The following is a 72089-nucleotide window of genomic DNA, read 5'->3' as shown; positions in this document are numbered from 1 at the left end:
TTAGCCGAAGTCGCCGGAGAAAAACCCGAGAGCGGCCTCTTCGGCCGAGGCAGCCTGGCGCACCGGACACTGTCCGGTGCACCACCGGACACTGTCCGGTGCACCACCGGACAGTCCGGTGCCCCAGACCGAAGCAGCCCCTTGGCTGTACACAGCCAAGTCTTCTCTTCTTCTTCTTCTTTCTGTTTCTAAACACTTAGACAAGATATTAGTACACAAAACCAATGTACTAAGGCTTAGAAACATAACTTTACTTGTGATTTGCAACTTGTCCATCCATGGGCATATTTTCACATATTGGCACCTGTGTTTGCACTTAATCACCAAAATACTTAGAAATGGCCCAAGGGCACATTTCCCTTTCAATATGTTCGCCGCTGGAGGGGGGCCTCGGGCGAGGCGGAGATCCTCCGGGGTCGGCTGCCCTTGTCCGAGGCTAGGCTCGGGCGAGGCGTGATCAAGTCCCTCGAATGGACTGATCCCTGACTTAATCGCACCCATCAGGCGTTTGCAGCTTTATGCTGATGGGGGTTACCAGCTGAGAATTAGGAGCCTTGAGGGTACCCCTAATTATGGTCCCCGACAAGGTGAAATTTGTGTCAAATGCTTTTTACAAGTAGGGATGCATCATGTGCTGGGTGTGAGACTGTTTTTAAATGTATAATATTTCAAGTGTTTATCCCCTTTCATTTGACCGGTAGATTCATTGACAACAAAAAGAGGTAAAGAGGGGGGGTGGGTTGTTGAACGTGTCCTAAACCAGGTTTGAATACTTTGGAACATTCTTAAAACTTTATGTTTTCCTTGTCATTGCTTTTCTGATGTATGTTATGTGGCTCTTCTACTTGCAGTTACTTATCGAACTTGATGGTGCTGGTCAGCGTAAAGGTGTCTACGTGATAGGTGCTACAAACAGGTAACTATCAGCTTCTAATGCACCTTTTTTTTGTACACAAACCCTAAATGGAAGGCCAGCAGTAATTCAGTACCTTGCACAGTGAAGTAGTGGATCATTTAGCATCTGTCATTGCACCAGCATTGTGTCCTTCGGATATTTTACCAAAAATCAAGTTTTCCGCTTTTTTATATGGCCCGCCAGGTTAGGCACTTCAACTATGACTTCATGAAATGTGTATTCCCATACTTCAACTATGTCTTTCCCCTTATTCTATGTCACTTAAACTTATTCCTGTTTTCAGTTATGAAAACATCTTTATATTTTTCGTTTTCTTATGAGAACAACTATATTTCCAGATCTTTATACTTAGTCTCTATGATTATTGATTAGCATAATTAAAAATAGCATGTTAAAATAGATACTTTTATAATTTTAAGGCATATAGTGTTTTATATTTGTAGATACTTTTTATAATTTTATAAAAACCTTGGCACTATCATTGGGGCTTTCTTTTTCCTCGTGAATCTTGGTTGATACTTTTTTACCAGATTTTTTATAATTTTATTTGGAGGACCTGATTTGTGGCCACTCCCTGTGTTTGACTTCTTTTTACCTGAAGATTCTTTTACCTTCGATAACTTCTTCCCTGCCTTTTCTTTCCTAGATCCATAGCCTTCTTGTTTGTCAGCAGCTTCATCTGAATCTTCATCTATGTTTTCCTCACTGTCAGACTTCATGGATTCATCCTCATCAGTATCATACTGGAGTGCTTTATTCTGCCTTCTACTAGAAGTATCGTCATCGACAAATTTCTGTAGCAAGAATAGGCAATGAGAATGTAGGTAATACAATGATAAAAAGAAGGATGGCCGAACTGACCATGACCATGTTGAAATAATCATTGGAAATACACAATAGATATAAGCAAGAAAAGCTTCATTTGAGCTTAGGGTCAAATAGCCACCAAGGAAGGCTACACCATAGCTTTAAGTCATGTTCAGAACTTTCAGTTATATACTCATATTCAACACACCATGCAAGACAATTTTAACACTGTACCTTCCTCGACCTACTAGGTGTGCCATCAGGCGTCTTACTTGCACTTTCACCTCCTCTCTTGCGTTTTTTAGAATTTGATCCCTGGCCAGTGGAAAAGGATAAAGCATGTAGAAAGAATAATCTTGTAAGCTAATTCCGATTCAACAGTAAAACATCAACAACAACATCTCGTTGATAAGAAAATAGAATCACAATGTACGAATGTGTTGTAACCTGGTCATGAGAGCCCCAAGATTCAGCTGTAGAGTGAGGTTCAGCAATGAAGTCCAACAACTTTGACACAATATCTTCCTATATGAGTTAACCAAACTATGTTAGAATGTCATGTATTGAATTAATCAAATATAATTTCAAAAACAAGGCAGGAAAACAAAACCTTTCTAATGTTTGCTTTCGGAGTTGGAATACCAAGGGTCCAACAGAGTGTCTTTAACACACTTATCAAGCTTCTCTTTTGCCTTGGCTCTCTGCTTTTCCTACAAACAAAAACTGCCTAAATTAATCATTTTGATTTTCAACACAATTTTGCACCGTCTATCGCAGATCATCTGGATACGGATTGGACCATGAATCTGTAAAGTAAGGTCATTACCAGATAGATCTTAGCATGTAAACAGTAGGCAGACTATTATCTGATAGTAGGTACCAAGATCAAGAACATGAATTTACAAGGTACAGATCTACGTAGTCGAGCCACAAATCTTCGAGGGCCGAATAAAGATCCTCCTGTACATCTTTAGGTGCATGGTTACCTAGCCTGAAAAATTCAGAGTTTCTGATCTTAAAGCAGAAACCAATGATCAGCATCATTGCTTCAGATAAGCTTGAGAAGAGAATCCTTACCATAGCTTAGAGGTGACAAACAGATCTTCACGCTTGACCACGCCATCCTCAAATAGTTTCTCTAAAGCCAGTCCAACCTATAAAAGAGAATAGACTTCAATCTAACAACTGATTGTTTATGAACTTGCCCCATCTGGGAACAGTTTTTTCATCAAGTTTGGAAACTGGAGAATATGACTAACACTGTCATGCATTCTGCAGTGCATTTTTTGTTTATCAAGAAATAGGAGTTCTGATGTTATAGTAAATGGATTTGTATTATTTAGTTGAATGTTAAATGTTCTTTAATGTTTTGTTTTATATTTGGAACAAGGGTTAAATAAGCTAAAGGATGTCCTATTTTTGTATTGAGATACACCACAAGTATTAGTGATGTAATGTAGATTCTTCAAAGTTTATAGAGCTCTTATGACTTTACATGTCCTTTGTTTTGCATGTATTCATGAGGTAAGTGATTCTGAAATTGATATCTCATCAATTTGAAATATCTATCGTAAGGATGTCTATGCAGTGGAGATGCTAATTATTTGCATGTACTGACTGCAGGAACGGACATAGGTGTTCGGACAAAAACATATCAAAATGTTATCTCCCAAAACACTTTTCTGTGCAAAAGCAGGAGCTAAACATGTCTACACGGTTAGTTGGGACTTTTATTCATGTGTTTCATTTCACTATTATGGTGACTTAGATCATACATAAGTTATTTAGTGGATACATCTTGATACAGTAAATTATCAAGCATTGTCTATTGTGTGCCACAACGCCAATGGTGTTCAACGTTATGCGTGAGAGTTACTCAGTTTATTGTGTCGTCTACTGCTTAGGTGCCATGTCTCTTTACTGTGTCATTTTGTCAAGTGTAGCAGTGCTTGCATGCCAATGTACATCTTAACCTTGATTTAAATGATACTACATGTTGTTCTGTGGAGTTGAAACTTGCAATGTTCATTTCTAGATCATGTAATTTGTTGATAATTTACAATGTGTCTTGCAGTTATGCAAACAGGACCAACTACTGCTGCATCAGGGTTTGCCTATGCAAAATTTGGGAAGACAAAGGTCATTGTATCTGTGTAAGTGCAGCATCCTTTGCTATTACCGTTTCATAGTATGTTTTATATTTTTGGATAAGCAGTTATTATATATGATACTTTTGATGTACGTTTGGAGCACAAAAGGAAAAAAGTAAGTATAGAAATGACTCTATGTCAATTCTTATTAGCAAATTTGTACATGTCGTTATGTTTCTGCCGTGTTGATAGATAAAAAGAACAAAAATAGAGAGGTTACAGTGAATGAGTTCCTACCAGCGAAAAAATGCCATCAACACGATCAAGTACTCGATAGGGTGTTTTCTTCCACATACAGTGCCATATATGTTACTAACTCTATACTAGCTTTGGTTTGATAGTATTCTATGTAGAGCAATTTCTTCCACATACAGTGCCATATATGTTACTAACTCTATACTAGCTTTGCTTTGATAGTATTCTATATAGAGCAATAATTTGTGTTATCAGAACAGAGCTCACTAAAGTCATTTGGATGTTATACTTCAAGGATTTGTGTGGCTCACACCTCATTGAAAGCATCACGAAGTGGTCTCTAGCTGCTTGATTGTGGATGCTACACCATTTTCTCAACACTTTATCCAGAGTACTGTAGTACAACCCATTCTTCCTTGTATTTTCTCCTCTCCACACATTCCACTCTATTTTATCTCTAATATTTGTAGTTCCTAATTAGTTTTGTCTGCAATAGTTGGATTCTTGTTTGACCTAGGTTTCAGTACTTTTTGATATTAACCCTTGATGTTGTTTGCTTTGATGTTAACGTATTGATGAATTTTAGATCTGACTCTGATCTTATTTTCTTAAAGATGAAAATTAAATGGCCACTTGAATTGTGTATACTTTGTTGGAGCATTAATTTGTTTTGATTGATATATTTAAAAACATGCTTTGTCATCAGTTTTGATACAACACTACATTAATTGCATGAAAATCACTTGCTAAAAAAGTTATGTTGAATTCAAGCATGTTAATGCTTCTCAATGTATCTTATCCTTATATGTTGACTCCATTGTAACGCACGGGCACTCATCTAGTAACGAAATAAGACGCCATGAGTCTGAGCGTCCGAGCGAGGCGGGCAAGTTTCAGTGGCTCTCGGATCAAATCCTGCCCCTGTTGGGTTCTTATGGGACAGAGGTTATGGGCTGGGCATGTCATGGCTAGCCGTGTACATCAGCCGATGTGCATAAGGGCAAAAGCTGTTGGTGGGCTTCTCAGATCAATGATTCCGTTGACCCATATATGTTGTGTTTCCAAAATGGAACCTCATGCATGCTCCATACTCCGTATTAGTAAAGCATGTTATTTTTTTATTCCAAATAAAAATAGTATAAATCGTGTTTTATGTTGCAATTTCCACTATAGATTAATTATTTTATGCAGTAAATAATTAGTAGAAAAATGGATGCATGAATATGAAAAAATGCCTTCTTGCACCTAATTTGTTTATGCTCATACACTAATTGTAGCTGCTTTTATTGACGTAGTAAATAATTTGCATAAAATTATTCCAATACATGAGAAGGCTCGCACAGTTAAATCGCTCTAAATATTTATGTTGCGTAGAGCTTTCGGACTCACGTCGAGCGATTAAATTGTATAGTGTGTACCCGGAGGCTACATTATTAATTGACTGAGTTATGCATTGACTAAGTATTGGCCCACTCTGGCAACACGACGCAATATTTGTGTGTACGAACTTGGCCGTGTTATGTAATTGCTATGTTACACTCTCGCTTAATCGGACCGCTCCCGTTGAGTCGGACCACCACCGTAGAGTCGCGTATTTTGGCAATGCCATGTAGGCACTGTTCGTCTGTTGTGATCATCGAGCCACAATTGCGTCTGTTGCGTCCATTGCGTGGACTTATTATATACCCCTACTATCGAGCAACAACTGCGTCTGTTGTGTTTGTTACAAAGGCTTGTTGTGTTACCATAGCCCTGATGGCCACACATGCGTTGATGCCAAAAATGCTAGAGCTTATACTCGCGTGGATTGTGGTGGGTTGTTCAAGCCAGTGAAGTCACATTATGCACAACCTTTATAAATAATTTTGTGTGGCTTTATATTTCTTTGATTGTGTTGTGTGGCATCATATATATCACCAAGTGGCCATAACAACTATATCGAGCTCTATAGTGCTTGGAAATCTGGGAAATTAAACTGAAATACAATGAAACACAAATAAATTAATTCCCTGCTATCTCTTCATGCATAAAGTCTTACCTGAAGTAACCCGAAGATATATAATATAATGCATGAAAGCCTTTTGGCATAGAAGACATCACAACTTGAGATTTTGTTAGTAAACAAAGAGACATTACCAAATGAATAAAGACTAGAAATCCCAGTCATACATTGCTCAACCAGATGTTGGCACAATATTATTTTTCGCTAAACTACATGAAGGTAACTTTAAGATAAATAGCTAGTACCCTAGAAACACAAATGTAAGAAATGGTGATACCTAAGAGGGGGGTGAATTATGACTTCTAAAGGGATCCTCCCTGCACTTGTGTAGCAAGCTTAGAACTTCTTCAGCTTTCTAAACCTTTTTTCCCTTTCACATGAACAGTGCTTGAAGTAAAACTGGGAATACAGTATCTTGAAACATACCATGCAATCCACTGACCAACTCATGTGCCTACAATAAAATGGATTAATAAAGACAACTCTACTTGAATCCTCCCTGACCCTGAGGAGAGAGGTACCGGTTTCAAATCATACTCTGTGCTAAAGACCTAAACGACCGTCTACAAACCCTTTCATTATATTCCATATTGTGGTAATATGCTACTGGGAGACGCATGCGATGATTTCACATTCTGAACACCTGTTTACCTAATCTCTCGGAGGTTCTCGTATATAGGTAAGATATATGCGTGTCCTATGGCTAAGTATGTGTGCGCTTATACCATACGAGTCTCAATGGATGTGTTTGGTTGCCTGACCCAACCCACAACCAGGCCCGTTTCATACAGTGGCTGAGCGTTTGGTTGCTTGGATGAAGGTTAGGGCCTGTCCCACGCGGTGCAGAATTTTCTTATGAGCCAGGCTCTATTCATGCGGCAAAAACCTTCGTTTTTACGTGGCCAGGCTCGCGCGAGCGCAACAAGCGTGTGGATCAGATATGTCAGTGGCTCTGTGAGTGTAAGAAGATACCTGCATGAAGCTAACCAAACGAAATCTCCAAGCAACCAGGTTTCGTGTATACGATAACCAAACATCGCTCGTATGCATGCGCTCAACCTGGCTACTTGGAACTTGGCTGCCAAAGTACAACTTGGCTCATATAAGAAGGGAACCAAACAGGCCAAATGTGTTTTTGATAAAAAAAAATGCGTCTGCGAGAGATCCACATCCAGCAACTTTGAAGTACATGGCCCGTGGCATGCAAAAAAACATTGGTATGTGCTGTTTGGTTAGCTGTATTTATGGTTGGGCCAGATCACGTTCGTGCAGAAAAGAAGCCAGAGCCAGCCCCGTGCCACGGTCGTTCGGCGTGTATCCACATGTACAGGGCTGGACTCAGCTAGTTGCATTCACTCCTACAAGCAACCAATCACAAGAACGCACACTGAATTACTGATGGAATGGACTGACACCAAGTAGGAGATGCTAGGTTCTGTTGATTAGCAAATCCAGTTTCATTATCATTTTATTGTTGGGAGGAACGTGAAGGATGAATCCTGATTTTTAGTAATTCCTCTCGAACATCAATGGGTACAAGCAAAAAAAAAAACGGACATTTGCAGTTCAGCTTAATTTACCTTGTCCATGTTAGGCACAAGATCCTGCAGCTTCTTCAGCCTCTTGCTGATCCTTGCCCTTCTTTCGTAAACATCAACAAGGAAACTGTTCTGCTTATGAATCAATATCCAACATCAAGATGGCGCACCGCCCAAGACTATCAACATCATACTGGAGTTTCAGCAAATGAGAAGGGAACTGAACTAACCCTCTCAGCGATGCTTCGCGCAGCCTCGCTGCAGCTAGCTGCAGGTAAATCATCCATGCCGGGCATCTCCTGCAACGACGACTCTGACAACCCAAACTGTATCGTAGGAGAAATATAAGACTTCAGTCAGCACAAAACTGAATAATATCCATGCAGGGGCGCAACAAGGAGCCAAAGGATGTGTCACTTCCTAAATCGAAGATCCTTAAACCCTATGAATTTATTCATCTTCCTCCATATGTAACTTCTATGATACTTAGATTCTCACAAACAAATTCTAAAAAAAAACACTCATCAAGAAAAAACTGAACCAAAGCAGGCCAAATCGCTAGTCCAAATAAAATCGATCGACACTGATCACAGAATTGGACTTGCGGCCACGTGGTTGCATGGAGTCCAAGACCAGAGCCGGATCGGTTCGTTCTCATCCATCCCTATCCTCGAGTTACCACTACTACTTGATTCATCAAAGCAAACTATTGTCCATTGGCTGGGATTACAAAAATTTCGTCGATGCTGACAAGCCCTTTCTAGTACCCGCGCGCAGTCTCGGTGAATGTTGCAATCGGAGTGTCGGCGAACTGTTCCACGAACGCAGAACCTCCCTTCTTTTTTTTCAAGTCCTGATCTCATGATGCTTGCGTTCTATACTTGATTTTTTTTTCTCTCGTTGGGATACCGTGTACGATCATCTTCCTCTGGAAAAAGAAACTGGATTTTGTGTATCTTTGTAGCCGCCTGCGTACGTAGCAATTTATTAGATTTGGACGTACATTTCAGCGCAGCACCTACAAAAAAAACACACACACACACACACAGCTTCAAGCTGAAGCTCCTCCATCTCCAAACTAGACTTGGAAGCCCACCATGTAGTTCAAAACGATGGAGGAGCACATCGAATATTCAGATGATCGAACCACCCAACCACATTGCCACACTGACAACCACTCCTAGAACAAAGTTGTGATGTGCATACCCGGGGGGGGGGGGGGGGGGGGGGGGGGGGGGGTGGCTTATTAAACAGAAAAAAAAGGCGTTTTGACCCGAAAACTCTGCAAACGAAATAGGAAAATACGCACGGAGGGCCGTTCTCGTGGGTACTCGTATGGTTGGAACCAACGCAGGAATCTCTGCGGCCTTGTTGGTCTACGACTACTACGACTGATTAAATTTCCATCAGAATTGTATAGTGCTATCTCCCCTAGCTTGACTCCGCAACCAATGCATGCAACACAACAGAATCGCTTGAGCAGGAAGCGAGCTGTCCTTTTCAGACCGACCAAACAGAAATATAGGCGGCGCGCGGGGATTGCATTGCCTTGCGTTGGGTTGGGTTGGGTTGGGTTGGGGTTGGTCCGACATTCCGACTAGCGATTTGGCAACGGCAGGTCTATTGTCTACGGGGTTTTGTTTGGATTAGAAGCCCCGGCATGCGGCATCTGCTGGTCTGGTCCAGGGACCGGCCGAGAAGACGAGCGTGCCCCATGGATTGGATTTTGGACGCGACCAATGGAAGCATCTCCCTACCTGGACTGGTTTTGGCTGGTACACATCCCTCTCCGATCAGCCGGAAACCAGCATCCCATCGACCGCCACTACGGCAGCATGTTTGGCCAGACTCAAATCGTACGCCACCACCGAATTTTTTATTCTGTAGCTTTTTCTGAAAAAAATATTTATATTTAGATTTACTTGCGCTTTAATTTTTTGTCCCAGCGCTGTGGCCTGTGGATCACGACACTAACTTACTAATCTAACATGCTATGGGCAGGACCGGACAAAATACTTGTGATTTGTAAGTTAGTTCGGTTCGGTTCGACTCATTTTAATTTTATCATACTTTGAGGTAGCATTCCATCTTGGTTTGTTAACAAGCCAGCTCGAGTCTCTGGCTCGAGCGAGCAACGATTTGCTAGTAAAACAAAGTCCACACTTGTGTTGGATGACTAATAAGTGATCAATTATATTAATTTGATTTTCGATTGACGTGATATGTCAAGTTATGAGTATCATTACCCTTTTCTAGTGTTAAACTGATCTAAAATTAACTAGTAATTGATTATATTGTTGTATATATGTATATATTGTTTTTGTTGTTGTGGCTCAAGAGCTAAACGAGTCGACTCGAGCTCGAAGACGAGCCGAGCCAAGTTGATTCTCTAGATCATTAACGAGCCGAGCCAAGCTAGCTCAATATCCAGCCCTAGTTGTGGCCTTGAGATGCATAGGGTGACGTAGAACGTGGCATTGACATGGTGCCGAAGTCAACACTATAGACCTTAGCGATGCAATCCTCTATTATCTCTCATGTTTTTCTCTCTCTCTCTCTCTTTGGCACTTTCTCAACACCGGTGATCGTCTCATCACATCTCTTTGGTGGCCCATGGCCCTGCCATCACCCCACCACGTTCGTGTACCCACCTGCCATCGACATCAACGCCCGACAACGTCGCGACCACCCACCTTCACGACCGTCATCCTTCACCCTTACGACCGCCTCCTTGTCGCGGTAGCCCGCCTCCCCACCACATTCATGCATCTCCCCACCGCGGTCGCTCTCCCACCTCCCCGCCACATTGCCTCCTTGTCAGGTCGAGCATCCATAGCCATCCACCTTTACAATCGACATCCTCCACGTTGGCGGCCACCTCCTTGTCGTGGTGTCCTATCTCAACGCCACCCTATCGTGTTCATTCGCCTTCATACCATGAATACTCGCTCGCCTCCCCACCAGGCTAGGCATCCCTAATTGCATGCCTATGTCGACATCGTGGTCGCTCGCCTTCATGCCCAACATCCTCCGTGATGGCAGCCATTGTGACCTGCATCCCCACCACACCACCTCCCTGCCAGGCTGGATATATGTGGTCGCCCACCAACCATCGACATTTTAGCCACCCACCTAGGCCCTGTTCGTTTTTATCAAACCCATGGGGATTGAGAGGGATTTAATCCCCTACAAGTCAAAATCCCCCTCAATCCACTCCAATCCCCTTCAATCCTCATGGATTAGGGATGAAACGAACAAAGCCCTATGCGTGCCCAACATCCTCCGCGCTGAAGGCCACCTTCCCATCACGACGGACTGCCACCTCCTCTCCATGGTCGTTGGCCTCCTTGCCGTCACCTAGCCAGTGCACCTCCCTTTCAGAGTTAGTCGCCAACCTCCCCACCACAGTACCCCCAAACACGGTAGATTTGACTTCTCTCTATGTGTGTGTGCGCGCGCTTGTGTAAAAGTAAGAGACGGTTTCTTTGTTCGGATAAAGGAATATCACTATCCCTTGTCCTAGGGTTTTCTCGCTTGATTCTCTTTTTAGTGATAGATGTCCACTGATGACTTAGGCTTGCAAGTTAGAACGACATATGAGGCTTAATAAAGGGTGCCGCATGAGAGGAAATCAAATTCTTTTGAAGGGTAGGGAGGATGAGCTTGCAAGGATACGAGAATAGCTAAGTGTGCGTGAGACAGCCATCAAGCATCAGGAGGAAGAGCTCCAAACTTGTGAAATAGCTCTCAAGAATAAAGGTGAAAGGAAGAAGAATGAAGTGGAATCATCTTGAGGGCGTGAGAGACAAGGAAAACTGAGAGCACCTAGAGGGGGGGTGAATAGGTGATCCTGTGAAACTTGAAACTTAATCCACAAAAACTTGATTAGGCGTTAGCATAATAATGCCAAGTGACTTAGAGAGGAGTCTCAACAAAACACAATAACCACAAGAGATCAATCACAGAGATGGCACAATGGTTTATCCCGTGGTTCGGCTAAGACCAACGCTTGCCTACTCCACGTTGTGGTGTCCCAACGGACGAGAGTTGCACTCAACTCCTCTCAAGTGATCCAATGATCAACTTGAATACCACGGTGTTTTGCTTTTCTCTTCTTATCCCGTTCGCGAGGAATCTCCACAACTTGGAGCCTCTCGCCCTTACACTTTGATGTTCACAAAGAAGCACGGAGTAAGGGAGGGATGAGCAACTCACACAAGACACAAAGATCACAGCAAGTACGCACACACAAGACCCAGACTTAAGCTCAAAAGACTAGCACACTAGAACAGAGCTCAAATCACTAGAATGTCGAACAAGTGCGCAAGAATGGAGTGTGAGTGATCACGAGTGCTCAAGGAATGCGTGGTTGTATTCCTCCATGCGCCTAGGGGTCCCTTTTATAGCCCCAAGGCAGCTAGGAGCCGTTGAGAGCAATCCGGGAAGGCAATTCTTGCCTTCTGTCGCCTGGCGCACCGGACAGTCCGGTGCACCACCAGATACTGTCCGGTGCGGATTTCCTTCCTTGCTTGGCGAAACCGACCGTTGGCAGCCTTGGAGCCGTTGGCGCACCGGACACTGTCCGGTGCACACCGGACAGTCCGGTGCCCCCTTCTAGCCGTTGGCTCGGCCACACGTCGTGCCCGGATTAAGCGGCCGACCGTTGGCACGGCGATCGTTGGCTCACCGAACACTGTCCGATGAATTATAGTCGTACTCCGTTAATTTCTTCCCAAGAGCAGCAAGTTCGCCTGAGCCAGTCTGGCGCACCGGACACTGTCCGGTGCACCCAGACCGAGTTGACTTTGGCTGAACAGAGCCATCTCATTTCCAATTCAATCTTTCCTGTTTCCAGCACTTAGACACAATACATTAGTCCATAAAACGATGTACTAAGTCTAGAAACATACCTTTTGACATGATTTGCACTTTGTCCACCACTTTGCATAGATCAACACAAAAGCACTTGCGTTGGCACTCAATCACCAAAATACTTAGAAATGACCCAAGGGCACATTTCCCTTTCAATCTCCCCCTTTTTGGTGATTTATGCCAACACAACATAAAGCAACTAGAACAAGTGCAAAATCACTTCATATAAGACCTCAAAATTGTTTTGATTCAAATATGACATATATGGATCATTCTTTGCCACCACTTGGTTTGTTTTTGCAAATCAAACTCAATTTCCTATCTCTAAGTCAAACACACTTGTAGAGACATAAAGAGAGTTGTTCCAATAGAAATTGATCACAGTATCAAAAACTCCCCCTAATTTCCATAATCCATCATTCTCCACACAAGAGACTAACTTTTGATAATAAGAAGCAAACAAGAGTATTTTGACAAACAAAAACTCTAACTCTACTTTTTCAAAATTCTCAAGTGGTAGTTGATCCATTTATTGCTTTGGCCTTATTTTCTCCCCCTTTGGCATCAAACACCAAAACGGGATCAATTTTGGCCTAAGAACCCCATTGCCTCACCAAAATCTTCAATAAGAATACAACGGCAATAAGAGTACGTGAGATGAACTTGGAATAAGTTACCCTCTCATCGGAGTGCAGTGGAAGTCTTTCATGGTCCAAGTCCACCTTTTCCCTTTCAAACCTCCTTTGAGACTAAAACAAGCAAACTCAAGCACATGGTTAGTCTCAAAAGGTCAAGTTGTAGCACAGCTCCCCCTAAATATGTGCATCACTTGCAAAAAGGACTTGTGAGGTCCGGGGAGTGTTTGTACAACTTGAGCACCACAAGTAAGCAACAAAATGCATAAGGAACATGATCAAAGGCATAAATACATGTATGCTATAAATCAATTCAAGTTCCGCGAATCTAGAACATTTAGCTCACTACGCAGCCTGCAAAAGGTCTTCTCATCTAAAGGCTTGGTAAAGATATCGGCTAGCTGGTTCTCGGTGCTAACATGAAATACTTCGATAGCACTCTCATTATCACATAGGAGTGGGACTTTGCTCAGATTGTAGCCAAAGTCCCGGAGGGTTTGCCTCATCCAAAGTAGTTGCGCGCAACACTGTCCTGCGACATCGTACTCGGCCTCATCAGTGGATAGGGCAACGGAAGTTTGTTTCTTAGAATTCCATGACACCAGGGAACTTCCTAAGAATTGGCACGTCCCCGATGTACTCTTCCTATCGACCTTACATCCAGCATAGTCGGAATCTGAGTATCCAATCAAGTCAAAGTTAGACCCCTTTGGATACCAGATCCCGAAGCAAGGCGTAGCGACTAAATATCTAAGAATTCGCTTCACGGCCACTAAGTGACACTCCCTTGGATCGGATTGAAATCTAGCACACATGCATACGCTAAGCATAATATCCGGTCTACTAGCACATAAATAAAGCAAAGATCCTATCATTGACCGGTATGCTTTTTGATCAACGGACTTACCTCCTTTGTTGAGGTCGGTGTGTCCGTCGGTTCCCATTGGCGTCTTTGCGGGCTTGGCGTCCTTCATCCCAAACCGCTTTAGCAAGTCTTGCGTGTACTTTGTTTGAGAGATGAAGGTGACATCCTTGAGTTGCTTCACTGGAACCCAAGGAAGTAGTTCAACTCGCCCATCATTGACATCTTGAATTTCTGCGTCATCACCCTGCTAAACTCTTCACAAGACTTTTGGTTAGTAGAACCAAATATTATGTCATCGACATAAATTTGGCACACAAAGAGATCACCATCGCAAGTCTTAGTGAAAAGAGTTGGATCGGCTTTCCCAACTTTGAAAGCATTGGCAATTAAAAAGTCTCTAAGGCATTCATACCATGCTCTTGGGGCTTGCTTAAGTCCATAGAGCGCCTTAGAGAGCTTACACACGTGGTCGGGGTACCGTTCATCCTCGAAGCCAGGGGGTTGCTCCACGTACACCTCTTCCTTGATCGGCCCGTTGAGGAAAGCGCTCTTCACATCCATTTGGAACAACCTGAAAGAATGGTGAGCGGCATATGCTAGCAATATACGAATAGATTCTAGCCTAGCCACAGGAGCTAAAGTCTCCTCAAAGTCCAAACCTGCGACTTGGGCATAACCTTTTGCCACAAGTCGAGCCTTGTTCCTCGTCACCACCCCGTGCTCGTCCTGTTTGTTGCGGAACACCCATTTGGTTCCCACAACGTTTTGCTTGGGACGAGGCACCAGTGTCCAAACTTCATTGCGTTTGAAGTTGTTGAGCTCTTCCTGCATGGCCAACACCCAGTCCGAATCTAGTAAGGTCTCTTCTACCCTGAAAGGCTCAATAGAAGAGACAAAAGAGTAATGCTCACAAAAATTCACCAATCTAGAGCGAGTAGTTACTCCCTTGCTAATATCACCCAAAATTTGGTCGACGGGGTGATTCCTTTGAATCGTCACTCGAACTTGGGTTGGAGGTGCCTGAGGTGCTTCTTCCTCTTCACTTTGAACATCCTGTGCTCCCCCTTGATCATGCGCCTCCACTTGAGGTACCTGTTCGTCATCTTGGGTTGGGGGATGCACCATTGTTGAGGAAGATGGTTGATCTTGCTCCAATTGTTCCTGTGGTCGCACATTGCCAATCGCCATGGTGCGCATTACGGCCGTTGGAACGTCTTCATCTACATCATCAAGATCAACAACTTGCTCTCTTGGAGAGCCATTAGTCTCATCAAATACAACGTCGCTAGAGACTTCAACCAAACCTGATGATTTGTTGAAGACCCTATACGCCTTTGTATTTGAGTCGTAACCTAATAAAAACCCTTCTACAGCTTTGGGAGCAAATTTAGAAGTTCTTCCTTTCTTCACAAGAATATAACACTTGCTCCCAAATACACGAAAATAAGACACATTGGGTTTGTTACCGGTTAGTAGTTCATACGAAGTCTTCTTGAGGAGGCGGTGAAGGTAGACCCTGTTGATGGCGTGGCAAGCCGTGTTCACGGCTTCCGACCAAAATCGCTCGGGGGTCTTGAACTATCCAAGCATCATCCTCGCCATATCGATGAGCGTCCTGTTCTTCTTTCTACCACACCATTTTGTTGTGGTGTGTAGGGAGCAGAGAACTCGTGCTTGATCCCTTCCTCCTCAAGGAACTCCTCCACTTGGAGGTTCTTGAACTCGGACCCGTTGTCGCTCCTAATCTTCTTTACCTTGAGCTCAAACTCATTTTGAGCTCTCCTGAGGAAGCGCTTGAGGGTCCCTTGGGTTTCAGATTTATCCTGCAAAAAGAATACCCAAGTGAAGCGGGAAAAATCATCAACTATAACAAGACCATACTTACTTCCTCCTATACTTAGATAGGCGACGGGTCCGAAGAGGTCCATATGAAGCATCTCCAAGGGTCTTGATGTGGTCATCACATTTTTGGTGTGATGAGAACTTCCCACCTGTTTCCCTGCTTGACAAGCTGCACAAGGTCTATCTTTTTCGAAATGCACGTTAGTTAGACCTATCACATGTTCTCCCTTTAGAAGCTTGTGAAGGTTCTTCATCCCCACATGTGCCAAGCGGCGATGCCACAGCCAGCCCATGCAAGTCTTAGCAATTAAGCATGCATCTAGACCAGCCTCTTCTTTTGCAAAATCAACTAAATAAAGTTTGCCGTCTAGTACACCCTTAAAAGCTAGTGAACCATCACATCTTCTAAAGACAGACACATCTACATTTGTGAATAGACAATTATATCCCATATTGCATAATTGACTAACAGATAACAAATTATATCCAAGAGACTCAACTAAAAACACGTTAGATATAGAGTGCTCAGATGAAATAGCAATTTTACCTAACCCTTTTACCTTGCCTTGGTTCCCATCACCGAATATTATTGAATCTTGGGAATCCTTATTTTTGACGTAGGAGGTGAACATCTTCTTCTCCCCCGTCATATGGTTTGTGCATCCGCTGTCAATAATCCAGCTTGAACCCCGGATGCATAAACCTGCAAGAAAAATTTAGGCTTAGGTTTTAGGTACCCAACTCATGTTGGGTCCTACAAGGTTAGCACAGATATCCTTAGGGACCCAAATGCAAGTTTTGTCTCCCTTGCATTTTGCCCCTAATTTTCTAGCAACTATCTTCCTATCCTTTCTACAAATAGCAAAGGAAGCATTTAAAGCATGATATATTGTAGAGGGTTCATTAACTTTCCTAGGAACATTAACAACATTTCTCCTAGGCATATGAACAAAATATCTCCTAGACATATCTCTACCATGCATATAGGAAGAACTAGAAGCAAACATGGCATGAGAGTCAAAAGTATTACAACTCCTATAAGACTGTCTTCTATCATGGTACATAAAAGCATGGTTCTTTTTAGCACTATTTGCCATAGGGGCCTTCCCTTTCTCCTTGATGGAGATGGGTGCCTTATGGCTCGTTAAGTCTTTGGCTTCCCTCTTGAAGCCAAGTCCATCCTTAATTGAGGGGTGTCTACCAATCGTGTAGGCATCCCTTGCAAATTTTAGTTTATCAAAATCACTCTTGCTAGTCTTAAGTTGGGCATTAAGACTGGCCACTTCATCATTTAGTTTGGAAATTGAAACTAGGTGTTCACTACAAGCATCAATGTCAAAATCTTTACACCTATTGCAAATCATAACATGTTCTACACAAGAGTTAGATTTACTAGCTATTTCTAACTTAGCATTCAAACCATCATTTTTGCTCCTTAAGCTAAAATTGTCTCATGGCAAGAAGATAGTTCACAAGAAAGCATTTCATTTCTTTTAACTTCTAAAGCATGAGATTTTTGTGCCTCTACAAATTTGTCATGCTCTTCATATAAAAGGTCCTCTTGTTTCTCTAAAAGTCTATCCTTTTCATTCAAGGCATCAATCAATTCATTAATCTTATCTATTTTAGTTCTATCCAATCCCTTGAACAAACTAGAGTAATCTATTTCTTCATCACTAGACTCATCATCACTAGAAGAACCATAAGTGACATTGTTTTGATTACATACCTTCTTCTCCTTCGCCATGAGGCATGTATGACGCTCGTTGGGGAAGAGGGATGACTTGTTGAAGGCGGTGGCGGCGAGTCCTTCATTGTCGGAGTCGGATGACGAACAATCCGAGTCCCACTCCTTGCCTAGGTGTGCCTCGCCCTTAGCCTTTTTATATGCCTTCTTTTTCTCCCTCTTGTTCCCCTGTTCCTGGTCACTATCATTATCGGGACAGTTAGCGATAAAATGACCAATCTTACCACATTTGAAGCATGAGCGCTTCCCCCTTGTCTTGGTCTTGCTTGGTTGCCCCTTGTGACCCTTTAGCGCCGTCTTGAAGCGCTTGATGATGAGAGCCATCTCTTCATCATTTAGCCCTGCCGCCTCAACTTGTGCCACCTTGCTAGGTAGCGCCTCCTTGCTTCTTGTTGCCTTGAGAGCAAAGGGTTGAGGCTCATTGATTGGACCATTTAATGCGTCGTCCACGTATCTCGCCTCCTTGATCATCATTTGCCCGCTCACGAACTTCCCAAGAACTTCCTCGGGCGACATCTTGGTGTACCTAGGATTTTCACGAATATTGTTCACCAGATGTGGATCAAGTACAGTAAAGGACCTTAGCATTAGGCGAACGACGTCGTTGTCCGTCCATCGCGTGCTTCCGTAGCTCCTTATTTTGTTGATGAGGGTCTTGAGCCGATTGTATGTTTGGGTTGGCTCCTCGCCCCTTATCATTGCAAATCTCCCGAGCTCGCCCTCTACCAACTCCATCTTGGTGAGCAAGGTTACGTCATTCCCCTCATGAGAGATCTTGAGGGTGTCCCAGATCTGCTTGGCATTGTCCAAGCCGCTCACCTTATGGTACTCGTCCCTGCACAAAGAGGCTAACAACACAGTAGTAGCTTATGCATTCTTATGAATTTGTTCATTAATGAATATAGGACTATCCGAGCTATCAAATTTCATTCCATTCTCAACAATCTTCCATATACTTGGATGGAGAGAGAACAGGTGACTACGCATTTTGTGACTCCAAAATCCGTAGTCCTCCCCATCAAAGTGTGGAGGTTTGCCAAGAGGGATGGAAAGCAAATGTGCATTTGAGCTATGCGGGATACGCGAATATTCGAAAGAAAAGTTTGAGTTAACCGTCTTTCGTTTGTCGTAGTCGTTGTCGTCGTTGTCCTTTTGGGAAGAAGTGGACTCATCGCTGTCGTCGTAGTAGACGATCTCCTTGATGCGTCTCGTCTTCTTCTTCTTCCCATCTTTGCGTCTGTGGCCCGAGCCCGAGTCGGTAGGCTTGTCATCCTTGGGCTTGTTGACGAAGGACTCCTTCTCCTTATCGTTGATCACGATTCCCTTCCCCTTAGGATCCATCTCTTCGGGCGATTAGTCCCTTCGTGAAGAGAACGGCTCCGATACCAATTGAGAGCACCTAGAGGGGGGGGGGTGAATAGGTGATCCTGTGAAACTTGAAACTTAATCCACAAAAACTTGATTAGGCGTTAGCACAATAATGCCAAGTGACTTAGAGAGGAGTCTCAACAAAACACAATAACCACAAGAGATCAATCACAGAGATGGCACAGTGGTTTATCCCGTGGTTCGGCCAAGACCAACGCTTGCCTACTCCACGTTGTGGCGTCCCAATGGATGAGAGTTGCACTCAACTCCTCTCAAGTGATCCAATGATCAACTTGAATACCACGGTGTTTTGCTTTTCTCTTCTTATCCCGTTCGCGAGGAATCTCCACAACTTGGAGCCTCTCGCCCTTACACTTTGATGTTCACAAAGAAGCACGGAGTAAGGGAGGGATGAGCAACTCACACAAGACACAAAGATCACAGCAAGTACGCACACACAAGACCCAGACTTAAGCTCAAAAGACTAGCACACTAGAACAGAGCTCAAATCACTAGAATGTCGAACAAGTGCGCAAGAATGGAGTGTGAGTGATCACGAGTGCTCAAGGAATGCTTGGTTGTATTCCTCCATGCGCCTAGGGGTCCCTTTTATAGCCCCAAGGCAGCTAGGAGCCGTTGAGAGCAATCCGGGAAGGCAATTCTTGCCTTCTGTCGCCTGGCGCACCGGACAGTCCGGTGCACCACCGGACACTGTCCGGTGCGGATTTCCTTCCTTGATTGGCGAAACCGACCGTTGGCAGCCTTGGAGCCATTGGCGCACCGGACAGTCCGGTGCCCCCTTCTAGCCGTTGGCTCGGCCACGCGTCGCGCCCGGATTAAGCGGCCGACCGTTGGCACGACAATCGTTGGCTCACCGGACACTGTCCGGTGCACACCGAACAGTCCGGTGAATTATAGCCGTACTCCGTTAATTTCTTTCCGAGAGCAGCAAGTTCGCCTGAGCCAGTCTGGCGCACCGGACACTGTCCGGTGCACCACCGGACACTGTCCGGTGCACCCAGACCGAGTTGACTTTGGCTGAACAGAGCCATCTCATTTCCAATTCAATCTTTCCTGTTTCCAGCACTTAGACACAATACATTAGTCCATAAAACGATGTATTAAGTCTAGAAACATACCTTTTGACATGATTTGCACTTTGTCCACCACTTTGCATAGATCAACACAAAAGCACTTGCGTTGGCACTCAATCACCAAAATACTTAGAAATGGCCTAAGGGCACATTTCCCTTTCAAAAACACCAATGCTACACCTAGTAGACAAATTATAATAGACCCAACAAATTATATTTTCTAACATATATCAAAACTAATAATAGAGTTTTACTATTTCCACATATGTCATTGTAAGTCATGCTTTGTTTAATTTCTCTAAGACATGTTAGGATTAGTGGTAAGAACTATTTAGCTTTATGTACCTAGAATTTCACACATGTCATATATTATTCGTATGGTGTTCACATATATTTGGGTGAATCAATGTCTATTGCTTCAAATTGTTTACAAATCCGAGCAAGAGTGCAATAACTAGTATTTATTTCTTGTTTCTAGAATATGGACAATAATTTATAATCAAATAATTCAATATATCATACATAAAACATATTACAACATGATATGATTGTCCCTACCACCATAAGAGGATAGGTGAGAAGATAAAAACTTGGTACACGTGGCTCAACATCATAGGTTACAACACTGAGTTTGGCGTCGTAAGTACTGACGTCCAGATTAGCGCAGTAAGTAACGACGTCAAGATTGGCGTAGTAGACATGGACGCTGCGCCATCTGTCATATTAGTGACACATCTATCACCATACTGTGTATCTCGATGCAAAACATGTTACCTCGCTACTTAACTCGTGGTGCTATGATAGAGATCTAGAAAACAAAATAGAACTTACAGGAATCTAAATGTGAATATTTTACAAAAAACAACTAGAAAATAAAAATTTTGGTAGGTCAACCTATGTATTTCTTCGCCCCCTTCGAGGTATGCAAAGCCATGAGTACCCACAAGAAAAAAAAAACATATTTGGGAGGTATGTATAGCCATTCGGATTTGAGAAATTTACTATTTTACCGCTCTCAGTTTTAGTTCTCCGTTATTATGTCATCTTATGTCTATGACAGGTAGCACCATCTATGTGTATGATTTATGAATTCGATGATGTGAAGCTCATAAATGATAATGACATAATTGGTAATGGCTCTTAGGATTTGCGGGCGACGGTAATGGATCCTATAGAAGAGTACTGGCTCCGTTGATCCGTTCCAACTTATAATAGGTCGTTACACCGACGTAACAAAGCAAAAGTAAAACTAAATACTAAAAAAATCGAAATAACCTATGATTTGAAGCGCATGGTGGTAGCCATGTCTCTTTCCAATTTGAACAAGGTTTGTTATGGAGAGTGTAAGTATATACTATACTCCATTCGTTCCAGATTATAAGATATTTTAGCTTTTCTATATAAACAAATTTTCTATACATTTAGATATACACTATAAGATATAATACATTTTTTATGAAAATAAAAATAATATAACTAGAAATGTTTAAAGATTTTATAATTTAAAGTATAATTTATAATAGAGGAAATATATAGTAACATATGTCTAATACATAGAGATTTGGATCTACTGCTTTTTAAGATAACAAGATAAATGCCAAAATAGAAGACGCGTCTACTAGTAAAGCAATAAAATACCTAGTAGAAATAGCATTATTGTGATGGCTTCACGACCAAAGACTACAAAACAATCCTACACTATTATTAATTTGAGACCCCATTGAAGTTTTCATGCTAATTCTCACTAGATATGCCAAAAAAATCTAAAAAACTGTATTTATAAGTTTGCGTGCTTTAATCATAACTAATAATAATAGCTAGTATTTGATATATTCTGTTGTAGTCACCCACAAATTCGATGGGACGCCAAGGAAGAGAGTGAGTAACGGATGGACGGCAAGACAAGAGAAATAGTGGGAGATGGAAGGGGGGGAAAAGCAGCCCTTTAATATATATTTAAGTATGAAATATAGATATCATATTCTAAACGGTACATGTGTATGGATTTGATAGGGTATTATTCTAAATTAAGGAGATAGGCACAGCTGGAACCATTCGGTGGGAGACTGAATATTACTAGAAAAAAATTGCAAATTGTCCTGTTGTAGATCAAAAGAAGCATCAGAGAATGAAATAGGCAAGGGAGTTTCTCGCAAGCAAAGCATACGATCCTTTTAAATGTACCGAAGACTTCGTGTATGTCTTCTCAGATTAATTATTTTGTCGACGTAATCTCTTTTAAAAAAAAGATCGACCGTAAGTATATATATATATATATCTCTTCTCACATGGTTTGCATGCGTCTGCAAGCAGTATTCAAAGACCGTGCTTAGGTCTGGAAATTAAACATGTACAGGAGTGAGTTTCCCGAGGCGCTTGCCTATGTACGGATTTGATTTCCTGGTAGGCTGTACTGTCGGCAATAATATGGAGTGAGAAATATTTTGGTATACATCTCATAGACATATGGTACATCAGTACATGCGTTTAGCCAGACCAGAAAATGTTGAGGCCTTTGTAGCCCACAAACCAGAAAAAATACACGTACCAGAAACATGCCCTAAATAATTAATTCCTTTTTTTCGCGTGGATAGAAGATCCAACGTGTTCGTATTTTAGATACTACATATATACAAATTTGAATCGATGAAACCATCACAAACGTCGTCTTAATAACAAAACAAAACGAAGAAAAACGTTGGCGAATCAAGCCTACGAAACCATCTTAATTAGGTCGATCGGCCGGCCCAGCTTTGTTTAATGGTTGATGATTGACTGACTCTGAGGCACAAATCATGGGAGCACGCAGGCACAAGGACGACGTCTGCTACAAAACGCGGACAGGCACGCACCAACCCACATATATACTATGCATGCTATTAGCCGACTTAGTGGCCGTCAACTGATACTCCCTCGTGAACAAACAAACAACAATAATAACGCCACAACGGAGACTTGGATTCTCGTCCAAGCAATTTCATAAGGAACGACTGAGGCCGAGCTGAAAACAAGAGAGAGGGAGCCCCAGCCCCAGCGGCAAAGTGGTCGCACGTCGCCTTCGTCCAAACCGATCGAGCACACCATTCTTTCATAATCAAACTGTCTAATCCCGGCGGCAGCTAATTTGCCTTGGCCTTTCCGAGTTCTTCCGGCGTCGCTGCTATGCTATGCTATGCCCCTGTCACCCCGCCTGTTACGGTCGGAAATCTGCGTACACACTGCCCGCCCGGTTTGTGTCCATGAATATGCGGAGAACAAAATTTGGAAAAAGATACAACAGGGATTTTTGAAACCCCTGTTTGAAGTCGAGGGTCGACGCTACGCTACGCCCGCGACAAATTTCTCGCCGAGTCGAATGGATGCGTTCAGAAACCGGATCGAGACGTAGGGGTACGTGACGGTGCTGCGCGGTGCGCACCGTGTGCGTGTGGGAGACGAGTCAACGCGGTAACGACCCCACCGCGGGGAGGGGAGCGGTTCAGTTCAAACCGAACCCGCCATCCGCTCCACGCCAACTAAACCCCTGGCCCTGGGAGTGGAATGCGACCGGGGGAAAGTTCTTCGCTCCCGCCAACCGTTTTAATACCCCCTCCCCTCCCCTCCCTGTCCGTGTGGCTCGGCTGTGCGCTCTGCTGCCTGCGCGATCGAACACGACCCACCGGGGTGTCTGGGTCTGGGTCTGGGTCTAGGCGAGAGCAAGATGGGCAACCTGGTCTCGGGTGCCGCGGCGGCGAGCGGCGGCGGGAAGGTGGTGATGGCGGACGGCAGCGTGCGGGCGCTCAGCGAGCCGGTGTCCGTGGCGGAGCTCATGATGGACCACCCGCGCCACTTCGTCGTCGACGCGCGCGTGCTCAAGAAGCTTGGCCACCACAACCACCACCACCACCAGCAGCAGCAGCAGAGCGGGGCCAAGGTCGCGCCGCTGCCGGCCGACCACGTGCTCGGCGCCGGCGGGGTGTACGTGCTGCTGCCGGCCACGCGGGGCAAGGTGTCGGCCGAGGAGGCGCGGCGCGCGCTGTCGGCGGCGCGCTCCCTGGCGCGGTCGCGGTCGATGCCCGGGCTCAGGCGGAAGCTTTCGTCGTCGTCGTCGTCCAACAAGGGCCGGGGGCAGCCCGGCGCCGAAGAGCCAGCGCAAGCGCACCGAGAGGAGGACGAGGACGAGGCGGAGGCGGCGAGGCCGGACGGGTTCGAGGAGCACCGGCCGGAGTTCCTCAGCCGGGAGCTGTCCAGCAGGGGGTGGAAGCCCAGCTTACGGACCATCGAGGAGCGCGTCCTGCCCAAGAAGACGCCCCATTGGCTCTTCTGATAAGCTGCATCTCCATTGCCTCCCTCTGATCCACCAGCCGATGATCAAGAAGGTGCTCTGATCAACCTAATCGTCTTCTTCTCTGTCCCAATGCAATGAATGCCTGCTGTGATCATGTACCCTGTCAAACTGCATGTACGGATGGCATGACGTGACCTCCATGTCACAAGCTGATATATAGCGCGACCGGAATTTGCCGTGTAAAATTACTCTACTTATTAAATAGAATCAGAACAGGTGTTTCATAGACTGCCTCGTCTCCATGCTGCCGCTGGCATTACCGCACCTTTTTCACCGCGCCTGTTCTTCAAAGTTCAAACTTTTACGGCCGGTTGTACGATCATGGACGGTACTAGATGTATTCAGACCCTTTTTTTTTTCTTTCTTTCTTTGTGACGAGCAGGGAAATGCCAGGCTCACTTGCGCCTCAATTCAGCCCCGCACGTCAGTTGCTTCCGGAGTCCAGTGCAGGTTTGCTTGGTCCTGAATGCAAGGCTGATGCAACCGCCATGACTCTGCAGCGAACACGGACGGAGCAGTGTGTATGCCGAAAGAGACAGGCGCAGAGCTTTAGCGCTTTTGCTTTGTCTATATACGAACACACTTCTTCTTTTTTAAGTCAAGTTTTAGATACATAATTTTTTTGTAAAAAGAAGCATTCAAATCCCCCCAAAATTTCCCACCCCCAAATTCTTCTAGAAACCAGAGACAAGCAGCGACGCCAGAAGAACGAGCCAACCACTTCGAAGAAACGAAGTCAAATTTTCGCGTTGGACTGGATTTGGTCGCGATTAGAATACCGATCGCCACCTTGCTCCCTTCTGGAGGCTGGCTGGTGTGGAATCCAGCCTTGGGCTCCAGTTGGTTTAACTGGGCTGCGGGCCGGCGGCACACGTAATCGACGATATAGAAGAGATTGAACACGTCCTGGGCTAGCGCCTACCAATGCAAGCCTGGGCTCGACATCCATTGTTCGGGATAGGACAGTAGCTCAGCTCATCATCATAACTCCATGAGGTATAGGTAGATATGGGAGTATCCGAAACCGATATAAGATTAGATGGGTAAAACCCCCGTTAGGATACATGTATAGCGGAATTTGATGTCCATAGGTATTTTATTGGATATTTTACTATATCTATTGAATGTGGTAGACATGTGTACGGGATCTCTTGTCCATACCTGTTACTCGATGCGAAACCCGCTAACCCATATATGTATATCCGTATTATTAAAATTGTTCCATATGAAATTGGAAGGAAATAAATGAAGGATGCATCTTAAGCTACAACAACTTGCACGTCTTAAATCTTAAATATTACGCATTGCCTTAAATATTCAAATATTAAGTATATGTATTGAATAATTGGATAACTGTCCTAATGTTGTATGTTGTTGTTGACAACTCTCTTTTAGGCTATGAGTACTATATTTTATGTGATCTAATGGCATTGCTGCCATTTAATGTTGAATGTTAGCAAACTTGTGATAAGATTATGTTGAGTTCAATGAATTTGTTATGCTAGACATAAAGGTAATATGCTATTTTAGTATCTTTTATTATTGATGAAATATAAAGCTTTAATATTCTATATTTGGTACTGTTGTGATTAAAACAATCATGTCTGCTAGAATATTGGTGGGTATGGATACCTGCAGCCCGTGGTGAGTATAGGTACGGGATAATTTTGTACATATGATGTATATGCCTTACTGATTGGACCTTGAGGCCTTATGGTGTCCAATGGCTGACCATGTGGCTACGTTTAGTCTGTGATATATGAGAGAAGAACAGGAGAGCAAGTGTTGACTAGCAATGAGCAAATAGAGCCTCCCCTCTCGTCTTGTATTCAAGAATATATCCTATATAATTATTTATTGGATATAACCATGCAATCATCCAATCTAGATCTAATGATTTCTATCATTTTTTATTTGTACCCTCCAATATTGCCCTCTGTCTATTCTCTCCATAGATGGAGGATAGGAATGCAAAAATAACAGACATTGTTGGATCTAGATTGGATGTTCATGTTCTATAATTAGGGAACTTAGAGAGCATGTAAATTAACTTCATAATCTCTAACAAACATCAGATGTGTCTGCTACCAAACCTAGTTATGTGTTCGGTGCGGGCACTGTTGATGCACAAGACATGTCTGGTGCCCTGCAGTGAGGCCACCAAGAGGATAATACTTGGATTTCTTTAGGCTTTCTATATAGACTTTATGGCGAGCTTTGGCCATAGGCTTGGCACCCCTACACACTTATGCACATCTATTTAAATGCTGAGAAACATACTCTAATTTCATACTTTAGATCATTTTTTGGGTGAGATTAGAGAGTTCCTACTACATTATATTTAGTTCTTGCATCTTATGACCCTACTTGAGCAGTTCGGGCTAGTTATTCTCATGTCACTCTTGGTGATTGTCGTCACCTAGCCATCTGTGAGCTTTGTGGGGTCATTGAGCGCTTGGTGATTGTTGTCAACTCTGGTAATTGATTATAAGGTGATAGAAGGATTAGGCCCGATCTTCCAAAATGTAAGTTGATTATAAAAGAGATCTCGATGTTGATGATCCCAGGCTTTGAGTGAATGACTTATCGTGATCACTACAGTACTGCTTCATTTGATGTCACCAATGCCACACGTATGACCTCACCAAGAAGGCCTATTCCTGTAATTGTAATCGAGAGCACAAGCAAGAACAGGGAAGTTGTAATCAACTGGATCGATTACAAAGGTGAGGTTCAACAAATAGATGATTGGCAATACTGTCCTTGATAGATTGAATTTAAAGCTAAACTACAGCTCTAATGTAGGCGCCAGTGGCTGGATATATAGTCTAACTAGCTTGCAACACCCATAGATATGTCCTTAATGAATTCCAATAGCATATACAGTCCAATGAGAAAAATATGGCAACACACTACTAGGATAGAATATGTATGCACCCTAAAGATATATCATTTTTCTTTAGATATCCTAACAGATTTTTGGCGCCAAGTTGAATCAAGAATGATGAAACCCACGTTGACTACAATTCAATCAGAGATCGTTTGGATCCTTTTATCTTAGAGCAAATAAAATGTACTTAATAGATTAAAGTACTCGACTTGAATTTGATATTGCATAACTTTCTAAAGTTTAGATGCAAACATATCTTAAATTTATATAGCGCGAGAGTTAGAAATTGATTCTATGGATTATGATGCGACATTCTACTATACAACTTCAGTACACTCTTGAACTTGTTCTTTAACTATTGAAGTATAGCATATAAATATATTTCTTATAATAAATATATTTCTTATATACCAATAACAATATATACTATATATATTATAGTAAATAAATCAATCAATGCATAACTTATAATCATTAGATCATTAGGATAGATACCAATTTCAAGAATACAAACGGGCATTGCTGAACTTTCAGTAGGACCGCAAGTCCGCAACATTCTCAAATCGTCGGTGTATTTGGGCACTTCATTTTTGCACCGTAGCGAGGTTCACCGATTCCATAAGGCTCCGTTTGTTTTTGCTGGAATTGAATTTCATTCTAATAATTATAATTTAGACATAAACTAATTAAATTAATATATTTGTAAATTATCCTAAACCATATTAGAAAGATAGTTATACGCTACATTTATATTATAGAGAACAAAGTAGAATAATATGCTATAAATTATACATTAGAAAAATAGCATGTTATCTATAAAATCAATTTTTATCTCACACTTTATGAGTTTGAAATAGACTTATATAAATACTTCGGAAAGTTATGAAAATGACATATTATAAAAAAATCTTCTTCATTAGTTATATTCTAATTTATTAAAATGAAGGGAAACAAATAGACCTATTTGCTACCCTTAGGGCTAGTTTGGGAGCCACAAAATCAAAGGGAATTGGAGGGGATAAAATTGCCTCCTTATTCAATTTTAAATAAGGAGGGGATTTTAGCCCCTCTAATCCCCTCCGGTATTTGGACTCCCAAACTAGCCCTTAATTCGTTGCATACCAGCATTCGACCGGTGCATTGAACCACGACAGGAGAGCAGAGCACGCGGATACCGCCACTTGCCGCCGCTTGCATCATCCCTTACCTCACTCGCATCAGCACGGCTTGGCACTGCGTCAGGGATTGTCAGCTGTCCTGTCATGCACATGCATCAGCTGGCGCGGAAACGAGGACAAAAATCGACAGTCATCTTGCAGCTTGCGGCTGCTCTAGCAAAAACGGCCAAGCATGAGGATAATTGAGGCTTTTAGGGATTTTGGATACTAGCAGCAATCTGTAGCATTCTGTCAACTTTGAGGAGGGGGAGGGGGGAATGGAATCGAGAAATCGTACTGATCTATGTGGGCTAAACTGACCAGCCTCAACAGCCCATGGGCCCGCCGCCACAGGGCTCGACACAAGTACGCCAGTACACGTGCCCGTCCCCACGTAAAGGCTCGTCCGGCCCATTCCGCTGGACCCGTGCCAGTGATGTGGTTGCGAAGGCCAACTCCAATTGAAAGTCCGCTGCCTCCCACGCTAGACAGATCCCGACCGCCCGTTACTCATCGGACGGTGGTTCTGGCGTACAAGTCGCCCGCACGGCGCCGCGCGAGACTTCACTTCTCTCGGAACTATAAATGCCTGTGAACATCGCCTGGTTGGTATCCTCCTCTTCCCATTCCACTCTCTCACTCTCTCTAATCACAATTTCGACACTGATCGGTACTCTCTAGTGTCCGACTCGTCACAGTTTTAGCGAGAGAGACAGAGAGCGAGCGAGGGAGAGGAGGATGGGTTCCACTTCCACGGGACCGGTGAGCGGGTTCGCGGCGCCGGAGCGGGACATCGACGATCTGCCGCGGAACGACGCCAACTACACGGCGCTCACTCCGCTCTGGTTCCTCGAGCGCGCGGCGCTGGCGCATCCGGGCAGGGCCTCCGTCGTGCACGGCCCCGTGCGCTACACCTGGGCTGACACCTATCGCCGCTGCCGCCGCCTCGCATCCGCCCTCGCGCGCCTATCCGTCGGCCACGGAAGCACGGTGAGTTTACTCAACTTCCTTCTCTGGTTCTGTTTCCTCATTTTTAATAGCAATTTATGATTTCTCCCCCCGTGCACATAGATCGACACATGTGGACTGTGTCGGGTTTTTTGGTACTTTTTTTTTATGGAGTAGAGAACTTAGTTTTCAACTATGCTACCTTGGAGATTTGGACAGGACCTGAGCGTACAGTGATTAGAATTTCAGTAGCCTTTTTTTATGCAAGATGAGCCATTTGCAATAACCAGGAGGCCCTTTCCCTGATTGCTACCTGTGCAAGATGGACATGTACTCTTTTCTACTTCAAAAAAGAAAAGAAAAAAAAACTGGTGTGCTATGTGTAGTTATCCCCATGATCTCTCTCTCTCTCTCTCTCTCTCTCTCTCTCTTTTCAGGTGCTTTATTTTAAAAAATATGTAGTTTTTCTGATTGCTGTATACGGCCCTAATTTGCAGCCAATCCCTTCGTGTTGCATCTTAGTTGGCATTAATGTTATGATCATGCCGCGTTAGGTTCCCCTGCTCTCCCGCTCTGGAGAAGTTGTTATCTTCTGTTAAGCATTGAGATCTTCCCTGTTTGATGACCGCTGCAGTTAAGTGATAGGCTTGATTTGCGCTATTTATGTTCTTCTGATGAGATGCTATTTATGCTGGATTACCTGTTCCAGATAGTTCATTTGCCTATTCAGCATGTAGTGGAATTGTCTAGTCCATATCAGCAGCAAGTGGCTGCAGAATGTGGTATACGTATACCCCTTACTTCTAGAAGGTGCCTGAACTGATCTCTTACTCTAGTTGCTTTGCTCAGCAAAATGAAATACGGCAATCCTACTGTTTCTAGTCAAAATAAGATAAGCTTATCTTATTTTTGTCTTATCCATGACATTGGCCTCTCTGTCTCTGTCACTCTGTTGAGACTTACGAAGTATCATTAGATTGATCGTTGCATATATTTTTATAATACCATTATTTGGAGGTACAAATGTTACTAATATATGACTTTAATCTGTACCGGCTTCTACTGATTATACAGTGTTTTTGTCTTTATGGATTGTAGCTGCAGTAATCCAAACAACCAGCTTTAATCCGAAGCGAACCGACACAGGCACAGAAATCTAGATGGCACTCAACAAGTGACAGATGGTGTATATGTTAATTTGTGTGGTTGCTGCACGTTTGCAACAAAACTAATTTTAATAAAAATATAACTGGATGATCCATTTAGCTACTAACATAAACACTCTGGTTACGTGGTCCCTAGGGTACTTACCGTATTCCAGTGTGTCTTTTTTTATTATCTTTATACAAATGTTGCTTTACTGATACCGACTGATTTGTTTTGGTTTCCTTAGGTTGCTGTGATAGCTCCTAATGTCCCGGCTGTCTATGAAGCTCACTTCGGTGTCCCAATGTCAGGAGCTGTTGTGAACTGCGTCAATATTCGGCTAAACGCCGAGACAATAGCATTCCTCCTTGAACACTCCGTGGCAGAAGTTGTGATGGTGGACCAAGAATTCTGCACCCTAGCCGAAGAATCGCTGAAAATAATTGGCAAGAAGAAGACATCGGCTTTCAGGCGGCCTCCAATCTTGATCGTCATCGGCGACCCAACCTGTGATCCCAAGTCTCTACAGCATGCTCTGGGAAAGGGAGCCATAGAGTATGAAGAGTTTCTGAAAACCGGTGACCCGGAGTTCAGTTGGAAGCCACCGAAGGACGAGTGGCAGAGCATCGCCCTAGGCTACACTTCTGGGACTACTTCCAGCCCAAAGGGCGTCGTGTTGCATCACCGCGGTGCTTATCTCATGGCACTCAGCGTTGCCATCGTGTGGGGGATGCCTGAAGGGGCTGTCTACTTGTGGACTCTGCCCATGTTCCATTGCAATGGTTGGTGCTACACTTGGGCGCTGGCAGCGTTCTGCGGAACAAGCATATGTCTTCGCCAGGTATGCTAACCATATGTTCCTGTAGGGAGGACATTCTGGTCCTAAATGCCTGTGCAGGGTACATTTAATTTTAGCTACATATACTACTCAATTATTTGGTGATTCTGATTTCTGAAACACCATTTCGCACTTTGCAGGTGAGCACAAAAGCCATATACGAAGGCATCACGAAGCAAGGAGTGACGCACTTCTGTGCCGCACCTGTCGTCCTTAACAACCTGATCAACGCTCCGGCAAGCGAGACCTTCCTGCCGCTGCCCCGCGTCGTCAGTGTCAACGTGGCCGGAGCCGCCCCGACGCCGTCCCTGCTGGGCGCGCTGTCCATCCGTGGGTTCCGCGTCACGCACACGTACGGCCTGTCAGAGACGTACGGTCCCTCGACGGTGTGCGCGTGGAAGCCCGAGTGGGACGAGCTGCCGCTGGAGGAGCGGTCCCGCCTGCACTGCCGACAGGGCGTCAGGTACATCGCGATGGAGGGCCTGGACGTCGTGGACCCCAAGACGATGGCGCCCGTCCCGGCCGACGGCAAGTCGTACGGCGAGATCGTGCTGCGGGGCAACGCCGTGATGAAGGGGTACCTCAAGAACCCCAGGGCGAACGCGGAGGCGTTCGCGGGAGGGTGGTACCACTCGGGCGACCTCGGCGTGAAGCACCCCGACGGGTACGTCGAGGTGAGGGACCGGATGAAGGACGTGATCATCTCCGGAGGGGAGAACATCAGCAGCCTGGAGGTGGAGAAGGTGCTGTGCGCGCACCCGGCGGTGCTCGAGGTCTCGGTGGTCGCCAGGGCCGACGAGCGGTGGGGCGAGTCGCCGTGCGCGTTCGTGACGCTCAAGGACGGAGCAGCAGCCGACGGGTCGGACGAGGCGGCGCTGGCCAACGACATCATGCGCTTCTGCCGGGAGAGGATGCCGGGGTACTGGGTGCCCAAGTCGGTCATCTTCGGGCCGCTGCCCAAGACGGCCACGGGGAAGATCAAGAAGCACGAGCTGAGGGCCAGAGCCAAAGAGCTCGGCCCTGTGAAGAAGAGCAGGATGTGAGAGATCTGGGGGCCGACGGCGATAGCGTGTGATGCCATGGCAACAACTCAGAATCTTGCTCCAAGTCGCGCATATAAAATTCATGAGTTCTGAAGATGCCTAATAACTTGAGTGCTTTGCTTGTATCGTTCTGAAACCAGAAGTTCAGACCAGATCCGATATATAAGTAAGAACTGTATCAGATTGTCCGGTTTGCAGGAAACAGATGCGGAGGTGATGACGTTTCTTGACAAGAATTAACGCCAACCGTCGCACGCGCGTGAAGAAGTCGGAATCCTGATGCTCTCTCCGTCTTCCTTGGCTTCTCCCCGTGTTGGAACAGGTCACACACAGGGGCACAAGGCGCATCGTTTGGGTTTCGTCTCGTGAAGGCGACCGATAGATCCTTCCCAATTTTCATGTTTGCAATTAAGTGCCTTTTGGTTCACGAAATGTAACGTAAATGGTAATGATAACGATTCACACTCGAATACCAGCGGTAACAAATTTGAATAAGCAGATATCCATTTATAGTGTGATATCGATTACGGTTGGACTTAAACAAACATAATTTAACGTTATCGATTACTCATTACGTTACCAATATGTGAACCAAACGGATGCTCAACGAGAGTTATGTCCGCGTGGTTCTTCAAACCTTGTTATAGCACCGGTAAGCGTGACGACCTGATCAAACGTCGGATTGTGTTTAGATTGGGTCATGGGTCGCTTGGCATGGCCCGCATCCGACCCGTGCATAGTGTTGGTTGGGTCGGGTTGGTCCGTGTCTCCTTGTTGGACACATCTGGTCAATATTTTTTTTGACTTTTAGTCGTTTTTGGTTTTTGGGTAAAAGATTATGGCTCATATTCGGCTTGTGGATTGTTGTGAGTCAAAAACTATGATCCGTACCTATCCGTCGTATTGGACGAGTTGAGTTGGATTGGTTTTTTTTGGGTAGGTCGTATCGAGTCAGTCGGGTAGGGTGGCCCATGTCTAGGTCTAGTTAAAACCCAAAACCTCCCAAACCATCGAGAGGTCCGGCAAAAAACGATAGTTCGAGCCAACACTAATTTGACAAGGACGTTTAGGGTGGTGTCATCCGTGTCATAATAAAACATCGACAACACGAACATGTAGCTCAAAAAACACATTCTACCATACAACCATTCGAAAAACATGGCATGTCGTTGTGTGGGTCATTGATAGTCGCCTAGAGGGGGGTGAATAGGGCGAAATTGAAATTTACAAATATAAACACAACTACAAGCCGGGTTAGCGTTAGAAATATAAACGAGTCCACGAGAGAGGGTGAAAAACAAATCACAACCAAATGGAGAGTGTGACACGGGATTTGTTTTACCGAGGTTCGGTTCTCGCAAACCTACTCCCCGTTGAGGAGACCACAAAGGCCGGGTCTCTTTCAACCCTTCCCTCTCTCAAACGATCCCACGGATCGAGTGAGCTTTCTCTTCTTAATCACTTGGAACACAAAGTTCCCACAAGGACCACTACAAGTTTGGTGTCTCTTGCCTCAATTACAAGTGAGTTTGATCGCAATGAAAGAATCAAGAAAGAAGAAAGCAATCCAAGCGCAAGAGCTCGAAAGAACACAAGCAAATCTCTCTCACTAGTCACTAGAGCGTTGTGTGGAATTTGGAGAGGATTTGATCTCTTTGGTGTCTAGAATTGAATGCTAGAGCTCTTGTAAGTAGTTGGGAAGTGGAAAACTTGGATGCAATAAATGGTGGGGTGGTTGGGGGTATTTATAGCCCCAACCACCAAACTTGACCGTTGGTGGAGGCTGTCTGTTCGATGGCGCACCGGACAGTCCGGTGCACACCGGACATGTCCGGTGCCCCAGCCACGTCACCAGTGTCGTTGGAATCTGACCGTTGGAGTTCTGACTTCTGGGCCCGCCTCGATGTCCGGTGGCGCACCGGACATGAACTGTTCAGTGTCCGGTGCGCCGGTATGGGCGCGCCTGCCTTCTGCGCGCGCTGCGCGCGCATTTAATGCGTTGCAGGTAGCCGTTGGCGCGAAGTAGCCGTTGCTCCGAGGATGCACCGGACAGTCCGGTGCACACCGAACATGTCCGGTGAATTATAGCGGAGCAGCCTTCGAGAAATCCCGAGGCTGGCGAGTTCTGGAGCAGCGTCTTCGTTGGAGCACCGGACACTGTCCGGTGTACACCGGACAGTCCGGTGAATTATAGCGCGTCGGTTCTGGATTTTCCCGAAGGTGACGAGTTGGAGTTGGAGTCCTCTGGTGCACCGGACACTGTCCGGTGGCACACCGGACAGTCCGGTGCGCCAGACCAGAGGAGCCTTCGGTTGCTCCTTTGCTCTTTTGTTGAACTCAATACTTGGTCTTTTTATTGGCTAAGTGTGAACCTTTTGCACCTGTATAACTTATACACTAGAATAAACTAGTTAGTCCAAAGATTTGTATTGGGCAATTCAACCACCAAAATTATATAGGAACTAGGTGTAAGCCTAATTCCCTTTCAATCTCCCCCTTTTTGGTGATTGATGCCAACACAAACCAAAGCAAATATAGAAGTGCATAATTGAACTAGTTTGCATAATATAAGTGCAAAGGTTGCTTGGAATTGAGCCAATATAAATACTTACAAGATATGCATGGATTGTTTCTTCATTTTGGACCACGCTTGCACCACATGTTTTGTTTTTGCAAAATCTTTTGTAAATTTTTTTTAAGTTCTTTTGCAAATAGTCAAAGGTAAATGAATAAGAGTTTGCAAAGCATTTTCAAGTTTTGAAATTTTCTCCCCCTGTTTCAAATGCTTTTCCTTTGACCAAACAAAACTCCCCCTAAATGAAATCCTCCTCTTAGTGTTCAAGAGGGTTTTGATGAATTAATTTGGAAATACTACTTTCTCCCCATTTTTGAACATATTAAGATACCAAATTGACAATTGAATATTTTAAAATTAGGTGATGGTGCGGTCCTTTTGCTTTGGGCTAATACTTTCTCCCCCTTTGGCATGAATCGCCAAAAACGGAGTCATTAGAGCCCTTTAAATTACTTTCTCCTCCTTTGGTCATAAATAAAAGAGTGAAGATTAAACCAAAGTAGGAGTTCTTTTGCTTTGCTCTCTCCCCCAAAGATAGAGAGCGGTTCGGAGTGACGACGAAGGATGAGTTACGGAGTGGAAGCCTTTGTCTTCGTCGAAGACTCCAATTCCCTTTCAATACACCTATGACTTGGTTTGAAATAGACTTGACAACACATTAGTCATAGCATATAAGAGACATGATCAAAGGTATTTTTATGAGCTATGTGTGCAAGTTAGCAAAGGAAATTTCTAGAATCAAGAATATTGAGCTCATGCCTAAGTTTGGTAAAAGTTTGTTCATCAAGTGGCTTGGTAAAGATATCGGCTAATTGATCTTTAGTATTAATGTATGCAATCTCGATATCTCCCTTTTGTTGGTGATCCCTAAGAAAATGATACCGAATGACTATGTGCTTAGTGCGGCTATGCTCGACGGGATTGTCGGCCATTTTGATTGCACTCTCATTATCACATAGCAAAGGGACTTTGGTTAATTTGTAACCGTAGTCCCGCAGGGTTTGCCTCATCCAAAGCAATTGCGCGCAACAATGACCTGTGGCAATGTACTCGGCTTCGGCGGTTGAAAGAGCGACCGAATTTTGCTTCTTTGAAGCCCAAGACACCAAGGATCTTCCCAAGAACTGGCAAGTCCCCGATGTGCTCTTTCTATTAATCTTACACCCCGCCCAATCGGCATCTGAATAACCAATTAAATCAAAAGTGGATCCCCGAGGGTACCAAAGCCCAAACTTAGGAGTATAAGCCAAATATCTCAAGATTCGTTTTACGGCCGTAAGGTGGGATTCCTTAGGGTCGGATTGGAACCTTGCACACATGCAAACGGAAAGCATAATATCTGGTCGAGATGCACATAAATAGAGTAAAGAACCTATCATCGACCGGTATACCTTTTGATCCATGGACTTACCTCCCGTGTCGAGGTCGAGATGCCCATTAGTTCCCATGGGTGTCTTGATGGGCTTGGCATCCTTCATTCCAAACTTGTTTAGAATGTCTTGAGTATACTTTGTTTGGCTAATGAAGGAGCCCTCTTGGAGTTGCTTCACTTGAAATCCTAAGAAGTACTTCAACTCCCCCATCATAGACATCTCGAACTTTTGTGTCATGATCCTACTGAACTCTTCACATGTAGATTCGTTAGTAGACCCAAATATAATATCATCAACATAAATTTCGCATACAAACAAATCATTCTCAAGTGTTTTGGTAAATAGCATAGGATCGGCCTTTCCGACTTTGAAGCCATTAGCAATAAGGAAATCTCTAAGGCATTCATACCATGCTCTTGGGGCTTGCTTGAGCCCATAAAGCGCCTTAGAGAGCTTATAGACATGGTTAGGGTACTCACTATCTTCAAAGCCGGGAGGTTGCTCAACATAGACCTCCTCCTTGATTGGTCCGTTGAGGAAGGCACTCTTCACGTCCATTTGATAAAGCTTGAAGCCATGGTAAGTAGCATAGGCCAATAATATACGAATTGACTCAAGCCTAGCTACGGGTGCATAGGTTTCACCAAAATCCAAACCTTCGACTTGTGAATACCCTTTGGCCACGAGTCGAGCTTTGTTCCTTGTCACCACACCATGCTCGTCTTGCTTGTTGCGGAAGACCCACTTGGTTCCTACAACATTTTGGTTAGGACGTGGAACTAAATGTCATACCTCGTTCCTCGTGAAATTGTTGAGCTCCTCTTGCATTGCCATCACCCAATCCGAATCTTGGAGCGCTTCCTCTACCCTGTGTGGCTCAATAGAGGAAACAAAAGAGTAATGCTCACAAAAATGTGCAACACGAGACCGAGTAGTTACCCCCTTATGAATATCGCCGAGGATGGTGTCGACGGGGTGATCTCGTTGTATTGCTTGGTGGACTCTTGGGTGTGGCGGCCTTGGTTCTTGCTCATCCTCCTTTTCTTGATCATTTGCATCTCCCCCTTGATCATTGCCATCATCTTGAGGTGGCTCATTTGCTTGATCCTCTCCTTCATCAACTTGAGCCTCGTCCTCATTTTGGGTTGGTGGAGATGCTTGCCTGGAGGAGGATGGTTGATCTTGTGCTTTTGGAGGCTCTTCAGATTCCTTAGGACACACATCCCCAATGGACATGTTCCTTAGCGCTATGCACGGAGCCTCTTCATCACCTATCTCATCAAGATCAACTTGCTCTTCTTGAGAGCCGTTAGTTTCATCAAACACAACGTCACATGAGACTTCAACTAGTCCAATGGACTTGTTAAAGACCCTATATGCCCTTGTGTTTGAGTCATAACCAAGTAAAAAGCCTTCTACAGTCTTAGGAGCAAATTTAGATTTTCTACCTCTTTTAACAAGAATAAAGCATTTGCTACCAAAGACTCTAAAATATGAAATGTTGGGCTTTTTACCGGTTAGGAGTTCATAGGATGTCTTCTTGAGGATTCGGTGTAGATATAACCGGTTGATGGCGTAGCAGGCGGTGTTGACCGCCTCGGCCCAAAACCGATCCGAAGTCTTGTACTCATCAAGCATGGTCCTTGCCATGTCCAATAGAGTTCGATTCTTCCTCTCCACTACACCATTTTGTTGAGGTGTGTAGGGAGAAGAGAACTCATGCTTGATGCCCTCCTCCTCAAGGAAACCTTCGATTTGAAAGTTCTTGAACTCCGTCCCGTTGTCGCTTCTTATTCTCTTGATCCTTAAGCCGAACTCATTTTGAGCCCGTCTCAAGAATCCCTTTAAGGTTTCTTGGGTTTGAGATTTTTCCTGTAAAAAGAATACCCAAGTGAAGCGAGAATAATCATCCACAATAACTAGACAGTACTTACTCCTGCCGATGCTTATGTAAGCAATCGGGCCGAATAGATCCATGTGTAGGAGCTCCAGTGGCCTGTCGGTCGTCATGATGTTTTTGTGTGGATGATGGGCTCCAACTTGCTTCCCTGCCTGGCATGCGCTACAAATCCTGTCTTTCTCAAAATGAACATTTATTAATCCTAAAATGTGTTCTCCTTTTAGAAGCTTATGAAGATTCTTCATCCCAACATGGGCTAGTCGACGGTGCCAGAGCCAACCCATGTTAGTCTTAGCAATTAAGAAAGTGTCAAGTTCAGCTCTATCAAAATCTACCAAGTATAGCTGACCTTCTAACACTCCCTTAAATGCTATTGAATCATCACTTCTTCTAAAGACAGTGACACCTACATCAGTGAATAGACAGTTGTAGCCCATTTGACATAATTGGGAAACAGAAAGCAAGTTGTAATCTAATGAATCAACAAGAAAAACATTGGAAATGGAATGGTCGGGTGAAATAGCAATTTTACCCAATCCTTTGACCAAACCTTGATTTCCATCCCCGAATGTGATAGCTCGTTGGGGATCTTGGTTTTTCTCATATGAGGAGAACATCTTCTTCTCCCCTGTCATGTGGTTTGTGCACCCGCTATCGAGTATCCAACTTGAGCCCCCGGATGCATAAACCTACAAAACAATTTTAGCTCTTGACTTTAGGTACCCAAACGGTTTTGGGTCCTTTGGCATTAGAAACAAGAACTTTGGGTACCCAAACACAAGTCTTGGAACCCTTGTGTTTGCCCCCAACAAACTTGGCAACTACCTTGCCAGATTTGTTAGTAAGCACATAAGATGCATCAAAAGTTTTGAATGAAATGTCATGCTTATTTGATGCATTAGGAGTTTTCCTTTTAGGCAACTTAGCACGGGTTGGTTGCCTAGAACTAGATGTCTCACCCTTATACATAAAAGCATGGTTAGGGCCAGAGTGAGACTTCCTAGAATCAGTTCTCCTAATTTTGCTCTCGGGATAACCGGAAGGGTACAAAATGTAACCCTCGTTATCCTGAGGCATGGGAGCCTTGCCCTTAACAAAGTTAGACAAATTTCTAGGAGAGGCATTAAGTTTGACATTGTCTCCCCTTTGGTAGCCAATGCCATCCTTGATGCCAGGGTGTCTCCCATTATAGAGCATACTTCTAGCAAATTTAAACTTTTCATTTTCTAAGTTATGCTCGGCAATTTTAGCATCTAACATTGCTATATGATCATTTTGTTGTTTAATTAAAGCCATGTGATCATGAATAGCATTGATATCAACATCTCTACATCTAGTACAAATAGAAGTGTGCTCAACGGTAGATGTAGATGGTTTGAAAGAATTAAGTTCAACGATCTTAGCACGCAAAATATCATTGTTATCCCTAAGATTGGAAATTGTAATATTGCAAACATCAAGATCTTTAGCCTTAGCCATCAAATTTTCATTTTCTACTCTAAGGCTAGCAAGAGAATCATTCAATTCCTTAATCTTAGCAAGCAAATCATCATTATCATTTCTAAGATTGGGAATTGAAGCATCACAAACATGAGAATCAACCTTAGCAATTAATCTAGCATTTTCATTTCTAAGGTTGTCAATAGTCTCACGGCAGGTGCTTAGCTCACTAGACAATTTTTCACATTTTTCAACTTGTAGAGCATAAGCATTTTTGACCTTAACATGCTTTTTGTTTTCCTTAATAAGGAAGTCCTCTTGGGAGTCCAAGAGATCATCCTTCTCATGGATGGCACTAATTAATTCATTTAATTTTTCTTTTTGTTGCATGTTTAGGTCGGCAAAAAGGGTTCGCAAATTATTTTCCTCATCACTATCATTATCATCACTAGAGGATTCATATTTAGTGGAGGATTTAGATATAACCTTCTTCCTTTTGCCGTCCTTTGCCATGAGGCACTTGTGGCCGACGTTGGGGAAGAGGAGTCCCTTGGTGACGGCGATGTTGGCGGCGTCCTCGTCGGAGGAGGACTCGGTGGAGCTCTCGTCGGAGTCCCACTCCCGGCAAACATGGGCATCGCCGCCCTTCTTCTTGTAGTACTTCTTCTTTTCTCTCCTCTTTCCCTTCTTGTCGTCGCCCCTGTCACTGTCACTAGACATAGGACATTTTGCAATAAAATACCGGGCTTACCACATTTGTAGCACACTTTCTTGGAGCGGGGTTTGTAGTCCTTCCCCCTCCGTTGCTTGAGGATTTGGCGAAAGCTTTTGATGATTAAAGCCATCTCCTCATTGTCGAGCTTGGAGGCGTCAATTGGTTGTCTACTCGGTGTAGACTCCTCCTTCTTCTCCTCCGTCGCCTTGAAGGCCACCGGTTGTGCCTCGGACGTGGAGGGTTCATCAAGCTCGTTGATCTTCTTTGAGCCTTTAATCATACATTCAAAGCTCACAAAATTCCCGATAACTTCCTCGGGGGTCATTAGTGGGTATCTAGGATTACCACGAATTAATTGAACTTGAGTGGGGTTAAGGAAAATGAGAGATCTTAGAATAACCTTAACCACCTCGTGGTCGTCCCACTTCTTACTCTCGAGGTTGCGCACTTGGTTCACCAAGGTTTTGAGCCGATTGTACATATCTTGTGGCTCTTCCCCTTGGCGAAGACGAAAACGACCGAGCTCCCCCTCGATCGTTTCCCGCTTTGTGATCTTGGTGAGTTCATCACCCTCGTGCGCGGTCTTGAGTAGGTCCCAAATCTCCTTTGCATTCTTCAACCCTTGCACCTTGTTGTATTCCTCCTTGCTTAGAGAGGCGAGGAGTATGGTTGTAGCTTGAGAGTTGAAGTGCTCGATTTGGGCCACCTCGTCCGTATCATAATCCTCATCCCCTATGGATGGTACCTGTGCTCCAAACTCAACAACATTCCATATACTTTTGTGGAGTGAGGTTAGATGAAATTTCATTAAATCACTCCACCTAGCATAATCTTCGCCATCAAAAGTTGGCGGTTTGCCTAATGGAACGGAAAGTAATGGAGTATGTCTAGGTGTACGAGGATAGTGTAAGGGGATCTTACTAAACTTCTTGCGCTCTTGACGCTTAGAAGTTACGGACGGCGCATCGGAGTCGGAGGTTGATGTTGATGAAGTGTCGGTCTCGTAGTAGACCACCTTCCTCATCCTCTTGTGCTTGTCGCCTTTCCGATGCGACTTGTGAGAAGAAGATTTCTCCTTCTTCTCCTTGTGGTGTGAAGAAGATGATCTTTTCTCCTTCCGTTTGGAGGAGTTCTTCTTCTTCCCCTTCCTCTTGGTGCGGGACTCTTCCGATGAAGTGCTCCCGTGGCTCGTAGCGGGCTTGTCGCCGGTCTCCATCTCCCTCTTGGTGTGATCTCCCGACATCACTTCGAGCGGTTAGGCTCTAATGAAGCACCGGGCTCTGATACCAATTGATAGTCGCCTAGAGGGGGGGTGAATAGGGCGAAACTGAAATTTACAAATATAAACACAACTACAAGCCAGGTTAGCGTTAGAAATATAAACGAGTCCACGAGAGAGGGTGAAAAACAAATCGCAACCAAATGGAGAGTGTGACACGGGATTTGTTTTACCGAGGTTCGGTTCTCTCAAACCTACTCCCCGTTGAGGAGGCCACAAAGGTCGGGTCTCTTTCAACCCTTCCCTCTCTCAAACGATCCCACGGATCGAGTGAGCTTTCTCTTCTTAATCACTTGGAACACAAAGTTCCCACAAGGAGCACTACAAGTTTGGTGTCTCTTGCCTCAATTACAAGTGAGTTTGATCGCAATGAAAGAATCAAGAAAGAAGAAAGCAATCCAAGCGCAAGAGCTCGAAAGAACACAAGCAAATCTCTCTCACTAGTCACTAGAGCGTTGTGTGGAATTTGGAGAGGATTTGATCTCTTTGGTGTGTCTAGAATTGAATGCTAGAGCTCTTGTAAGTAGTTGGGAAGTGGAAAACTTGGATGCAATAATGGTGGGGTGGTTGGGGTATTTATAGCCCCAACCACCAAACTTGACCGTTGGTGGAGGCTGTCTGTTCGATGGCGCACCGGGCAGTCCGGTGCACACCGGACATGTCCGGTGCCCCAGCCACGTCACCAGTGCCGTTGGAATCTGACCGTTGGAGTTCTGACTTCTGGGCCCGCCTCGATGTCCGGTGGCGCACCGGACATGAACTGTTCAGTGTCCGGTGCGCCGGTATGGGCGCGCCTGCCTTCTGCGCGCGCTGCGCGCGCATTTAATGCGTTGCAGGTAGCCGTTGGCGCGAAGTAGCCGTTGCTCCGAGGATGCACCGGATAGTCCGGTGCACACCGGACATGTCCGGTGAATTATAGCGGAGCAGCCTTCGAGAAATCCCGAGGCTGGCGAGTTCCGGAGCAGCGTCTTCGTTGGAGCACCGGACACTGTCCGGTGTACACCGGACAGTCCGGTGAATTATAGCGCGTCGGTTCTGGATTTTCCCGAAGGTGACGAGTTGGAGTTGGAGTCCTCTGGTGCACCGGACACTGTCCGGTGGCACACCGGACAGTCCGGTGCGCCAGACCAGAGGAGCCTTCGGTTGCTCCTTTGCTCTTTTGTTGAACTCAATACTTGGTCTTTTTATTGGCTAAGTGTGAACCTTTTGCACCTGTATAACTTATACACTAGAATAAACTAGTTAGTCCAAAGATTTATGTTGGGCAATTCAACCACCAAAATTATATAGGAACTAGGTGTAAGCCTAATTCCCTTTCAGTCATTTCGGACCATTATCAGAGAGAATATAACGAGAGTCAACAGCTGCACATGAGCCGCATGCATATGCTATTAATTAGTTATTAGCCCTTCAATTCTAAGATTACATGATATCAGAGTTTTAAATTCCTATGAGTTTGTACTAAGATAGTAATCAGATATTCGATTTGCCCAAGGCGGTCATCTTCGGGGTACTGGGTGCCCAAGTCGGTCATCTTCGGGCCGCTGCCCAAGATGGCCATGGGGAAGATCAAGAAGCACGAGCTGAGGGCCAGGGCCAAAGAGCTCGGCCCTGTGAAGAAGAGCAGGATGTGAGAGATCTGGGGGGCGACGACATAGCGTGTGATGCCATGGCAAGCCAACAACTCAGAATGTTGCTCCAAGTTGTGCATATAAAATTCCTGAGTTCTGAAGATGCCTAATAACTTGAGTGCTTTGCTTGTATCGTTCTGAAACCAGAAGTTCAGACCAGGTCTGATATATAAGTAAGAACTGTATCAGATTGTCCGGTTTGCAGGAAACAGATGCGGAGGTGACGACGTTTCTTGACAAGAATTAACGCCAACCGGCAACCGTCGCACGCGCGTGCAGAAGTCGGAATCCTGATGTTCTCTCCGTCTTCCTTGGCTTCTCCCCGTGTTGGAACAGGTCACACATAGGGGCTCAGGGCGCATCGTTTGGGTTTCGTCTCATGAAGGCGACCGATAGATCCTTCCCAATTTTCATGTTTGCAATTAGAGTGTCGTTTGGTTCACGAAATGTAACGTAAATGGTAATGATAATGATTCACACTCGAATATCAGCGGTAACAAATTTGAATAAACAGGTATCCATTTATAGTGTGATATCGATTACGGTTGGACTTAAACAAACATGATTTAACGTTATCGGTTACCCATTACGTTACCAATATGTGAACCAAATGGATGCTCAACGAGAGTTATGTCCGCGTGGTTCTTCAAACCTTGTTATAGCACCAGTAAGCGTGACGACCTGATCAAATGTCGGATTGTGTTTAGATTGGGTCATGGGTCGCTTGGCATGGCCCGCATCCGACCCGTGCATAGTGTTGGTTGGGTCGGGTTGGTCCGTGTCTCCTTGTTGGACACATCTGGTCAATATTTTTTTTGACTTTTAGTCGTTTTTGGTTTTTGGGTAAAAGATTATGGCTCATATTCGGCTTGTGGATTGTTGTGAGTCAAAAACTATGATCCGTACCTATCCGTCGTATTGGACGGGTTGAGTTGGATTGGGGTTTTTTGGGTAGGTCGTATCGAGTCAGTCGGGTAGGGTGGCCCATGTCTAGGTCTAGTTAAAACCCAAAACCTCCCAAACCATCGAGAGGTCCGGCAAAAAACGATAGTTCGAGCCAACACTAATTTGACAAGGACGTTTAGGGTGGTGTCATCCGTGTCATAATAAAACATCGACAACACGAACATGTAGCTCAAAAAACACATTCTACCATACAGTCATTCGAAAAAACATGACATGTCGTTGTGTGGGTCATTTCGGACCATTATCAGAGAGAATATAACGAGAGTCAACAGCTGCACATGAGCCGCATGCATATGCTATTAATTAGTTATTAGCCCTTCAATTCTAAGATTACATGATATCAGAGTTTTAAATTCCTATGAGTTTGTACTAAGATAGTAATCAGATATTCGATTTGCCTAAGTCGGTCATCTTCGGGGTACTGGGTGCCCAAGTCAGTCATCTTCGGGCCGCTGCCCAAGACGGCCATGGGGAAGATCAAGAAGCACGAGTTGAGGGCCAGGGCCAAAGAGCTCGGCCCTGTGAAGAAGAGCAGGATGTGAGAGATCTGGGGGGCGACGACATAGCATGTGATGCCATGGCAGGCCAACAACTCAGAATCTTGCTCCAAGTCGTGCATATAAAATTCCTGAGTTCTGAAGATGCCTAATAACTTGAGTGCTTTGCTTGTATTGTTCTGAAACCAGAAGTTTAGACCAGATCCGATATATAAGTAAGAACTGTATCAGATTATCCGGTTTGCAGGAAACAGATGCGGAGGTGACGACGTTTCTTGACAAGAATTAACGCCAACCGACAACCGTCGCACGCGCGTGCAGAAGTCAGAATCCTGATGTTCTCTCTGTCTTCCTTGGCTTCTCCCCGTGTTGGAACAGGTCACACACAGGGGCACAGGGCGCATCGTTTGGGTTTCGTCTCGTGAAGGCGACCGATAGATCCTTCCCAATTTTCATGTTTGCAATTAGAGTGCCGTTTGGTTCACGAAATGTAACGTAAATGGTAATGATAATGATTCACACTCGAATATCAGCGGTAACAAATTTGAATAAGCAGGTATCCATTTATAGTGTGATATCGATTACGGTTGGACTTAAACAAACATGATTTAACGTTATCGGTTACCCATTACGTTACCAATATGTGAACCAAACGGATGCTCAACGAGAGTTATGTCCGCGTGGTTCTTCAAACCTTGTTATAGCACCAGTAAGCGTGACGACCTGATCAAACGTCGGATTGTGTTTAGATTGGGTCATGGGTCGCTTGGCATGGCTCGCATCCGACTCGTGCATAGTGTTGGTTGGGTCGGGTTGGTACGTGTCTCCTTGTTGGACACATCTGGTCAATATTTTTTTGACTTTTAGTCGTTTTTGGTTTTTGGGTAAAAGATTATGGCTCATATTCGGCTTGTGGATTGTTGTGAGTCAAAAACTATGATCTGTACCTATCCGTCGTATTGGACGGGTTGAGTTGGATTGGGGTTTTTTGGGTAGGTCGTATCGAGTCAGTCGGGTAGGGTGGCCCATGTCTAGGTCTAGTTAAAACCCAAAACCTCCCAAACCACCGAGAGGTCCGGCAAAAAACGACAGTTCGAGCCAACACTAATTTGACAAGGACGTTTAGGGTGGTGTCATCCATGTCATAATAAAACATCGACAACACGAACATGTAGCTCAAAAAACACATTCTACCATACAGTCATTCGAAAAAACATGACATGTTGTGTGGGTCATTTCGGACCATTATCAGAGAGAATATAACGAGAGTCAACAGCTGCACATGAGCCGCATGCATATGCTATTAATTAGTTATTAGCCCTTCAATTCTAAGATTACATGATATCAGAGTTTTAAATTCCTATGAGTTTGTACTAAGATAGTAATCAGATATTCGATTTGAGTCAAGGCGTGCCTTTGGCGACTTAAGCACTTACAATACAAGGGATTTATTCTAGTTCGGTCGTCTAGGCCAGTAGTTTTTCCCATGTTAAGAATGTTGAGTCGAGTTCTTGCAATGAAAGTTGATATATATATGAGGAAAGTGTTATGCTACTTATGTCCAGATCCCCTCTATGAGAGCTTATACATTTGGAGTCGATGGGTATACAAACACATGACTTCTTCTAAGGTTTATCATCTGGTTTGGGTCTTATTAGCCTTGGCGGCGGCGTTGCTCATTTGCATTATAGTTGGAGCCCGACAAAGTACAACAACCCTCTAACATCACTACTTCAAAATGGCACTGACTATCAGGTGCTTCCTGCTAGATATGCCTTCTCATGGCTTCTCTAGTACTCCAGGCTATGCTCCTACCTATAGGGAGGCGCCATGTGGGTTTGGAACCCTTCACTACACATACTTGGGGGGAGTTCCTTGTTCTTAGGAGTCACTCCCTCAGCATGACTTTTATAAAAGGAAAATGGTTCAAGAGCCATTTAAAGTATGGTTCTAGTATTTGATGATCAACATAACTATTTGGGCTGACATTATATGCTAGTGTTCTTTAATATAGTTCAAATGATACATAAGTGGACTTGGACTAAGGCAAACATATGATCAGGATGATCAACACCTCAAGCAAAATATTAGAACAGATGTTAAAGACTTACATGTACATGCAACAGTCGAATACATGAAATAGAGCCAAGTCAGAGGTGAGGATCATGAGAAACAAAGTGAAGAGGGCTATGTAGGAGTCGGAATTGCACCCTAAGGGGTGTCAGACCTGGCATCAAACCATATGGTGCAACTGTCCAGGGTCAACATAAGGTCAGACCAACAATGGCATTGGTCACGCTCTAAGGAGCGTTATACCAAGGTGATATAGAGTGTCGTACCATCGAACGTAGAGTCTACCAGTAGACAAAGAGGTTCTAGAGAACAAAAAGGGGCTAAGAATATGCGCTAAGAAGGCACACCTGAAAGTCGCCTAGAGGGGGGGTGAATAGGGCGAAACTGAAATTTACAAATATAAACACAACTACGAGACGAGTTAGCGTTAGAAATAATAATCGAGTCCGCGAGAGAGGGTGCAAAACAAATCGCAAGCGAATAAGGAGTGTGACACGTGGATTTGTTTTACCGAGGTTCGGTTCTCATAAACCTACTCCCCGTTGAGGAGGCCACAAAGGCCGGGTCTCTTTCAACCCTTCCCTCTCTCAAACGGTCCCTCGGACCGAGTGAGCTTCTCTTCTCAAATCACTTGGGAAACAAACTTCCCGCAAGGACCACCACACAATTGGTGTCTCTTGCCTCAATTACAAGTGAGTGTTTGATCACAAGAAAGAATGCCAAAGAAAAGAAGCGATCCAAGCGCAAGAGCTCAAATGAACACTACAAATCACTCTCTCTAGTCACTAAGGCTTTGTGTTGAGTTGGGAGAGGATTTGATCCTTTTGGTGTGCTTTGCAATGAATGCTAGCTCTTGTATAGTGGTTGGAAGTTGGAAAACTTGGATGACTTGAATGTGGGGTGGTTGGGGGTATTTATAGCCCCAACCACCAAACTAGCCGTTTGGTGGAGGCTATCTATTCGATGGTGCACCGGACAGTCCGGTGTGCACCGGACAGTCCGGTGCGACAGCCACGTCACCAAAACCGTTGGGTTCCGACCGTTGGAGCTCTGACTTCGGGGCCCGCCTGGATGTCCGGTGGCGCACCGGGCATGTACTGTAGAGTGTCCGGTGCGCCAGCATGGGCGTGCCTGACCACTGCGCGCGCTGGCGCGCATTTATTGCGTCGCAGGTAGCCGTTGGCGCCGGAAGTAGTCGTTGCCCCGCTGTTACACCGGACAGTCCGGTGTACACCAGACATGTCCGGTGAATTATAGCGGAGCAGCTGAAATGAATTCCTGAGGCTGGCGAGTTTCGGAGGCCTCTCTTCCTTGGAGCACCGGACATGTCCGGTGTACAACGGACAGTCCGGTGAATTATAGCGGAGTTACCTCTAGAATTTCCCGAAGGTGACGAGTTTGAGTTTGGAGTCCTCTGGTGCACCGGACATGTCCGGTGGCACACCGGACAGTCCGGTGCGCCAGACCATAGGTGCCTTCGGTTGTCCCTTTGCTCTTTTGTCGAACCCAATACTTGGTCTTTTTATTGGCTAAGTGTGAACCTTTGGCACCTGTATAACTTGTACACTAGAGCAAACTAGTTAGTCCAATTATTTGTATTGGGCAATTCAACCACCAAAATTATTTAGGAACTAGGTGTAAGCCTAATTCCCTTTCAATCTCCCCCTTTTTGGTGATTGATGCCAACACAAACCAAAGCAAATATAAAAGTGCATAATTGAACTAGTTTGCATAATGTAAGTGCAAAGGTTGCTTGGAATTGAGCCAATAAATGTTACTTACTAGATATGCATGGATTGTTTCTTTATTATTAACATATTGGACCACGCATGCACCACAAGTTTTGTTTTTGCAAATTCTTTTGTAAATTCTTTTCAAAGTCATTTTGCAAGATAGTCAAAGGTAAATGAATAAGATTTTTGAAAAGCATTTTCAAGATTTGAAATTTTCTCTGTTTCAAATGCTTTTCCTTTGACTAAACAAAACTCCCCCTCAAATAAATTCTCCTCTTAGTGTTCAAGAGGGTTTTAAGACAACAATTTTGAAAATACTACTTGCTCCCCCTTTAGAACATAAAGATATACCAATTTGAAAATCATTAATTTTTAAAATTAGGGTGGTGGTGCGGTCCTTTTGCTTTGGGCTCATACTTTATCCCCCTTTGGCATGAATCGCCAAAAACGGAATCATTAGAGCCCATCTTCTAACTACTTTCTCCCCTTTGGCAAATAAAACATATAAGTGAAGAGTATACCAAAGATGGATAGTGAAGCGAAGCGACGGCGAAGGATGAGTAGTAGAGTGGAGTGGAAGCCTTTGTCTTCGCCGAAGACTTCAATTCCCTTTCAATATACCTATGACTTGGTTTGAAATACACTTGAAAACACATTAGTCATAGCATATATAAAAGAGATATGATCAAAGGTATACTTATGAGCTATGTGTGCAAATTAGCAAAAGAAGTTTCTAGAATCAAGAATATTGAGCTCATGCCTAAGTTTGGTAAAAGTTTGTTCATCAAGTGGCTTGGTAAAGATATCGGCTAATTGATCTTTAGTGTTAATGTAAGCAATCTCGATATCCCCCTTTTGTTGGTGATCCCTAAGAAAATGATACCGAATGGCTATGTGTTTAGTGCGGCTATGCTCAACAGGATTATCCGTCATGCGGATTGCACTCTCATTATCACATAGAAGAGGAACTTTGGTTAATTTGTAACCATAGTCCCGCAGAGTTTGCCTCATCCAAAGCAATTGCGCGCAACAATGGCCTGCAGCAATATACTCGGCTTCGGCGGTAGAAAGAGCGACCGAATTTTGCTTCTTTGAAGACCAAGACACCAAGGATCTTCCCAAGAACTGGCAAGTCCCCGATGTGCTCTTTCTATTAATCTTACACCCCGCCCAATCGGCATCCGAATAACCAATCAAATCAAATGTGGATCCCCGAGGGTACCAAAAGCCAAATATCTCAAGATTCGTTTTACGGCCGTAAGGTGTGATTCCTTAGGGTCGGCTTGGAATCTTGCACACATGCAAACGGAAAGCATAATGTCCGGTCGAGATGCACATAAATAAAGTAATGAACCAATCATTGACCGTTATATCTTTTGATCCACGGACTTACCTCCCGTGTCGAGGTCGAGATGCCCATTTGTTCCCATGGGTGTCTTGATGGGCTTGGCATCCTTCATTCCAAACTTGGTTAGAATGTCTTGAGTGTACTTCGTTTGGCTAATGAAGGTGCCCTCTTGGAGTTGCTTGACTTGAAATCCTAGAAAATACTTCAACTCCCCCATCATAGACATCTCGAATTTTTGTGTCATGATCCTACTAAATTCTTCACAAGTAGATTCGTTAGTAGACCCAAATATGATATCATCAACATAAATTTGGCATACAAACAAATCATTGGCAAGAGTTTTAGTGAATAAAGTAGGATCGGCTTTGCCGACTTTGAAGCCATTTGCAATAAGGAAATCTCTAAGGCATTCATACCATGCTCTTGGGGCTTGCTTGAGCCCATAAAGCGCCTTAGAGAGCCTATAGACATGGTTAGGGTACTCACTATCTTCAAAGCCGGGAGGTTGCTCAACATAGACCTCCTCCTTGATTGGTCCGTTGAGGAAGGCACTCTTCACGTCCATTTGGTAGAGCTTGAAGCCATGGTAAGTAGCATAGGCCAATAATATACGAATTGACTCAAGCCTAGCTACGGGTGCATAGGTTTCACCAAAATCCAAACCTTCGACTTGTGAATACCCCTTGGCCATGAGTCGAGCTTTGTTCCTTGTCACCACACCATGCTCATCTTGTTTGTTGCGGAAGACCCACTTGGTTCCAACAACATTTTGATTAGGACGTGGAACTAAATGCCATACCTCGTTCCTCGTGAAGTTGTTGAGCTCCTCTTGCATCGCCATCACCCAATCCGAATCTTGAAGTGCTTCCTCTACCCTGTGTGGCTCAATAGAGGAAACAAAAGAGTAGTGCTCACAAAAATGTGCAATACGAGATCGAGTGGTTACCCCCTTATGAATGTCGCCGAGGATGGTGTCGACAGGGTGATCTCGTTGGATTGCTTGGTGGACTCTTGGGTGTGGCGGCCTTGGCTCTTCATCCTCCTTGTCTTCATCATTTGCATCTCCCCCTTGATCATTACCGTCATCTTGAGATGGCTCATCTCTTTGATCAACTTGAGCTTCGTCCTCATTTTGAGTTGGTGGAGATGCTTGCGTGGAGGATGGTCGATCTTGTGCATGTGGAGGCTCTTCGGATTCCTTAGGGCACACATCCCCAATGGACATGTTCCTTAGCGCGATGCACGGAGCCTGTTCTTCACCTATCTCATAAAGATCAACTTGCTCTACTTGAGAGCCGTTAGTCTCATCAAACACAACGTCACAAGAAACTTCAACTAGTCCTGAGGACTTGTTAAAGACTCTATATGCTCTTGTGTTTGAATCATATCCTAGTAAAAAGCCTTCTACAGTTTTAGGAGCAAATTTAGATTTTCTACCTCTTTTAACAAGAATAAAGCATTTGCTACCAAAAACTCTAAAATATGAAATATTGGGCTTTTTACCGGTTAGGAGTTCATAGGATGTCTTCTTGAGGATTCGGTGTAGATATAACCGGTTGATGGCGTAGCAAGCGGTGTTGACCGCCTCCACCCAAAACCGATCCGGTGTCTTGTACTCATCAAGCATGGTTCTTGCCATGTCCAATAGAGTGCGATTCTTCCTCTCCACTACACCATTTTGTTGTGGGGTGTAGGGAGAAGAGAGCTCATGCTTGATGCCCTCCTCCTCAAGGAAGCCTTCAATTTGTGAGTTCTTGAACTCCGTCCCATTGTCGCTTCTAATTTTCTTGATCCTTAAGCCGAACTCATTTTGAGCCCATCTCAAGAATCCCTTTAAGGTTTCTTGGGTATGAGATTTTTCCTGCAAAAAGAACACCCAAGTGAAGCGCGAATAATCATCCACAATAACTAGACAGTACTTACTCCCGCCGATGCTTATGTAAGCGATCGGGCCGAATAAATCCATGTGTAGGAGCTCCAGTGGCCTGTCACTTGTCATGATGTTCTTGTGTGGATGATGAGTGCCAACTTGCTTCCCGGCTTGGCATGCGCTACAAATCCTGTCTTTCTCAAAATGAACATTTGTTAGTCCTAAAATGTGTTCTCCCTTTAGAAGCTTATGAAGATTCTTCATTCCAACATGGGCTAGTCGGCGGTGCCAGAGCCAACCCAAGTTAGTCTTAGCAATTAAGCAAGTATCGAGTTCAGCTCTATCAAAATCTACCAAGTATAGCTGACCCTCTAACACTCCCTTAAATGCTATTGAATCATCACTTCTTCTAAAGACAGTGACACCTACATCAGTAAATAGACAGTTGTAGCCCATTTGACATAATTGAGATACAGAAAGCAAATTGTAATCTAAAGAATCTACAAGAAAAACATTGGAAATAGTATGGTCAGGTGATATAGCAATTTTGCCCAATCCTTTGACCAAACCTTGATTTCCATCCCCGAATGTGATAGCTCGTTGAGGATCTTGGTTTTTCTCATATGAGGAGAACATCTTCTTCTCCCCTGTCATGTGGTTTGTGCACCCGCTGTCGAGTATCCAACTTGAGCCCCCGGATGCATAAACCTACAAAACAATTTTAGTTCTTGACTTTAGGTACCCAAACGGTTTTGGGTCCTTTGGCATTAGAAACAAGAACTTTGGGTACCCAAACACAAGTCTTGGAGCCCTTGTGTTTGCCCCCAATAAATTTGGCAACTACCTTGCCGGATTTGTTAGTCAAAACATAAGATGCATCAAAAGTTTTAAATGAAATATCATGACCATTTGATGCATTAGGAGTTTTCTTTCTAGGCAACTTGGCACGGGTTGGTTGCCTAGAGCTAGATGTCTCACCCTTATACATAAAAGCATGATTAGGGCCAGGGTGAGACTTCCTAGAATGAATTTACTTAATTTTGCCCTCGGGATAACCGACAGGGTACAAAATGTAACCCTCGTTATCCTGAGGCATGGCAGCCTTGCCCTTAACAAAGTTAGACAAATTTTTAGGAGGGGCATTAAGTTTGACATTGTCTCCCCTTTGGAAGCCAATGCCATCCTTGATGCCAGGGCGTCTCCCATTATAGAGCATACTTCTAGCAAATTTAAACTTTTCATTTTCTAAGTTATGCTCGGCAATTTTAGCATCTAATTTTGCTATATGATCATTTTGTTGTTTAATTACGACCATGTGATCATAAATAGCATTGATATCAACATCTCTACATCTATCACAAATAGACATATGCTCAACGGTAGATGTAGAGGGTTTGCAAGAATTAAGTTCAACAATCTTAGCATGTAATATATCATTTTTATCTCTAAGATCGGAAATTGTAACATTGCAAACATCAAAATCTTTAGCCTTAGCAATCAAGTTCTCATTCTCATTCCTAAGGCTAGCAAGAGAGATATTCAATTCATCAATCCTAGCAAGTAAATCATCATTATCATTTCTAAGATTGGAAATTGAAATATCACAAACATGAGAATCAACCTTAGCAATTAATCTAGCATTTTCATTTCTAAGGTTGTCAATAGTCTCATGGCATGTGCTTAGCTCACTAGATAATTTCTCACATTTCTACCTCAAGAGCATAAGCATTCTTAACCTTAACATGTTTCTTGTTTTCCTTAATTAGGAAGTCCTCTTGGGAGTCCAAAAGATCATCCTTTTCATGAATAGCACTAATCAATTCATTCAATTTTTCCTTTTGTTCCATGTTAAGGTTGGCAAAAAGGGTACGCAAATTATTTTCCTCATCACTAGCATTATCATCACTAGAGGATTCATATTTAGTGGAGGATTTAGATTTAACCTTCTTCTTTTTGCCGTCCTTTGCCATGAGGCACTTGTGGCCGACGTTGGGGAAGAGGAGTCCCTTGGTGACGGCGATGTTGGCGGCGTCCTCCTCGTCGGAGGAGGAGTCGGTGGAGCTCTCGTCGGAGTTCCACTCGCGGCACACGTGGGCATCGCCACCCCTCTTCTTGTGGTACCTCTTCTTTTCTCTCCTCTTGCCCTTCTTGTCGTTATCCCTGTCACTGTCACTTGATAGTGGACATTTAGCAATAAAGTGACCGGGCTTACCACACTTGTAGCAAACCTTCTTGGAACGGGATTTGTAGTCCTTCCCCTTCCGTTGCTTGAGGATTTGGCGAAAGCTTTTGATGATTAAAGCCATCTCCTCATTGTCGAGCTTGGAGGTGTCAATTGGTTGTCTACTCGGTGTTGACTCCTCCTTCTTCTCCTCCGTCGCCTTAAATGCCACGGGTTGTGCCTCGGACGTGGAGGGCTCATCAAGCTCGTTGATCTTCTTTGAGCCTTTAATCATACATTCAAAGCTCACAAAATTCCCGATTACTTCCTCGGGAGTCATTAGTGTATATCTAGGATTACCACGAATTAATTGAACTTGAGTAGGGTTAAGGAAAATGAGTGATCTCAAAATAACCTTAACCACCTCGTGGTCGTCCCACTTCTTGCTCCCGAGGTTGCGCACTTGGTTCACCAAGGTTTTGAGCCGGTTGTACATATCTTGTGGCTCCTCCCCTTGGCGAAGACGGAAGCGACCGAGCTCCCCCTCGATCGTTTCCCGCTTGGTGATCTTGGTGAGTTCATCACCCTCGTGCGCGGTCTTGAGTAGGTCCCAAATCTCCTTTGCTTTCTTCAACCCTTGCACCTTGTTGTATTCCTCCTTACTTAGAGAGGCGAGGAGTATGGTTGTAGCTTGAGAGTTGAAGTGCTCGATTTGGGCCACCTCGTCCGTATCATAGTCTTCATCCCCTATGGATGGTACCTGTGCTCCAAACTCAACAACATTCCATATACTTTTGTGGAGTGAGGTTAGATGAAATTTCATTAAATCACTCCACCTAGCATAATTTTCGCCATCAAAGGTTGGCGGTTTGCCTAATGGAACGGAAAGTAATGGAGTATGTCTAGGTGTACGAGGATAGTGTAAGGGGATCTTACTAAACTTCTTACGCTCTTGGCGCTTAGAAGTTACGGACGGCGCATCGGAGTCGGAGGTCGATGTTGATGAAGTGTCGGTCTCGTAGTAGACCACTTTCCTCATCCTCTTGTGCTTGTCGCCTTTCCGATGCGACTTGTGAGAAGAAGATTTCTCCTTCTTCTCCTTGTGGTGTGGAGAAGAAGATCTTTTCTCCTTCCGTTTGGAGGAGTCCTTCTTCTTCTCCTTCCTCTTGGTGCGGGACTCTTCCGATGAAGTGCTCCCTTGGCTCATAGTGGGCTTGTCGCCGGTCTCCATCTCCCTCTTGGTGTGATCTCCCGACATCACTTCGAGCGGTTAGGCTCTAATGAAGCACCGGGCTCTGATACCAATTGAAAGTCGCCTATAGGGGGGGTGAATAGGGCGAAACTGAAATTTACAAATATAAACACAACTACGAGATGGGTTAGCGTTAGAAATAATAATCGAGTCCGCGAGAGAGGGTGCAAAACAAATCGCAAGCGAATAAGGAGTGTGACACGTGGATTTGTTTTACCGAGGTTCGGTTCTCGCAAACCTACTCCCCGTTGAGGAGGCCACAAAGGCCGGGTCTCTTTCAACCCTTCCCTCTCTCAAACGGTCCCTCGGACCGAGTGAGCTTCTCTTCTCAAATCACTTGGGAAACAAACTTCCCGCAAGGACCACCACACAATTGGTGTCTCTTGCCTCAATTACAAGTGAGTGTTTGATCACAAGAAAGAATGCCAAAGAAAAGAAGCGATCCAAGCGCAAGAGCTCAAATGAACACTACAAATCACTCTCTCTAGTCACTAAGGCTTTGTGTTGAGTTGGGAGAGGATTTGATCCTTTTGGTGTGCTTTGCAATGAATGCTAGCTCTTGTATAGTGGTTGGAAGTTGGAAAACTTGGATGACTTGAATGTGGGGTGGTTGGGGGTATTTATAGCCCCAACCACCAAACTAGCCGTTTGGTGGAGGCTGTCTGTTCGATGGTGCACCGGACAGTCCGGTGTGCACCGGACAGTCTGGTGCGACAGCCACGTCACCAAAACCATTGGGTTCCGACCGTTGGAGCTCTGACTTCGGGGCCCGCCTGGATGTCCGGTGGCGCACCGGACATGTACTGTAGAGTGTCCGGTGCGCCGGCATGGGCGTGCCTGACCACTGCGCGCGCTGGCGCACATTTATTGTGTCGCAGGTAGCCGTTGGCGCCGGAAGTAGTCGTTGCCCCGCTGTTACACCGGACATGTCCGGTGAATTATAGCGGAGCAGCTGAAATGAATTCCCGAGGCTGGCAAGTTCCGGAGGCCTCTCTTCCTTGGAGCACCGGACATGTCCGGTGTACACTGGACAGTCCGGTGAATTATAGCGGAGTTGCCTCTGGAATTTCCCGAAGGTGACGAGTTTGAGTTTGGAGTCCTCTGGTGCACCGGACATGTCCGGTGGCACACCGGACATTCCGGTGCGCCAGACCAGAGGTGCCTTCGGTTGTCCCTTTGCTCTTTTGTCGAACCCAATACTTGGTCTTTTTATTGGCTAAGTGTGAACCTTTGGCACCTGTATAACTTGTACACTAGAGCAAACTAGTTAGTCCAATTATTTGTATTGGGCAATTCAACCACCAAAATTATTTAGGAACTAGGTGTAAGCCTAATTCCCTTTCAACACCCCATTGGTAGGGCTGGACGAAATGCTCATCGCTCGCTCGTTTCATGGTCAGCTCGGCTCGACTCGGATCAGCTCGTTTGATTTTTTCACGACCTGAGCTGACATCCTAGCTCAGTTTGTTGATGAGCCAGCTCGCGAGCTAAATGAGCTACCATAATTCAGCAAAACAAAACTATATGTATATCATTTACGTAATAATTGATGAACATGTTATATGTATATGTGGTGTCTGTGGCCTATGAGTTAAACTAACAATTGGTGAACTATGTTTATGTGTTAAATTAGTCTATGTGAATATAATTGTGGGTGAATCTGATGAACATGTTGTGTGAATTATGAATTGATGAGTTGTGTGAAATTTTTATTTTCTGTTGTTAAATTAGTTTGAAATTAACTAGAAATTGATTATTATATACATATTATTTTTTCTGCTCTGGCTCGCGAGCTAAACGAGCCAGCTCGAGCTCGTAAACGAGTCGAGCCGAGTTGACTTTATGGCTCGTAAACGATATCCAGCCCTACCCATCAGTCAACAACAACTAGTTTTGGTATAGTAGCCATTAAGAGTCATTGTTCTCTAACACAAGCTAATGTGATTTTTGTCATTCTTTCTGCCTTCCTTAACTTGTGTTCTATCTATAGCCTTTAGTCATGTTGAGTTATGCATTTTGAATGCTCGTCTTCAGGACTCATTTTGAATGAAAAGGGACACATTTTGCCTTTAGTTCTAGCTTGAGTTCAATGATTATCATATGGCTTTAGAAATTCAATTTCAACACCCAGTCTCATATGTTCATACTCAAAATGGGTTGGCAGAATTTCTCATCTAGAGAGTTAAAGTTATTAGAAGACCTTTACTAAGAACATCATGTTTGGGTCACACATCCTTACACATTGCTGAATTGATTCAAGTGTGTCCAACTGCCTACCATGCAACCTCCCCCTTGCAACTAGTACTTGGAAATACACCAAATATTTCCCATCTATGGAAGTTTGATTGCACTACATATACTGATCTCATCACCACAAGATACATCTATGGACCCACATAGAAAATTGTTCATTTATGTGGGATATTAATCTTCGTCGATCATTAAATACTTAGAACCTCTTACATGTGATCCATTTACTGCCTAATATGTTGATTATATATTCAACGTAGACATTCCCCAACATTAGGGGAAGGATGTAGAAACCATAATAAATGTTAGGAAACAAATTAGGATGTCATAAACATCTGTAATTCTGATCCACATACTTTAGAGACTAAACTTCAAGTTTAGAAGATCATCAATTTTAGACACATTATAAATAACACGGCAAATGCATTTAGTGATTTTAAGGGTGTTACAAAATCCTACAATTCTACGAAAATATGCTAGAAAGAGTAGAGGTACTAAATAAACTACCTTGGATGTAGCTTCCAGCAAAGGACAAGATGCAACTTCTACCAAGCAAAGGACAAGGAAGAACAAATCTCCTAACATAGTAAATGCAACTCAACATCAAGTTGTGAAATACCCTGTGGAGGTACAACCTTCACATCCCACATCAATTGCGAACTCAACTATTGATGTTAGGGAATTGGAATGCCTTGATGGTTGATGCAACCATTTTGGAAAATAACGACACATCATAAGGTGTGTATAAAATTTCCTTCAACCACATTGAATCTAGAAAATCATAAGACATAAGTTCTACAAATTTCAACTTCTATTTCTCTAAGGGGGTTACTAAAACCATCCAAAATGGCCTAGTTCCTAAGATCATGGTAGAGTGCAAAAAGCGCTCAGATTTGAATCAGTGGGAAGATGAAATTCAAGCACAGATAACCTCACCCACTAAAAGAGAATGATTCACTCATGCAATACCTGCACCCCATGGACTCTTTTATGCGAGTTTCAAATGGGTTTTCGTTCAAAAACAAAACAAGAATAGTGAGGTGGTAAGATATAAAGTGAGACTTGTAGCGCAATATATGGTTCACGTAGAGACCTGACATTGATTTTACTGAAACATATTCTCTAATTAATGGCTGAAATAACATTTTGATACCGTGTATCTTTCACTATACAAAATCATCTATCTATGTAGTTGATGGATGCAATGACTTCATATCTATATAGGTCATTTGATTCATACATATATTTGAAGGTTCCTAATGAAATCTTTGTACCAGATCCAAACGTAAACCACAACATGTATCATGTAGAGCTTGGAATCATTGACTTAGTGAGCTTATTCTGTAGAATGGATACACTAACAATGATGATTGGTCACGTGTATTCATCAAAAAGTCTCAAACAAGATTTTGCATCATATTAGTTTTTGTTAATGATTTAAATATCATTGGTGACCCATGAAATATTGATGAAGCACATAATAATCTTAACGAACGTTGAAATGAAGGATTTTGATCAAACTAAATTTTGCTTAGGTTTACAACTAGAGCATATTTTCACTAGAATTTTAGTGTATCAATCAACCTATATCCAAAAAATGTTAGAAAAAAATTCAATATAGACAAATCACGTCCATCCAAAACACTTATGGTTGTTCGATCTCTATAAATAAAGACGACCAGTCGACCGCAAGGTGATGGAAAAGTGATTTTGGGATCTCATTATCCTTACCTTAAGGAAATCGTTATGATTCAATTCACATTTTAACACTCCGGGCCAGGTACTGTAGTAGTGGTGGGCCTCTAATTTAGAGGATGGATATTCAAAAATTTTGTAAGATGAATTTTTTGGAAGACCTAAAACCTGTCTATCGATATATAAAGTTAATTATATATGTATAACCTATAATTAAGTAAACACGACACAATTGATTCAATAACTAGTATACTAAACTCAAATTCCATGCAACTATTTCAATAGGTTTAAATTGAAATGCACATGTTGGTTGTTGGTTGTTGTTCAGTTGTTGGCTGGCTGATTGCCCTCTTTATGTCTTTCCAATCGCTAATGTCCCACCTGCAGCCAAGTACTGCAAGCGGCCAAGCAGGAGAGGTCACGATCGGGTGGCCACCAGCCAGGCGAGCTTGGACATTGACATGATGGGACCCTGCCCCATGGCAGTTTGTACTTGCACATGATGGTGCCCTGACTACGACGGATTGAAGCCTCAGACGACGGTCGGCACAACAATGAGACCAGGTGCGACGTGACGACAGTTAGCCAGTTAGGTATGGGCACCTAGCGGTGACGCGGTGGTGCGACAGAAGTGTTGGTGTCTCCATGTGGGCACATGGGGCGGCAAGACACGACCATGACTTGGCGGCTGGCGCTTTGGTGGCTCTGTCGTGGTGCGACTACAATATGGTTTAGGAATCTATTGAGCTAGTTAGGTATGAGATGTAGGAAGGAGATATTTTGGTTCAAATTAGCAGAATTTCTTCATTTATTTGATTGATTTTCTATTTTCCATGTATATACACTACATACATGTATACATCGAATTTTTTTTTGCAAAAAATAATGGATATTTTGAATACCCTTGAATTCAATGGGGCCTAACTCTAGCATTCTTGCGGGATGAGGATCCTCTGTGTCGACTAGGACCCATATGCGATTATGTGTGGAGTCTGTGTTGTTGGATTGGGATCGTCTGCCTTCGCCCTCTAAGACTACCCGCAACGTTTACGGCGTGGTGCCCCCTCCCCTATGACTGTAGACGTATAGAGTGACGCGACTAGTGCAGCGTATGCTGCTATAGAATCCTCTACCGGCAACAGTGTAAGGGGAAAGGCCGGTACTACGCCAGATTGAGAGGGCGTTGTGCCAGCTTCCTTTCCTCGCTATGCGTGCGGTTAGTGTTTGTTAGAGGAGAGAAAAATGGTAATAGATGATGAAAAGATATAGAAATGATATTTTATGGTTGTAGTGGGGTATAGAGAGAGAAAATAGAGAAAACCGTTGCGGGAGATGAAAAATAGAGGATGAAATGTTGATGATGTGACGTAAAAAAGCGATATAGGAGAAGAAATTTAGAGGAAACCGCTGCGGATAGTCTAAAGGTTTCATGAATTGAAATATGATGCCGCGGTAAACAGACGAAGTGGAGGGAAACGACTTGCATTTATTGCCGTATGGAGGGAAAATGCCTCCTTCTTGCTCTGTTTTGGCACCAGAAACCTCCATTCTGCAACCTGAGCATCATCTCTTCTTCCTTCTCTCTCTCACATTGAGATATAACATCCCTAATGGAAGAAGATCCGAACAAGAATTATCAAGAAGACAAAAGGTAAATAATACAACACCCATACTTATTCTTCTTCTAATTTTTGATAGTTTACGAAGAACAATAATATTGTGCAAACTGCTAAGCTGCTAGCTTGTTATCTATTTTTAGACAATATACACCTCTTGTTAAGAATGGAGAGGTAGGAGATGATCCTGGAGGCAGCATGTCAAAGACAGAACTCTCATGTTGTTGTTCTTCTATTGTTTTATCGCTCATAAGGAAAATTGAGACCCTACTCTTGATGTTTTAGACACGGCGTACTTCCTGTTATGGTGCCTAAAATTGGCACGAAGTTTCAGGATGAGGTAGAGGCTTGGAAGTTTTGGAATACATATGGATTAACACAGTTTTGAGGTTAGAAAGAGATATGCAAACAAGAGAAAATCTATTGGAATACTGAGATCATTTAGATTTATTTGTACAAAAGAGGGTCAGCGGAAATAAGGTAAAAAGTCATCTTGTAAACGGCCACGAGCTAAAACAAGAACTATTTTTTTAAACAAACCAGGCCATGAGAGCTGTCGATTATATTAATAAAGAAGTGGTCCGGATCGGACTAAACAATAAACAACAGGCGGTTGGATTGGGACATCAATACGTCGACACCATAAAACTTAACTCGCCGGTTGGATTGGGACATCAACACGGCACCACACTCACCGCCGACACAGAGTGCCCAAACAAACACAGGCAGCGGCAACCCCACACGAGAGCATATAAAACTGCTAAGGGTCACGTTGTCAAGTAAGGATGCAAAACATCCAGCAACTCCGACTTCCCAAAGCAACCGACAGACGAACCAAACGAAAAGTAGACAGACAGCCCGAAGCGAAAGGTCTCAACAGGTCATCGTTGCCGGGCTCAAGGCATAAAGCAGCTCCGACTTCCAATCTTGACCCTCCGCCCTACCTACGGTTTTTGTCCGACCTTCAAAACATTCTGGACCACAAAGAAGGGAGGTTCACCTCATGTTATCGTTGCCGAGCCACATCCCCTGACATAGCAGCTCTGACTTCACGTTGCAAAACCCCACCTCCACCCGCATACCAGGCGCCGAGAAGCGAAGCAACAACCGAAGGCAAAGTCGTGGCCGAGACGAACTTCAGAAGTGACGCCTTCAGGAAGGGAGTGACGTCACTGTGACGCCACCGTCGCCTGTCCGCGATGGACCGGGCTTTCACCCAAGGAAGATAGCGTTGGGGATGCGATGCCCTCAACAGGAGAAGCGATGCCCATGGACGTCACCGTCGCCGAGACTTTCGTCCAAGAGCCCCCAGCACAGCGTCTGGCCGAAACCTCGAGACACAGCAAGCTGCCTCCGTCGTCGCCGCTGACCCGTCGTCCCACACAATGATGAATATTTTGGGGCCTGCCACCGCCACCACCCTGCGCTAGTCCGAGCTACTAGCCGACACTGCTGCAGACGAGAGGAGGTCCCGCTCCAGCCTCTCCAGGCCAGAGGCGGTGGCACCCAGCCACGATCACTGTCGACATAGCCTGTCGCAGTCACACCAGCCAAAGCCACGTTGTGTCGGCCACGCCAGCCGCAGCCGCAGCCACAACCGTCGCTCGACACCACACGTCGCCCCTCCCACGCACAGGCGCGCGCCCCTGCCTCACGGGCACCGGATCTGGCCCGAGCCCAGCCGGATCTGGGACCAGCTGCCACCCACCGCCGGGGAGGACGTCCCGCGCCAGCGAGCACTCTCTGGGGGGTGAGGCGGCCGCGCCTGGTATAAGCCACCGCCACGGCTGGACGCCACCCATGCCACAGCCCGGTAGATGACCCGTCGGCCGCCACAGACGCAGCCATGGCGGTCACCACAGATGGTGCGCAGGAGCCTGGAGCCGGCAGAAACGCCCCGCCGCCGCCTTCACTGCTAGCCGAGCGAGCATCTGTCCGGCTAGCTCTGACGGCGGCGAGGTAGAGAGAGGTGGGAGAGGAGGTGGCGGCGGCTAGGGTTGGTGCCGCCCGAGCTGGGCGACGCGTGGGCCTCTCACCACAGAGAGATTGGATCTTAGTGTGTAGGAGGCATGTTTCAAGTTTTCATCAAAACACGAACTAAATGTCTTGCTATATTTTGAACTAAATGTATTATTATTGTTCTATCTTTTGGAGATAGAAATACGAGCATGCAGTCAATCTCAGCATGCATTTAGTTTCAATTAAATCTTGGTACTATTTTTTTGTTTATTTGTATGGTTTCAACTCCATACTTGCTGCTGGAATGAACTAGTTTGATCTTGTTGGGCACCAAATTGAGACCGGACGGTCCGCGCCTATAGGCCGGACGGTCCGCGCAAGCGCAAAACATATTAGGGTTCTGAGTTTTGTGCTACGGTTGTGTAGCTAGATTCGTGGGATTCGCTCGGAAATCAGTTTGTAAAGGGTCCAGCCCCCCTACTCTATAAATAGAGAGGTATACGGCCGATTTGTAATCATCAATCGAATCAAAACACTTCTATTTCACATTTATTTCCTAGAAGTAGTTCTAGTTTAGTTCTAATTTAGCCTTCCGATCCCCAAATTCTTCGCTTCTCTTCGACTCTACGTCGATTAGAGGAGTCTAGGTCGGCTTGCCCGAGCCTAGACAACTCCTAGGATCTCTCCTCCCCGACGGGGTCCCTCGTGGGAGCGAGATCCAGGCGTTGTCGGCGATCTTTCGCCGCCCCTGCGTACGCGCGGACCGTCCGGCCGTCAAGCAGGAACCCGAGCCTTGCACCAGGCCGTGGACCGTCCGGCCCCTACGCGCGGACTGTCTGCCCCTGTGCAGAGAGCACCGCCGCTGGTTCTTGTTGAGTGTTTGGCGCCCTAAAAAGGTGTCAACATACTTTTTGGCGACTCCGCTGGGGACAACACATCTAGACCCATCAAATCGGCCCTCCATGGCTGGTTCAAGGGATAGCTCTGAAGTCTCCCCCAGCAACATTATAGAGCCGACTTGGGAAACCTTGCCGGCCAACGAACAGCTCCAGTTTGAGGAGCACAAGGAGCAGATGATCTAGGAGGCAAAAGCAAAGTTCTTGGCCAACTTCAAAGTGGACAAGAACAACAAGGTCGTCCGACATCAGGCGACGGATCCGGCTTCGCTCTGACCACACCAGATATTTCCAATGTAAGTAATACTAACGAGCTACAATCTCTTAAAAATTATGTAGATAAACAGCGTGAACAAATGCAAAATATCATAGGGGGTATGCAAAACGATTATAGGAGACTAGTACGTGCATTTGATAAATCTAATATCGCAAATTTTCCTTCGCACGAGGTTGAGTTAGGGGGTAACACGCGTAATACATCGGCTACAGGTTGTCACGACCAGTCACAACCCCTTTATGGGATGCTGATGGACACATACCCTGAGCAACCACAAATCGGCAGCAAATCAGCCGATCTACACATGCCCGGACCGTCCGCACGTGAGCGCGGACCGTCCGAGTCAGCAACGTTCGGGCCCATTTTTAATGAATTACCAACACATGTGCCCGAGCCACATCGTTTTTCGCAAAATTCAAACTACCCAGTCGGACCGTCCGCATACCACGACGGACGGTCCACATATAATCACGGACGGTCCGGGCCAATGTCCGGACAGTCCGCGCATGACCTTTTTGAGGAGGATCTTTACCTGAATCCTCACTCGTCCCAGCTGAGAGCACCTAGAGGGGGGGGGGGGTGAATAGGTGATCCTGTAAAACATTAAACTTAAGCCACAAGAACTTGGTTAGGCGTTAGCACAATAATCGCCAAGTGGCTAGAGAGGAGTCTCAACAAAACACAATAACCACGAAGATATCAATCACAGAGATGGCACAGTGGTTATCCCGTGGTTCGGCCAAGACCAACGCTTGCCTACTCCACGTTGTGGCGTCCCAACGGACGAGGGTTGCAATCAACCCCTCTCAAGCGGTCCAAAGACCCACTTGAATACCACGGTGTTTTGCTTTGCTTTTCTTAATCCTGTTCGCGAGGAATCTCCACAACTTGGAGTCTCTCGCCCTTACAAAGATGTTCACAAAGAAGCACGGAGTAAGGGAGGGATTAGCAACTCACACAATACACAAAGATCACAGCAAACACGCACACACAAGACCCAGACTTAAGCTCAAAAGACTAGCACACTAGAACGGAGCTCAAATCACTAGAATGTCGAACAAGTGCGCAAGAATGGAGTGTGAGTGATCAAGAGTGCTCTAAGAATGCTTGGATGTCTCCTCAATGCGCCTAGGGGTCCCTTTTATAGCCCCAAGGCAGCTAGGAGCCGTTGAGACCACTCAGGGAAGGCAATTCTTGCCTTCTATCGCCTGGCGCACCGGACAGTCCGGTGCACCACCGGACACTGTCCAGTGCGGATCTCTTTCCTTATTTGGCGAAGCCGACCGTTGGTGCCTGGGAGCCGTTGGCGCACCGGACACTATCCGGTGCACACCGGACAGTCCGGTGCCCCCTCCCGACCGTTGGCTTGGCCACGTGTCTCGCGCGGATCGCGCGACCGACCGTTGGCCTGGCCGACCGTTGGCTCACCGGACAGTTCGGTGCACCACCGGACAGTCCAGTGAATTTTAGCCGTACGCCGTTAATCAACTCCCGAGAGCGACGAGTTCGCCAGAGCCAGTCTAGCACACCGGACACTGTCCGGTGCACCCAGCTTGTGCTGACCTTGGCTGAACTTAGCCATCTCTTCTCCAATTCGATTTTTCCTGTTTCCAGCACTTAGACACAATACATTAGTCCATAAAACAATGTACTAAGTCTAGAAACATACCTTTTGACATGATTTGCACTTTGTCCACCACTTTGCATAGATTAACACAAAAGCGCTTGTGTTGACACTCAATCACCAAAATACTTAGAAATGGCCCAAGGGCACATTTCCCTTTCAATCTCCCCCTTTTTGGTGATTTATGCCAACACAACATAAAGCAACTAGAACAAGTGCAATATCAATGCAAATGAAGACTCAAGGTAGTTTTGAATCATATTTGGCATATATGGATCACTCTTTGCCACCACTTGGTTTGTTTTTGCAAATCAAACTCAAATTTCTATCTCTAAGTCAAACACACATATTAAGACATAAAGAGAGTCATTCCAAGAGAAATTGATTCAAGATTTCAAAAACTCCCCTTTTTCCCATAATCAACACTTCTCCCCACAAGAAACCAACTTTTGACAATAAAAGAGTTTTGACAAACCAAAAGCTCTATTCTACTATTTTTAAAAGCTTTTCAAAAGCTCTCAAGTGGTAGCTGATCCATTTATTGCTTTGGCCTTTATTTTCTCCCCCTTTGGCATCAAGCACCAAAACGGGATCAATCTTGGCCCTAGAACCCCATTGCCTCACCAAAATCTTCAATAAGAATACAAAGGCAATAAGAGTACGTGAGATGAACTTGGAATAAGTTACCCTCTCATCGGAGTGCAGTGGAAGTCTTTCATGGTCCAAGTTCACCTTTTCCCTTTCCAACCTCCTTTGAGACTAAAACAAGCAAACTCAAGTATATGGTTAGTCTCAAAGGGTCAAGTTGTAACACATCTCCCCCTAAATTTGTGCATCACTTGCAAAGGACTTGTGAGGTCCGGGGAGTGTTTGTACAACTTGAGCACCACAAGTAAGCAACAAAATGCATAAGGAACATGATCAAAGGCATAAACACATGTATGCTATAAATCAATCCAAGTTCCGCGAATCTAGGACATTTAGCTCACTACGCAGCCTGCAAAAGGTCTTCTCATCTAAAGGCTTGGTAAAGATATCGGCTAGCTGGTTCTCGGTGCTAACATGAAACACTTCGATATCTCCCTTTTGCTGGTGGTCTCTCAGAAAGTGATGCCGGATGTCAATGTGGTTTGTGCGGCTGTGCTCAACAGGATTTTCCGCTATTCGGATAGCACTCTCATTATCACATAGGAGTGGGACTTTACTCAGATTGTAGCCAAAGTCCCGGAGGGTTTGCCTCATCCAAAGTAGTTGCGCGCAACACTGTCCTGCGGCAACGTACTCGGCCTCAGCAGTGGATAGGGAAACGAAAGTTTGTTTCTTAGAATTCCATGACACTAGGGACCGTCCTAAGAATTGGCACGTCCCCGATATACTCTTCCTATCGACCTTACATCCAGCATAGTCGGAATCTGAATATCCAATCAAGTCAAAGTTAGACCCCTTTGGATACCAGATCCCGAAGCAAGGCATAGCGACTAAATATCTAAGAATTCGCTTCACAGCCACTAAGTGACATTCCCTAGGATCGGATTGAAATCTAGCACACATGCATACGCTAAGCATAATATCCGGTCTACTTGCACACAAATAAAGTAAAGACCCTATCATAGACCGGTATGCCTTTTGATCAACGGACTTACCTCCTTTGTTGAGGTCGGTGTGTCCGTCGGTTCCCATCAGAGTCTTTGCGGGCTTGGCGTCCTTCATCCCAAATCGCTTTAGCAAGTCTTGCGTGTACTTCGTTTGGGAGATGAAGGTCCCGTCCTTGAGTTGCTTCACTTGGAACCCAAGGAAGTAGTTCAACTCGCCCATCATCGACATCTCGAATTTCTGCGTCATTACCCTGCTAAACTCTTCACAAGACTTTTGGTTAGTAGAACCAAATATTATGTCATCGACATAAATTTGGCACACAAAGAGATCACCATCGCAAGTCTTAGTGAAAAGAGTTGGATCGGCTTTCCCAACTTTGAAAGCATTAGCAATTAAAAAGTCTCTAAGGCATTCATACCATGCTCTTGGGGCTTGCTTAAGTCCATAGAGCGCCTTAGAGAGCTTACACACGTGGTCGGGGTACCGTTCATCCTCGAAGCCAGGGGGTTGCTCCACGTACACCTCCTCCTTGATCGGCCCGTTGAGGAAAGCGCTCTTCACATCCATTTGGTACAACCTGAAAGAATGGTGAGCGGCATATGCTAGCAAGATACGAATGGACTCTAGCCTAGCCACAGGAGCAAAAGTCTCCTCAAAGTCCAAACCTGCGACTTGGGCATAACCTTTTGCCACAAGTCGTGCCTTGTTCCTTGTCACCACCCCGTGCCCGTCTTGTTTGTTGCGGAACACCCACTTGGTTCCCACAATATTTTGCTTGGGACGAGGCACCAGTGTCCAAACTTCATTTCTTTTGAAGTTGTTGAGCTCCTCCTGCATGGCCAACACCCAGTCCGGATCTAGCAAGGCCTCTTCTACCCTGAAAGGCTCAATAGAAGAGACAAAGGAGTAATACTCACAAAAATTAACTAATCGCGATCGAGTAGTCACTCCCTTGCTAATGTCACCCAAAATTTGGTCGACGGGATGATCCCTTTGAATCATCGCTCGGACTTGAGTTGGAGGTGCCGGTTGCGCTTCTTCCTCCATTACATGATCATCTTGTGCTCCCCCTTGATCACACGCCTCTTGTTCATCATCTTGAGTTGGGGGTTGCACCTTTGTTGAGGAAGAAGGTTGATCTCGCTCATCTTGTTCCTGTGGCCGCACATCTCCAATCGCCATGGTGCGTATTGCGGTCGTTGGAACTTCTTCTTCATCTACTTCATCAAAATCAACAACTTGCTCTCTTGGAGAGCCATTAGTCTCATCAAATACAACGTCGCTAGAGACTTCAACCAAACCCGATGATTTGTTGAAGACTCTATACGCCTTTGTATTTGAGTCATAACCTAATAAAAACCCTTCTACAGCTTTGGGAGCAAATTTAGAGTTCCTACCCTTCTTCACTAGAATGTAGCATTTACTTCCAAAAACTCGAAAATATGAAACATTAGGTTTGTTACCGGTTAGTAGCTCATATGACGTCTTCTTGAGGAGGCGATGAAGGTAGACCCTATTGATGGCGTGGCAAGCCGTGTTCACGGCTTCCGACCAAAAGCGCTCGGGGGTCTTGAACTCTCCAAGCATCGTCCTCGCCATGTCAATAAGCGTCCTGTTCTTCCTCTCTACCACGCCATTTTGCTGTGGTGTGTAGGGAGCGGAGAACTCGTGCTTGATCCCTTCCTCCTCAAGGTATTCCTCTACTTGAAGGTTCTTGAACTCGGACCCGTTGTCGCTCCTTATCTTCTTCACCTTGAGCTCAAACTCATTTTGAGCTCTCCTGAGGAAGCGCTTGAGGGTCCCCTGGGTTTCAGATTTATCTTGCAAAAAGAATACCCAAGTGAAGCGGGAAAAATCATCAACTATAACAAGACCATACTTGCTTCCTCCTATACTTAGATAGGCGATGGGTCCGAAGAGGTCCATATGAAGCATCTCCAAGGTTCTTGATGTGGTCATCACATTTTTGGTGTGATGAGAGCCTCCCACCTGTTTGCTTGCTTGACAAGCTGCACAAGGTCTATCTTTTTCGAATTGCACATTAGTTAAACCTATCACGTGTTCTCCCTTTAGAAGCTTGTGAAGGTTCTTCATCCCCACATGTGCTAAGCGGCGATGCCACAGCCAGCCCATGCTAGTCTTAGCAATTAAGCATGCATCTAGACCGGCCTCCTCTTTTGCAAAATCAACTAAGTAAAGTTTGCCATCTAATACACCCTTAAAGGCTAATGAACCATCACTTCTTCTAAAGACAGACACATCTACATTAGTGAATAAACAATTATATCCCATATTGCATAATTGACTAACAGATAGCAAATTATATCCAAGAGACTCAACTAAGAACACGTTAGAAATAGAGTGCTCATTTGAGATTGCAATTTTGCCTAAGCCTTTCACCTTGCCTTGATTCCCATCACCGAATATGATTGAATCTTGGGAATCCTTGTTCTTGACGTAGGAGGTGAACATCTTCTTCTCCCCCGTCATGTGGTTTGTGCATCCGCTGTCGATAATCCAGCTTGAACCCCCGGATGCATAAACCTGCAAGGCAAATTTAGGCTTGGGTTTTAGGTACCCAACTCTTGTTGGGTCCTACAAGGTTAGTCACAATGGTTTTAGGGACCCAAATGCAAGTTTTATCTCCCTTGCATCTTGCCCCTAATTTCCTAGCAATTACCTTCCTATCCTTTCTACAAATGGCAAATGAAGCATTGCAAGCATAATATATTGTAGAAGGTTCATTAATTTTCCTAGGAACACCATTTCTCCTAGGCACATTTCTACCATGCATATAGGAAGAGCTAGAAGCAAACATAGCATATGAATCATAAACATGTGGATCAAAAGCATCATAACTTCTATTTGCATTTCTAGCATGTCTCCTATCATGATACATAAAAGCATGGTTCTTTTTAGCACTACTAGCCATAGGGGCCTTCCCTTTCTCCTTGGCGGGGATGGGAGCCTTATGGCTTGTTAAGTTCTTGGCTTCCCTCTTGAAACCAAGTCCATCCTTAATTGAGGGGTGTCTACCAATCGTGTAGGCTTCCCTTGCAAATTTTAACTTATCAAATTCGCTTTTGCTAGTCTTAAGTTGGGCATTAAGACTAGCCACTTCATCATTCAATTTAGAAATTGACACTAGGTGTTCACTACAAGCATCAATATCAAAATCTTTACACCTAGTGCAAATCATAACATGTTCTACACAAGAGTTAGATTTATTTGCTACTTCTAATTTAGCATTTAAATCATCATTTACACCTTTTAAAGTAGAAATGGTTTCATGACAAGTAGATAGTTCATAAGAAAGCATTTCATTTCTTTTAACTTCTAAAGCATGAGATTTTTGTGCCTCTACAAATTTGTCATGTTCTTCATATAACAAATCCTCTTGCTTTTCTAAAAGTCTATCCTTTTCATTTAAGGCGTCAATCAGTTCATTGATTTTATCAATTTTATTTCTATCAAATCCCTTGAACAAACTAGAGTAATCTATTTCTTCATCACTAGACTCATCATTACTAGAGGAATCATAAGTAGTACTGTCTCGAGTACATACCTTCTTCTCCCTTGCCATGAGGCATGCGTGACGCTCGTTGGGGAAGAGAGATGACTTGTTGAAGGCGGTGGCGGTGAGTCCTTCATTTTCGGAGTCGGATGACGAACAATCCGAGTCCCACTCCTTGCCAAGGTGTGCCTCGTCCTTAGCCTTCTTGTATGCCTTCTTTTTCTCCCTCTTGCTCCCTTGTTCCTGGTCACTTTCATTATCGGGACAGTTAGCAATAAAATGACCAATCTTACCACATTTGAAGCATGAGCGCTTCCCCTTTGTTTTGGTCTTGCTTGGCTGTCCCTTGCGACCCTTTAGCGCCGTCTTGAAGCGTTTGATGATGAGGGCCATCTCTTCATCATTTAGCCCAGCCGCCTCAACTTGCGCCACCTTGCTAGGTAGCTCCTCCTTGCTCCTTGTTGCCTTGAGAGCAATGGGTTGAGGCTCCTGGATTGGACCGTTCAACGCGTCGTCAACATATCTCGCCTCCTTGATCATCATTCGCCCGCTTACGAATTTCCCAAGGACTTCTTCGGGCGACATCTTGGTGTACCTAGGATTTTCACGAATATTGTTCACCAAATGTGGATCAAGTACAGTGAAGGTCCTTAGCATTAGGCGGACGACGTCGTGATCCGTCCATCGTGTGCTTCCGTAGCTCCTTATTTTGTTGATAAGGGTCTTAAGCTGGTTGTATGTTTGGGTTGGCTCCTCGCCCCTTATCATCGCGAATCTTCCAAGCTCGCCCTCCACCAACTCCATCTTGGTGAGTAAGGTGACGTCGTTCCCCTCATGAGAGATCTTGAGGGTGTCCCAGATTTGCTTGGCATTGTCCAACCCGCTCACCTTATGATACTCGTCCCTGCACAAAGAGGCTAACAACACAGTAGTAGCTTGTGCATTTCTATGAATCTGTTCATTGATAAACGTAGGACTATCTGAGCTATCAAATTTCATTCCACTTTCCACAATCTCCCATATGCTCGGATGGAGAGAGAACAGGTGACTACGCATTTTGTGACTCCAAAATCCGTAGTCCTCTCCATCAAAGTGAGGAGGTTTGCCAAGTGGAATGGAGAGCAAATGAGCATTTGTACTTTGCGGAATACGAGAGTAGTCAAAGGAAAAGTTCGAATTAACCGTCTTTCTTTTGTCGTAGTCGTTGTCGTCGTTGTCCTTTTGGGAAGAAGTTGATTCATCACTGTCGTCGTAGTAGACGATCTCCTTGATGCGCCTTGTCTTCTTCTTCTTCCCATCTTTGCGTTTGTGGCCCAAGCCCGAGTCAGTAGTGAGAGCACCTAGAGGGGGGGTGAATAGGTGATCCTGTAAAACTTAAAAACTTAAAAACTTAAGCCACAAAACTTTGATTAAGCGTTAGCACAGTTAATGCCAAGTGGCTAGAGAGAAGATCTTGCACAATACGATAA

The 72089-nt window shown here is 44.5% G+C and overlaps 2 protein-coding genes across 2 annotated transcripts; both read left to right on the top strand.

The window, feature by feature from the left end:
- The first annotated feature begins 23614 nt into the window (after positions 1 to 23614).
- On the top strand, positions 23615 to 24586 carry LOC111590145 (uncharacterized). The gene has a single exon (XM_023301063.2). It carries the CDS (start codon positions 23732 to 23734, stop codon positions 24335 to 24337), a length of 606 nt encoding a protein of 201 aa, XP_023156831.1. The 5' UTR covers positions 23615 to 23731; the 3' UTR covers positions 24338 to 24586.
- Positions 24587 to 29016: 4430 nt separating this feature from the next.
- Positions 29017 to 32891, top strand: LOC100281089 (uncharacterized). Its single transcript, NM_001154008.3, has 3 exons — positions 29017 to 29395; positions 30747 to 31340; positions 31478 to 32891. The coding sequence occupies exons 1-3, from the start codon at positions 29144 to 29146 to the stop codon at positions 32378 to 32380; spliced, it is 1749 nt and encodes a 582-aa protein (NP_001147480.1). The 5' UTR covers positions 29017 to 29143; the 3' UTR covers positions 32381 to 32891.
- The last annotated feature ends 39198 nt before the right edge of the window (positions 32892 to 72089 follow it).

The sequence above is a fragment of the Zea mays genome, chromosome 9 (genome assembly GCF_902167145.1).
Source record: "Zea mays cultivar B73 chromosome 9, Zm-B73-REFERENCE-NAM-5.0, whole genome shotgun sequence".
NCBI classification, from domain to species: domain Eukaryota; kingdom Viridiplantae; phylum Streptophyta; class Magnoliopsida; order Poales; family Poaceae; genus Zea; species Zea mays.
This window is presented reverse-complemented; position numbering and strand designations above follow the sequence as displayed.

What these genes read in the sequence shown, in the direction of transcription:
- LOC111590145 (XM_023301063.2), top strand. Translation starts at nt 23,732, where the DNA reads ATGGGCAACCTGGTCTCGGGTGCCGCGGCGGCGAGCGGCGGCGGGAAG.
- LOC100281089 (NM_001154008.3), top strand. Translation starts at nt 29,144, where the DNA reads ATGGGTTCCACTTCCACGGGACCGGTGAGCGGGTTCGCGGCGCCGGAG. An exon ending in CCGTCGGCCACGGAAGCACG is followed by an intron (nt 29,396 to 30,746) that starts GTGAGTTTACTC and finishes TGGTTTCCTTAG; the next exon opens with GTTGCTGTGATAGCTCCTAA. An exon ending in CAAGCATATGTCTTCGCCAG is followed by an intron (nt 31,341 to 31,477) that starts GTATGCTAACCA and finishes CGCACTTTGCAG; the next exon opens with GTGAGCACAAAAGCCATATA.